This window comes from Dipteris shenzhenensis, chromosome 15 (genome assembly GCF_047967505.1).
Source record: "Dipteris shenzhenensis isolate YYH24624 ecotype China chromosome 15, Dip_SZ_1.0, whole genome shotgun sequence".
Lineage (NCBI taxonomy): Eukaryota > Viridiplantae > Streptophyta > Polypodiopsida > Gleicheniales > Dipteridaceae > Dipteris > Dipteris shenzhenensis.
The window spans coordinates 2,193,805-2,265,893 of NC_141610.1; positions in this window are offsets into that span (position 1 = coordinate 2,193,805).

The following is a 72,089-nucleotide window of genomic DNA, read 5'->3' on the forward strand; positions in this document are numbered from 1 at the left end:
GAAAGAGATTACAGACATGGAGAACATGTTTTGACAAAAAAAAGGCAATCACAAGGGTGGATGAAGCAACATAGAAAAATTTGCAATAAAACGCGATATGAGGAGTTTGAAATTCCTAACAGGTCCAAATCGTGTTTTCCTACAAATTCCTGAAATGACATGCTGGTGCATTCCTACAGTGATTTCTCTGTCTTTACAACTAAACACAGTATGAATGGAGTTTATGCAAGAAGAGTACAGCCATGGATAGCTATGGAAGTCATAAAACCAGAATGACAGGGGTGGATGAAGCAACATTTCAATATTTGCAACAAAACGCGATTTCAGCTGTTTGAAATTCCTAAGGCCTTCTCCTCACCTTTTCTTGCAAATTCATGAGGCAGCATGCTGGAATATGCCTTCAGTCATTTGAAGGTGTTTGCATGTCCATGCAGGATGGATTGAGTCTATGGAAGGCAAGAAGTGTGCACAGACTGAAGGAAGAACCCATAAGTACAGTTTTACCCTCACATGCAAATATCACACTTGAAGATCTACATTCCTACAGTAATTTCTCTGTCTTGACAACTAAATAAAATATGGACTGAGTCTATGCATTTCCATGTAGGATGGATTGTTTCTATGGTAGGCAAGAAGATTGCAGAGACTAAGGGAAGAACCCATTGTTACTGACCTGAAATCTATCTGTGGATGTGCTGTGCTGCTGATGAGTACCCTGTGCTGGGGATGAACCTGTGCTGCTGGTCAGGATGCTGATGTTGCAGAGTATGGAGGTAGGGAGGCAAGAGAGTAGAGACTGGACAGCAAGAGGGCTGAAACAGGATACCACAAATAAGTGCAAAATACAAATAAGGCATCTTCTAAATCCCACACGTGTGGAATGTAGTCATTTTTCACACGTGTGGATGGGACCCAGATCTCTTGGAGTTTGAAATTTGGCACGTGTGAAAGGTACACTTTATGCCTTGGAACTTGTGCCATTCATGATTTCATAATCAATTCCACAACCACTCTTCCCTCCCCTGCCTCCCAATCTTTCATCCCTGCCACGACCCTCGCATCTTCCATTTCCTTCTCTCTCTGATCCTTTCCTACCCAGCACACTCCATCTAGACTGCAACTTGCCTGAAGACTACTACCACTACCAGATCTCTAGGTTACCTAGAGTGCAGAGTTCAAGCTAGTGAAAGAGCAGGAGATTCACCAGTGCAACTCCAACAGCATGGAAAAGGAAAAAAAAAATCAGAATTCTAGATTGTTTTCAATGTTTTTTGACATATATTTCTTCCATCCATTGGATTTTTTATGTCCAAATGTCTTCACTCAAGCTCCATCCTTCTTGTTACATTTCCAATTGATACTATCCAAGAATGTGGTAAATCACCCAGAAATTCGATTGGAGATGGATATGAATAGAACCTAGAAATTTGCAACAAAATGCGAGGAGAAAGGTTTATACATCTCTAAATAGCCCATATCGCATTTTGCTACAATTTCCTGTTGTTGACACATTCCTCATGAAAAGCTTCACTCAGCTCCAGCCTTTCTCTTGCATATGAGATCATACTGTCCAGGAATCAATGAGATGAACCTAGTGTTTGATTTGACATGCATATGAACAGAACTGGAGAATTTGCAACAAAATGCAAGGAGAGCGCTTTATATTTTCCAAATGGTCCCCCATCGCGTTTTGCTACAAATTCCTGTGTCTGATTTGGTTCTCACTTCTACCTCATTGTTTTGCTATCTTTAGCCCTGTGGAATTCTTCCTTGATGATGAGAAATGTTTTTGCTTTGGAACAGTTAACACCCAGGCCCCACCTTTCAAGAGGAAGCTGGACTTTTCTGTTGCTATTATTAGACCACAGCAATCACTAGGTGAGTCATGAGAGCTCATGAAGGAATTATCTGGTGATATCCTATGTATTCACTGATTGCATATGTCAGCATATAAAATTCAAAGTATATAAGTTTTTGAATAGGCAAAAAGAAGAGACTGGAGCAGAATGCTAATTCTTCCATCACAAAACAAAAGGAACCAGAAGAGGACAAGTCTCCAGATTTGCTCCTATTTGAGTTTCTTCACAAATGCAAGGCTCAGAGTAACTTCCACATATACCACAGTATTTTCAACATGGAGTTCACAATGAGCTTTGTACTGGAGCATCACAAAGATTTTTTTTCAAACTATTGGGATACCTTCAAAGAACTGACAGAGGCAGGAAGAATTGTGGAAGGAGAAAAGGTTTTTGTGCATATAAATCATATTGTCTCCATTGACAGGCTAAGGTACCATGTGGACAGAAGATTTGATAGCCTGCCTGATCAATATAAATTCAACTGTAACTTGCACACCAGAAAGTATAGAGTGCTTGAGGAAACCATGGCATTCCTTATGTACATTGTCTTTAGTCAGGAGTCTTTGGATGAACAAGGGCAGGAGACTGAAGAAGAAGACACATCTAAAGCAGAGGAAAAAGAGGATGTTTCTTTGGTAACAGAAATGGCAAAGCAAGAAGAAGATATCAACCTTCAGGATGAGGGGCTGCAAGTGGCTGCTCTTGACCTTGTTCAACTGAGGACAAAAACTCTGAGGGGAGCAGAGCCAGTTGAAAATTTTGATGTTCAGAGCAGCAACTATGCAGTGCCCATGCTTCCAGGTGTCTTGATTGGTGGAAAATATTATGTTTTCCTCCATGATATAGAGTGTATGTTCAATTTGAGGGAGGACTATGCCATTTCCCTTATTGCCCAGGCTTCAAGGCTTGACAACGAGGTTGGCATAGAGGATGACCATTCACTACTGGCTTTGGAAACAATTTTTGATCCTGCAAAGCCCCTTACTTTTTGTTTCAAAGAGGCTGAAAAGTTCCAAGAGCTAGATGAAGCTGCCTTCCAGCTCACACACGAAGCTATGAATCTCTCAGCACTATACACAGAAAAGCCTAAAGAAGAGGCTGGACAAGAGGGGAGAGGAATAAATATTTGGAAAGATGAACTGCTTGTTGCTGATGAAAATGAGAAGGTACTTCAAATCAAATACTTTGTCTTTTGCTTAACTTTGTTTTGTAGGTTGTGTATTTTCTTACTCCAATCTTTTGATATGTGGCAGCTACAAATTGAGGATGACACATTCCTCCAGAGATCAAGTGGAAGCAGGCCGGTTAGGTTTCGCAAAATGTCAGGCCTAGCTCATTATATTCATGATCTAGGCAGTGCTAAGATCTTGATTTACCATAGCCAGTTGAGCAACAATGGAGAAGCCATTGTTTACTTCTTAAAGTGTTTGTGTCCAGGGCTTTAGGTGGACATGATCTTTCATGGCAAAAGGAAAAGATCATTTTGATAGAAAGGTTGTTTGCCATAGATATATTTGGAGATTATGTGAATAAGCAGACCTCTAGGGCCACTTACTTTTTATCTTACACTTCTTATGCATTAGCATGTGGTGTTAAGGAGCCCAAATGTCTGGAGGGCTATAGAAAACACAAGCTCATAAGGTTTCGAGAGCCACCCATGATTAGCATGTGGTGTTAAGGAGCCCAAATGTCTGGAGGGCTATAGAAAACACAAGCTCATAAGGTTTCGAGAGCCACCCATGATTGCATCAAGCCACACAATCCAAGAAGAAGAACAGGTGGAGACAGCTGAAGAAAAGGATACCCCTCCCAGACAAGCAACAAAGGCAAGCATTGATAAACAGATAGTCGACATCAAGCCAATAAAGAAGAAAAAGACTCCAATCAAGATCAAAAAGAGAGTTCCGATCGGCAGGCCCTGGGAGAAATAGGATTTAGTCATCAAATATAGCACAAACATTATATTAAAGTTGAACTGATTTGTACAAAGTCTTTGATATATGGTATGATCTTGTATAAATGAACAATAAGTTGAAGATGAAATGATTTGTACATTTAGATAGAGTGGTGTCATTAAATATTAAACAAACAACATATTGAAATTGTGAACAAATTGTATTACGTTTAGATCATATGTTTCACAAAAGAAATACTTTTGATGCATAACACCAAGAGTCACTTGTTCCACAAAAAAAAATTCTATTGATTGAGTTTGAAAACATGTGGACATAATACCAATAAGTTACAAATGAGTCCTATTCATGTTTACTTGTCCATTTATGGTTTCTAAATATCTTCGATTCCCTCCATTTTCTATGTCTCTCTGCTGCCATTGAATTTGTCTTCATCTTTGCTTTTGGGCTAGAAGAAAAGCAAGCTTGATTTTGGAGCTAGCAACTTTTCTTTTAGCATGCAGCCTCTGTAGTATGCCTTGGTAAAACCATTGGAAGACTTCCTTCACACTATTTGCCTTCTGACTCCCTCCATAGAGTTGTGTGTGTCTGAAAAATGCATTACGTGCCATGTAGTGAGACTTCTCCATGCCTTGGGTAGACCAAATTGCTGGGCATCCATACTTTTTGACAAAATAGGGAAGGTGGTTGTAGGTGATATGTTGTAAGACATAAGAATGTATAGTAAGTAATAAAAAAAAGAGGATCACACTTAAGTAAAAGAAAAAGACAGAACCTTACCATGTAGTGAGTTATATTGCAGGCTGTCCACACGTCTTTCATTAACTTCCCAAAATGTTTAATTGCCTCCTCAAAGTTCTTGTAATCACTCTTTGTCCATGTTACTTTGTCACAGAACATGAAGAGTTGATCAAGAGACCTCCACACCTCTGCCTTCCTATTTCGTGCTTCCCCATCTGCCTCATGATCTTTCACAGCATTATGGACTTGCTTCCACAATCCATGATTAATCTTTGAAACTGTTCTACCTTGCCTTACTTGCTTACTGTGTTTGGGTCAAGACAAGAATCTTCTTGCCTTAACACCACCAATAGAGGGCTTGATTGGTACCTCCTTGCCATTGGTAGACTTTTTAAAATCCTTTGTGATTTGAACATCTCCTCCATGCAGACCTATATCGGATAACACTTTTTCCAATGCTTGAAGACCGTCTTTTCTATTTTTTTCGGGACGGAGTTTCCAAGCAAATCCAATATATAAAAATACCAATTTCTCAATAATTCGACATAGACCATGCCATGGTCCAGAATGGCCTTGAAGTCAGGGTCAACTTTATCTCTATTAGGTGCTCTCTTCTACCATTTTGAATCCATTACTTGAGCTGATTCTTTGCAGTAAAGACAAGGAGACTTTGAGTTGCCTCCTTTACTAATGTTATACATGCACTTAAGTGTTTTACGATCCCCGGCCATGTGCCACTCTACTTGAAAATCACCTTTTCCTTCAACATGGAGATTCTCGCCTTGCACTTGTCTTTTGATTATTCTTGGTATTTCCGTGTGGTGAAACACCCAATCTAGTGTTTCATGGTCTTCTGTCTTCACCTACCAGATTATAGAAAACAAAAGTCTTACTATAACAGATTTGAAAACAATGACCAAAATCAAGTATAAAACAAAAAATGATCATACCTGGAACGAGCCTAACCACCATATGTGTTTCTCTGATTGCACACTAAAATACTTTGAACTCGCTTCAGTCAATGATGTATCAATTGCTCCATTCATCAATGTAATAGTAACTCTTTCCATTTTCTTTTCCTTTACAACCTCACACTCATCCAGTTTGATAACAAATTTCAAAATGCCTTTGCACTCCTCAAATGTTATTCCATAAAACTCGACCATTCTTCTTTGAAGTTGTTGTAGATCTACAAATATATTGTTCCAAGGATCATACACAGTGGTTCCTTTACCACCATGAAATATTTCTTCAATATAATATATTGCCCAATAAATTCATCTATACTTTCATTCAAATGACCTCTTATCCTCCACACGGTTGCTGGATTTGGCAGTAAAACTCGTTTAATTCTTTGATCTTTCAAAGTTGAGGATATCGCATGGAAAATCGAACTATATCCCTTCCTGCTAACTCCATTAACATCAAGAGCCTCTTGGATTATAGTGCCACCAACTTGATTATTGGATACAAAGTCCTCTACAACATTGCGTTTGACTGTTTTGTATTTTTTTTCCTCAATCAAACCTTTTGCTACACCGCAAGAAAGCAATCCTTTCATTTGTTTAACAGGAAGGTACATCATTTTATACGTTTCCGCAAATGTAGACTGCGCTGAAATATAACCAAGAAGTCCATTTTGTCCATCGCCAGCAAACCTCAGTTATGTGGTGGGATTGACAAATGGAGGTGTAGAGTTTTTTACTTGACATTTTGGATATATGCTTCCATCGCACCATAAGTCAATATGTTGAAGCCCTTCTCTTCTCATATTTTCCCGCTGTTGAGCATTCAGCACCGTATCCTTTCATCTTTTTTGTGCTGGAGCATATTGTTCTTCTAAGTCGATGTGAAGATGGTGTAATCGCTTCTTCTGAGATAGTGACTCACTAGTATCGGCCATTTTTTGTGCTTCTGAGGTTGCGAAGTTTGTTTTTCAATCTCATAGTCGTTTTGTAACATGAATCGTGGAAATGTGGCGGTATCCATGTGAATATTTTCAAAACTTGCAATCACCAAGTTCAGTGATGGATTCTTTATGAAAGGCTTGCACACGTCGACAAAAGAGATGTAGAATCTTTGGTAAACAAAAAGAAATCTAAGGAGATGAGCAGCCTGATGGCCAAACTATATGGAACCAGCAAAAGCGGGCAGAGGCAGAAGTTTAATGCAAAATCGTGTTAGTCAGACAAAAGATTATCTTATTCCTTTTTGAATTGACAGTTCTGTAGTCCTTACTGATAGTTTTAGCCACGTTTCCGTATTTTACTATTTTTGAGGTCTTTTAGGAGAGAAATAAATAAAAAAATAGTGAATTTCTTATAGGGTCCCAAAATGAGTTTCCTTTTTCCCTAATGCCTAACACACCAGTGTTTGAGCACCACTTCTCGACTGCCTAGCAATAGACTCAACTCCAAAGGTGACTCTTTTACGAGCCCTCTCAGCTTTCAAGTGCCATAAGAAACCCAAATTATCGCTCCAAACGGCTCAGACCCAACCTCCACGGACAGCGCCTCAAGTAGACGCATAGCCAACAGCGCAGGTCATGCTCCAAGCCTGACTCCTAGCTCATAGAGCAGTAGCTCAGTTGCACCATCCACAGACCAGCAAGCCTTGCAGTGAACCTTTGCTTCTACCATAGCCAACGAGCCTTCTCCAAACGATGCGAGCCCATGCTCAGTTGGCTCCTAATCTTTATTGACTCCACGAGCTCTGCAGATCTATAGGTGTGCCATCTGCATCTCCAAAATGTGCTCCAAGCTCCCGCGAGCTCCTATACGACCTTACAACAAGCCCTCCAACATCGCATGTGACTACTTGCTCCAACCCTCTACAACAACGACTGCACGGTAGCCTCCAATGAGCCGAGGCCTCCAATGAAGAGCAGTGACTACTCCAGCCACGAAATCCCGCAAGTCCTCGATCCTCCTCCACGAGCCCAAATTCGCAAACCTTCACGTTCGTCGTTCCTGTGTAGAGAAGCAAAAGCTTTCTTTCTCCTCTGCTAAGGTTCCAGCCTTAGAGACACGTGGCAGATAAGCCACTCACCTTGGGTTAGTCTACAAAGTGACACGTGGCAGATAAGGTGGTAACCTTTAACTATGGTTAAGTTAACTATTTGGGTCAGTTGAACCTTGGTACAGTTTGAGTAACTATGGGTTAACTAAACTGGGGTAATAGGCCACCACAGTGCCACCTAAGCACCTAGCCCCTACTAAGCACAGTATGGAATTCAGCATGTGAATCCCTATGCCACATCATCAAGGCCCTCTGTTCTTCACATTTACTTCAACAAGCCATAATTTGCACATGCTCCAAAAAGGAAAAGTAATCGTCTTTTCGAGCTCTACGTGCCTGTCAGATCAAATTCATTGTTAGCAATTAGACACTGCCAATATTGAAAGAAATTGATTGGTAAGACCTTTGCAACAAATGACAAATCAAGGCAGCAGATTGAAGAACCTACAGGTCATCTACACAACATTGTCATCAAGCCATGAGCTGAAAGGTGACATCAATGGAATGTATTGAGAAACAAAAACCTTGCCAACCTTGCCAACCTTGCCTATATTTTGTAAATCAAACCTGACCACCTGAGAGTAGCTATGTAAGCACCTAGGGGAGGATTTGATCTTGTAACTCACATCTAACCACCTTGCAGTGGCCAAAGAATCATGGCACCAAGGGGAGGTGTTGAGAGTTGTGGTGCCATGAGCACATGTAGAGCAAAGGTATGAGTAAAGGGAAAGCTACCACATGGCATGGAGGAGATATCCCACATGTGAGCAAGCAAATGGATGTAAGTACCCTCACCTATAAAAGGGAGGTTCATTTGAAGTAATATCAATCAAGCACTTTGCACTATCTCAAGATTCTCTTTATGAGTCCAAGCTAATCTATCTTGGAACCTAATTGACTTGAGGTACATGTCATGAGCACTCTCTTCATCATGTCTCCACATAGGTTCCATCCACCTTAGAGTGCTACATAGATCTTGAGGCACACATGTTTTGTCAAATTGAGCAGAGGATCTTACATTTATAAAAACTTGGCAATTGCTGAGAGCCTTAAACAAAAGATTACAGGTAGCAGCCATAACCATTCAAATACAAATATAAAACTTAACAATAGTGCATACTGAGAGCCTCAAATTGAACGAAAAGAGATTACATAAATTCCTTAGAGACCAAAACATTACATCCAGTGAGCCAAAATATTGTTGAGCTCGCCTAAAAGATTACATCTAGCCATTGTTGCAAGCCTCATTTGAGCAAGAGGGAATTTGTACAACTCAATTTTCCTCCAGTATAGCTTGTTGCATTAAAAATTTTAGGGAGCCAAAGGAGGATACAATGGAGAGGCCGAAGACCATGCACATTGCCAGGACTTAGATTATGGCCCCCCTAGTAGGTCGAGAGTACTCTGCTATGAAAATATTGAGGGCTTCGTCGACATCTAGGGGGAACCCATATAGCACAGCCATAAAGAGGCCCTCTGTGAGCATGTTATCCAAGGTGATGACATTTCGATGTGTGGGGAGTCGCCTGTGGGAATGAAGGGTCTCCACTAGTGCGAGCATTTCTACTCCACGTCAGTGCAATGCAATCACCTTATATGAGAAGGCAGATATTATTGGGATCATAGAGAACCAGTCTAAAGGGCACTAGCATTGTACAACAAATTTTAGGATAGCATGATAGTAGTGTAGGGATAGCACGGTAGTAGTGCAGGATAAGTTATTGCTAGTGCAGTGGTTGGTTGCACTAGAATATGAATAGCCACCAGTGCAGTGGTTTGCTTCTATTATTACAAGATGAATGGATTTGTATTGGGAAACCAGCACGATGGTTGTTGGGATATACTAAAAGCAAGCATGGGATGAAATATGATGGTTAACGAAATGATAAACAGTTTAAAAGGACACTGTTTTAGTATAGCACTGTGCATGGTAGTAGTGTAGGGATAGCACGGTAGTAGTGCAGATAAGTTATCACCAGTGCAGTGGTTGGTTTGCACTAGGATATGAACAACCACCACCAGCACGGTGGTTTTCTTCTATTATTACAAGATGAATGGATTTGTAGGATGTGTGGATTGATTATGACAACTAGCACGGTGGTTGTTGGATATACTAAAAACAAGCATGGGTTTTACTATTTGTGATTTACAAAAACAATTTAATAAAACTAGCACGGTGGTTATTTGGGATATACTAAAAAGAAGCAGTCTCAATAAAACTTCATTTTGTAGGACAAGTGGACATATTGTTTCCCTGTAATGAGACTACATACATTTTCTTAGTACTATCTCAATCGTTTGCATCCACTGCTCCAAGACATCCCAAGATGTGCTCATGCATGTCTAAATCCAATTTGAAGACACTCTTGCCCTTCTTTTGTTGTGGCACAAATTGCATTTGAAACTTAATAGCTCTTACTAGATGAGAGTGCACACATGCTTGTGGACTCTTATGTAGCAGTTCGTAATTGCAGCCTCTCATGGATGGTTTTTTGGTACCAAAAAGCTCCAACTACTACATCCCACTTCTCATAGTTTGTTCCCAAATTATCCTTACATGTTTCCTGAACCTTGTACTTAGGTTTTATGCACTACAACAAAAAGTATGGGTCATCTTCCTCGTCCTCCCTAGAATATGGCAACAACTGCAAAGTTATCCCCCTCTTCCACACAGTTAGTGAGGTCATCGAAACTCTTCCCAAACTGTTGCGAGTTGTTTTTCTCTCCATTTTTTGTGACTCCATCTGAATATAGAGGAAAAACTTGAACTCGATCCCATGTCTTCCCAGTTGTTTACAATGTTTGCAATGTTCTCAGAATCATCATGATCCCCTATAATGCATGCACTGCAGAAACAATAAAGTTTTCTCGTTTTAATCAGTTGGTTGTTTGAAAAGCCCCATGTGCTATGCAGACCATGAACTCCTTTAATTTTCTTGCAATCATGTTGGCTTCTCCTTTGTGCTTCATCCACCTTCACTTCATGGAACACTCTGTGTACTACAGTATTCTTAAGGCTTTGTTTACTATATGTTGAATGCGCTCCTATGGAGAGGTTGGCTGTAAGCTATGTTATAGCATCGGCATTATTGAGTTTTTCCTGAGGGAAAGCTAATTGGTGTTTAAACAGAGCTTGCTTAATAACAACACCGCATCCATCATGTTCACCCTTCCCATGGCTAGACCCAAAGAAATTCCACATAATGTCTAGACCAGTCAGGGATTTGAACCTTGCGACAAAGTACAATCCACGTGCTAATTTAAATAGAGAGGCAGCACCATCTGACCACACCCAATGTTGTTTTATATTTTTTGCATGGATATTTTCCTTTTTCAGCCATTCCCAATGCAGTAGAAAAGCATGCTGCACAAATAGGGTGTCATGTTCCCTATCATCTAAAATGTAGAAATGGTAAGTGCGTTGCACTAACCTGGACTCCTATGAGTCAATAAGTAGATTGGCATCAGGCATGGAAGAATCAAGCAAATGACTGTAACGTGATATGCACAAGAATTGTTATCTGCTTGTTGCACCAGTGAGCACCTTTGTATCTCATCTTGTTCTTGAAAAGAATATTTTTTTGCAAAATCTATGACAGATACAATGGTGTCACGAGGAAAATTGGCAAGGCCCACCATCCTAAACTGCTTATCCTGCTAGCTGGCAATGAAATTGTGAAGCACATATTTTGGGATGGATTGAACAACGTGACCTACAAGCTCCCTTGGCTGGGTGCTCTTATATGATAGTAGCCGTCTCTTTTTATCGAATCCTTCAACATTGACATTTTCAAATCTCCGCATACTAACTAAGCCACTAACTAGAGTACATAAAGATAGTTGTCATCCAGCTATTATTCATGGGCGGTGTACCAACCGCATCTGCAGCTAACAAGTTGGTGACATAAATGCACAATGGTCACCCTGGCATATCACAAGTGGAGCTCGATATCTCAACACTCCCCCTCGAGCTCAATCCCAATTCCTACACACCAAGCAGGTCTCTAAACTTGCACAGCTTCTTTGCACCCAATGCCTTTGTGAATATGTCAGCTACCTAATCCTCTGTGCTGACATAAACCATATCAATAAAACCTACTAGAACCTTCTCCCGCACATAGCGATAATGCACCTCAATGTGCTTTGTTCTAGCATGATAGACTAGGTTATTTGCCAAGTGTATACTGCTCATGTTGTCACAATAAATGACAACTGGCCCATCTATAGACTGATGCATATCATAAAGTAGCTTACGCAACCAAGCTACCTCACATGCAGCCATTGCTACACCCTTGTACTCAGCCTCTGTGCTCGACAAGGCAACTATAGGCTGTTTCTTGCTGCTCCAAGTGACTGCAGCACTCCCAAAAGAGAACACATATCCACTAGTAGATCATCTATCAGAAATACTACCAGCCCAATTAGCATCAGTGTATCCATGCAACTTTATCTGAACCCCAGTCTCATAAAATAGTCCATACTACAATGTGGACTTCACATACCTTAGTATGCGTCTAGCTACATCCAAATGTGGTTTCCTTGGAGTCTGCATAAACTGACTTACCAACCAACATCATAGCTCAAATCTGGCCTGGTAATAGTCATATAAATCAAACTTCCTACTATGCATTTGTACATAGTAGGGTCTTCCAAAAGCTCACCTGCATCTGCGCTCAGCTTCACATTCTGCTCCAAAGGAACTAAAATAGGTTTATAGCCTGTCATCCCATATTTGGATAGCATGTCCAATCCATACTGCCTCTGCAAGAGCCATATCCCACTTGTGGATCTAATCACCTCAATACCCAAGAAGTAACGTAGCTCTCCCAAATCCTTCATCTCAAACTTCTGCTTCAATAGCATTTTCACATGAAGGATATCTTCATCACTATCACCTGTGATGATCAAATCATCAACATAAATGACAAGCAGCATAATACCTTTCTCTGTTTTTCTCACATAAAGTGAGAAATCTACCATGGAAATCTGAAAGCCGATAGTGAGAAGATGTTGTCCTATCTTGTCAGACCATGCTCTGGGTGCTTGCTTCAAGCGATACAAGGCTTTCTTCAACCCGCAAACAAGCTCAGGATGAACAACATGCACATAACCTAGTGGCTGCTCCATATAGACCTCTTCTTGCAAATCACCATGCAAGAAGGCATTCTTTACATCCATCTGATGTAAAGACCATTCCTTTGATGTAGCCATAGCAATGACTGCTCTTACGGTTGCCATCCTTGCAACTGGACTAAATGTTTCTTCATAATCAATGCCATATGTCTACGCATACCCCTTGACAACTAATCTTGCCTTGTATCTGCTCACAGAACCATCTGCATTGTGCTTCACCTTATAGACCCACTTGCAGCCAATTACATTCTTGTCTTTAGGCAAAGGCACCAATTCCCATGTAGCATTTGCTTCCAAGGCATCCATTTCTTCATCCATGGATTTCTCCCATTTTTCTTTTCCCATGGCTTGCTCAAAAGAAGTGGGTTCTGGTTCATGTATCACTTTGACCATATAGGCATAGTGAATGGCTGTAAATCCATCATATTTCAGCCTATCCATAGGATACTTAGCTCTGGTAGACCTATGCAAAATAGGCTCACTACCAAGTGCTCTCAAAACATCCCTTGTCTTTCTTACTCCAGGTGTAACAACAGAAGGAATACCCAACTCATCATCAAGGCTCTGTTCTGAGCCACTGGATTCACCATCCACATAAGAGTGATGTGCATTCACATCAACCATGGGCTGATCTACTTTCTCTTTTCCCTTTCGTGATACTTGCATACCACTATCTACATTGCTTTGAGGAGATTCTCCTGATCTCAATCTGCCTGTCCATGGTGAAGTATGTGAACCATTGCTAGAGGACACTACAGGTCCACTAATATTTTGTGATTGCTATTGTGAATTTTGTGTAGCATTACCATTTTGTGCATCTACATCATCAATCACATTCACTAGTTTATACTAGCTACTCATCTCATAAAAAACAACATCTCTGCTCACTGTAAACTTACGAGTAGAAGGGTTATAGCATCTATACCCTTTCTGCTATAGATAATAACCAATAAAGATGCACTTCCCAGCTTTTGGATCCAACTTGGATCTCAACTCATCTGGCACATGAACATACGCAATGCAACCAAAAACTTTTAAATGAGAAATATCTAGTTTCCTACCAGTATACCTCTCCTCTGGCGCCATGCCATGTATTGCTACAGTGGGAGTCCTAATCATTATGTACACTGCTGTAGCAACTACTTCAGCCCAATAATAATCTAGCAGGTCTTTTTCGTTGAGCATGGCACGAGATACCTCTCCAATACGCCTATTTTTCCTTTTTGCAAGTCCATTTTGCTGTGGGGTATGATTGCATGAATATTGCTGCTTTATGCCATGCTCCTACAAGAACCTTGCAAACTCATTTGAGAGGTACTCTCCCCCTCCATATGACCTTAGGCATTTTATTTACAGGCCTATTTCTTTCTCAACCATAGCTTTAAAAGCTTTGAAATGCCCAAACACTTCACTTTTCTTTTTCATAAAATTAACCCAGACTTTTTTGCTGTAGTCATCAATAAAAGTGAAAAAATAATGACAGCCTCCAATAGATGCAGCTTTAGTAGTCCACACATCAGAGTGGATTAATTCCAATGGCCTCTAACTCTCTTGAACATGTCTAGGAAATGGTTTCCTTTCCTGTTTTCCAAATTGATAGGCTTCACATACCTTATGCATTTCTGCAACCCTGAACTTAGGCAATCCTGCAACAATATTTTGGGGCTGCATTAATTTAAGTCACTGTACATTAACATGACCAATGCGTTTATGCCAGATATCAATATCTACAACTACACCGGTCCCATGGGCAAACATTGCTGCACTCAATTCAGACATGTCCGCATCTAGCATAAACATCTTGCTCTTCTTCTTCCCTTTTGCTCTCAAGCGACCTTTATTTTTCATATCCTCAACAAAGCATCCATGAGGATTAAATCTGACCTGCAAGCCCTACTCAACCATTTGACCAACAAAACAAGGTTCTTGGTGATATTCGGAACATGAAATACATCAAACACGTATTTCTTTTTCCCATCCTGCATAGACAAAGGAATTTTACCAATCTACACAATAGGATATGTAGTATCATCACCAATCTCCACAAATCCTAGTCTTTCCATTTTCCTTGCATCCTGCATCCATTCTGCATGACCTGTCATGTGGTTTGACGCACTTGAGTCAACATACCACACATCATTGCTTTCTTCTGCACTTGTCACAGAATTGGTCATGTGTTGCACCATAAACAAATGCTCATTTCTGTCATCACCCTGTCTACTAGAGGATGCATAATTGCCTTGCTGCAATTTTCCATTCATGATGTCATTCTACTTTTTGTAGTAGTCTTTAGCCATATGACCCATTTTACCATAGTAGTAGCATTCAACATTGCTGTTTGCATTTTGGTCTCTCTACCATCTACCACGACCTCTTTGGCTCCCCCTGCCTTCAAATTCACCACGTCCTCCTCCATAGGGCTGGTTTTCTTGAATTTGCTGCATATTTTGATTTCTACCACGGCCTCTAGATCGGCCTGCTCTACTCTACCTCCACCTCTTCCAACATTTGAGTAGAAGACAACTTCTTTTGAAGTTCCTCCTGAAGAAGATGCACCACCATTTCTCTACTCTTCAGAAATTAGAGGAGAAATCAACTCGCCAAAATCAGGAAAATTCTCACGGACGGCAATGGATGTTCGGAACTGTGCACAATCCTTTCCTAGACCATTCAAGGTCACAGAAACTAAATCATCATCTTCCACTGGCGACCCAATGGAAGCAAGTGCATCTACAATCTTCTTCACCTTCATGTGGTAGTCATTAATGCTCATATTTTCTCTCTGCACATTATGCAACTCCTGCTTGAGCTACATTTTCCTGGCTTGCATATTTGTGCTATACATTTTTGTCAAAGTATCCCATGACTCCTTCGGCGTGCTTGCATCCTGAATATGCACAATCATAGAATCTGAAATCCTGATAGACATCCAATACATAACTTTCATGGCTCTCTCATGCCAGCCTTTAAATGCTTGCAACTCCTGTTGATTGGGAACAATAGGAATAACTGGTTCTTGTTTAGCTCTAGTAATGAACTCCCAATAGCCTTTTCCCATAAGGAAATTCATCATTCTAAACTTCCATGCTGGGAAGTTGTTCTTGTCAAGCTTTTTAGTGACAATTTGTGAAAGAGCATCAGATGCCATTACAGAACACTACAAAAATATTTTGTCACTGCAAAAAACACAACTTCTAGCTCACAAGGGCAAATCTGCAAAACTGATGAAAGTGGTATTTGACCACACAATCACTTCCTAGTGACGATTTTGCATCAACAAGCAATAAGAATGATTCTGTCACTCCCAATATCTCTGCACATAGGCATACGATGCAATTTCTATAGCAACTTTTCACCGACCTGCAGAATAGTGGTCGCACAGCAAAAACAGGGCACCTTTCTGAGTGCCTGCGAAAAACTTTTGCCACTAAAACAGGCCCCGAAATGGCCTCGAATCAAAAAAATAATGTCACCAAGGGCTTCACCTCTGCTCGCAACATATACTACCCTCTTACCACACCACGAAGGGTGTCCCAATCTGAGACAGTGCACTCTTGCACTTTCCGGCTGTGCTACCTGCAAAGATTTGCTCCCAAACTCCAAAAAGGAAAGCAACACTAATCCTCTTACCAAGGCACTGTGAACATGGTTTTCTTTCTTGAGCTCCTTACCACAAACCAAGCTCTGATACCATGTGAAGAGAGTGGGAGAGAAGTAAGGAGTCTCACTTGCAACTTTCTCACATACACAATGGGGGAATACGCACAAAGGTGGAGGCTGAAAACAGTTTTCCTCTTCTTAGTTGTGAAAGCAAAAAGAACTCTCTCTCTGAGTACAAAAGGAATAGATGAAGCCTATATGCGGGTCTCAAACCAAACTCAGCTAACCTAGGTGGCATACTAATTGAGCCACTAACTAGAGTACATAAAGATAGCTGTCATCCAGCTATTATTCATGGGCGGTGTACCAACCGCATCTACAACTAACAAGTCGATGACATAAATGCACAATGGTCACCCTGGCATATCACAAGTGGAGCTTGATATCTCAACATAATCTGCTTCTGCCCATATTCAGTTCTGAATTTCGAGGATCTGCTGCCAATGTTTTGTTGTTCATACTCAGCAAGGAGACACGATTGAATTACATTTGCCCTCGTCATGATATTGCCCTAATTTTCTCCATTCTATGCCATTCTCTTTCTTCAACCTGCCATCCTTGTGGAGGAAGTTCTCATCACTATCCACTCTTCCGTCACCTCTTAGCAAAGCGAGAGCGTCGCTTCATCAGTTGGGAGGTGTCTGACATGCAACCCATCATGATTGAGAGGAGTTTGAACCAAATTATGGATGCCCCGCTGTTGCAAATTGCTTGTTATAAGCACTGCAAACTTGTGGGAGCTCCTGTAGAATGAAATAGAGACACGAACACACTGATTCATAGCTAATGCAGAGCTCACAAGACACACACTAGGAAAGCCAAAAGCGACTTAGAAAAGTTCCCATAAAGTGGCAGATAAGTGGAAAGCTGGCCGATTGAAGGGAGTGAAAGTTTGGAATCGGAAATTCTAAACACTACGTAGTCACACCTTGCAGATAGTTACAATAAGAACTCCATTTGAGCAAGATTTTTGAATGTGGATCTGGTGACAGGGAGCATATTGAAAGTGAGGGAGAAGAGCATCGTATGTTGCAATGAGAAGGAGTACAAGAAGGAAGTGGACGTAATAATCTACGTAACTAGCTTCAAGGTGACAGAACTAAGTCAAACAAGCATGAGTTGTAGCTAGAGAGGAAATCTGCCTGCAACATCTTTTCTCCATAATCTTGGATTGAGAAGACTTAGATTTAATTCAACATTCTTGAAAAACTTTTGGGTCTTCTGCAAAATTCGTGTAATTTCATCACTATTTGGTGCACATGATTGTTGTGCATCATAAGAATTAGTATGTGATGATGTCAATGAAGGTGCCTCATGATAAGGTCTTACCAAGACGTGCATGATCGGAAAGTGTGGGCTGATCCATGGTAACATATGGTACATCTATATTTGGTCTCTCAAGACCAATGAGGCTCAAGTCGGCATCATAAATCGGCACATACCTTGTAGCAATAAATGGTTGAAGTAGGTTCTCTTTCCACTCACGGATCTCATCCAAAGTCATGACTGGTATATCATCAATCATGTAAAGTGAATAGCTCCATGCTAGTCTATTGCTCTATGCAATAGGTTTACATGTGTACCAGCAAGAGTGTCTACCCATGAGAGAACTATGTGAAAGATGAGAATGGAGGCTTATGCTAAACTGTCAAAACCAAGTAATGTGGTGGAAGAAGAACTCTCTATGCCAAGGATAAAGCCTATAGTGAAATGATGACAACTGAGTGTTGGAGTAATAGGCTATGCAAGGCTGATGTGTATGAGTGTAGGAACCAATGCCAAAAAATAGTCAACAATGTGTGACTTTACATGGGTGGTATGTGCATGCAAGATGTGTGCAACAATCTTGAATCTGAGGGGATAACTTTGGCAAGTATCAAATTGACATGCTGAACTACCAAATGCCAAGAGATTGCAGATGTGTGAATGTGTACATCGATGATAGATCCGATGGGATTGATGCCGGTGGGAGCTAATTGGGTAATGTGGCAATGGCTGACTTGGCTTGATGGAGTTGAGTCTCCTCCATAGATGTGCTAGTCTACAGCTAGACTACACATCAAAGTTCAAAATGTAGCAAATGGATTCATTTTATGTCTTGGAGATGCGGCAATGGATCAAGAGGAGGTTTTGATGATGAGGATTGCATCATTATGACATATTGGAAATAAATATAGAAGTTTTAAGTGCTCAACTCATAGAGCATGATCTGGCAATCATTTTTACTTTTTACAGCTCCTCCAAATTCCACCTGGACCAAAAGTTATGCTCATTTAGAGTTTGAGACATACTTTGCCCAATAGAGTGGCCAATTGATGAGGTGGCCTATTGGTGAGATGGCACTGCGGGTCACATGGAAGATGCATTGTATTCTTGTGAAGAGAAAACAGTGCCTAAGAGGAGGGTGTGCCATGTGGCACTAATGACATGGCATGCTGACTAGACTACCGTGATGACCTAGCTGCTACTGACTGGGATGAGATGACATGGCACTATCTATGATGATGGGGATTGCTTGCATGCTAGTGCTAATGTGGTTGCTTAGCTTGGATTTATTAATGTGGAAAGATATGATGACATGGCCAATATGGGTGATGTGTCACTACTTATGTGGTAGAGGCTATGTGGCAATCAAGTAATGTCTATGTGGATGGATGAGGTGATGTGGCAAATAGGGACATCTCAAGCTTCCATAGGCTGGCTAAGTTAACTAACCATATCCAAAAGATTGACCAAAGGTTAACCTTACCCGAGTCAATTTGACCCAACCCCTTATCTACTAAGGATGGCTTAAATTATGCCACGTGTCTAGTAATAAGGTGACAAGTGGGGGAGAGATAAGATGTGACATAATATTTGGAGCTTCCATTGCTAGGAAGAGTTCGTTGTGGAGGTGAGGTTGCTTATCGTTTACTAGTGAGGATTTGCTGGGTTAGCTATTGTTCAGCTGTGGAAGAGCCATGTTTCATAGGTCATCTAGGCTACTAGTTGTGGTGAAGCATTGCACAATGATGAAGGTCTCTAGAGGAATTAGAGTGAGCAAGGTCGTTTGCTCTACGAGTAGAGTGTGGCATTGCTCTACTGGATGGAATTGTTGCTAGCCATTTGGCACTGCAATTTGGAGGAGCTCGTGTCTTTAGTTGTAGTAAGCCATTGATATGCATGAACATTGGAATTGAGCACGTGGCTTTGGATGTAGGAAGCCATTGATATGCATGGACAGTGGAATTGAGCACTATGAGGTTGTTGAACATCGTCAATGAGCAACCTTTGATGTTGATGGTGGTGTAGCTTGGCGTTGTGTAGAGAGATGGCTTAGAGGGGTACATATGGGCTTTGTTTGCTCGTGATCCATTTGGAGAAGCTGTGCAGTGCACTGTGAAGGTGCATGGAGGCTTTGCTCATTTGAGAGCATTGTTGTAGGGACCTGAGGGGATATTGGTGTGCTAATTGTCTGCAAGGACTATTGAAGCTACCTTGCTTTGTGGTGCTTGTTTGCAAGGTCATAGATGAAGGAGTGTTGAGTCGCTTGTTGCTATGGCTTGGGATGTGGAAGTGGTGTTGTTGTTTGTAAGCATACATGGTCGATGAAGTCATGTTTGATGTGGCTATCTGGATGACTGTTTTGTAGATCCACTTTCTCTCATATCCTTTGCAAAGGATCCTCTGTGTGTCCCTTTCTTGGAGGCGAGTTGGCTATCTGGGCTAACTGTTTTTTCGATCCACTTTCTCTCGTATCCTTTGCAAAGGATCCTTTGTGTGACCCTTTGTTGGAGGCCAGTAGCTATGCTACAAGCTCTAGAGTTGCTTTTGCTCGGGCTGAGTTGGGTGCTGTGTGTAGGAGGTGAGAGTTTTTGGAAGGCTTTGTATGGTCATGGGAAGGAGCCGTTGTAGTTCTAGTGGCATAGTTGTAGTAGATGAGGCTGCATTGTTGAGTTGGATAGGCTGCACTTTAGAGGTCATGGATGTAGAAGCTCATTGAGCTTGTAGATGGTTGCTGGTGGAGGCTATAGTTTGATTCGTTGAAGGATCTTGTATCCACTTCTCTCTCTCCCTTTGTTAAAAACCAAAGAGATTTCTCTCTCAATAGTCTCCACTAAGAAACACTCTAAGGGCCACTAACTCTCTCTCCCTCTCTTAGGAATTTGACAAAACCCTAGAGTCTCTACCATGAACCTTAACAAGGAGCATAAACACTCAAGAGAGTGAAGTTATCAAGCTCTAGGAAGCAGATTCCTAATATTTCTAAACCAAAACAGAGAGGAGAATGAGCTCTACGATGAGAGCTAGAGAAGGGGAATGGAGATGCCTCAAAGGGAGGGCTTCTGCCTTGACTACAGCAACGACTTATACTCTCTCTCAAATAGACACTCTCTCACACAAATAATGAACCTCACAAATCTTACTCTTGGAGAATAGAATGCCTTGAAAAATGAGGCCTTAGTGCCTTGACAAGATGCAAGGGTGGGAGTACCTGGTGCTCTGATACCATGATGAATTGGGGAGTTAGAGATAGATAGATAGATGGATAGAGAGAGAGAGAGAGAGAGGAGTGCACACGATATAGCTACATGTACACTATGTTGTAATGAACATAAACATGAATGTATACATGAGAACCATTTAGGGTTAGGGTTAGGCTTAGGGTTTTCCTCTAATGCCCTATCTAGATGGTGCAATTTACACCATCCTCAACAAGAGGTGGGGGGAGGATGAGAGAGCCATTAGGGGGGGGACGCCAGAGAGACATGAGGGGGAGGGGGGATTGGTGGAGAGGGTGGGTTGGGGGGGTAGATGGGGTGGGGGTGGAAGGGTGTTGGGGGGGGAGGTGTTGAAGGGGAAGTGTGTTGTGTGTGAAGGAGGGGGCATGGGGGTGCAGGGGGGGAAGTGGTGGAGGGGATGGGGGCCAGCTGGAAGGGGGATGGTGGGAGACGCGAGTGGGGGAAGGGGGATGGGGGAGGGGGTGGGGTGGGGTGGGGGTGCAAGGGGGGGTTGAGGGGGGGGGGGGGTGGGGGTGGGGTAAAGGGTGTGGAGGGAGGGGGGGGAGTGGGGTAAAGGGTGAGGGGGTGGTGGTGGTGAAAGGGGGGGGGTCCATAAAGCTTGAAAGGGGTGGAGGTGTGAGGGGCATGGAGGGGGAGGCGGAGGGGTGGTGGTGTTGGAGGGGGAACAAAAAACTTGAAAGGGACTAGGGGCAGTGGAAGGGGGGGTGAAGCGGTGGAGGGGGGAGATGATGGGGGTGGTGGTGGTGTTGGATGGGGGGGGGGGGTTGGTGACAAAAAATTTGATGGATGGAAAACTTGATGGAATTTGAAAGGGAGGGGACATGCTCACCTACAACACTGTCCCAAATCTTTGTTGATATACTAGGATTGTTGAGGGTGGCAATGGACGATGGGTGGATCACTAGGTTATCATTGTGAGAGAAGGGCTAAAAGCAAACTCAACGATGAGGATGGGAGTAGGATGGCATTTGATGGAGAGGGAGGAGGGTTCTGAATGGGGCTCAAAATTTGGAAGAGGATGGAGGCTAGATGTGGAGGAAGAAGAATGAGGGGGTGGAGAGGGTTTTTATAAATTAGCGTTAGGATTAAATTGTAGAACCTTCCTATGCCCATAACTTTTCTTGGTTATCTTGGATCGCTATAAAAAGGAAAATTGTTCATAATTCTGGGCTCTACACATCAGTGTCGATTAGATTGCATGATTTGTTATTTAAATGTCCATTTTTTGAGAAATATAAGATTTCTTAAGCTACTAACTAAGTGGTGGTTTGTTTTTCACATATGCTTGCATAATATGTCTACTTTTTACTTAATATACTAGTCTCCCAAGCAACAGTGCCAAATGTAGGCTCTATCCCATGACTTTCACAAGATGAGTAAGGTGTATAGGGTGTGCAGGGTTCCAAGGCCTTTTTTCACCTATAGATATATTGGTGTTTTTGTTTGTAGTATAATTGTAGCTTAGGACCTAGGATCATATTTTGGTGAGAGAAGTAGGCTCAAGTGTGGGAAGAAAACATCACTCATGCTTGTGTGAAAGTAATATTCATCATCAACATTGTTGGGGTAATTAAATCTTTCACCTCCATTGGGGGTTTTGAGGTTTAGAAGTTTCAGGATTCAAACGGAGGTTCCAAGGTTTAGAAGGTGATTCATGGTTTCAAAAGGAGGTTCATGGTTAGAAGGAGGTTCAAGGATAGGAGGGGGATATAAGGTTCAGAGTAGAGTACATAGTTGAGAACTTGTCTCCCTTATAGGTCTTGGAGGTCAAGGGTTGAGAAACTACTCTAAGAGGGTAAGGGCTTAGGGGAAGTATAGAAGTGGGAGAAAAGGAAGATGTAAGAAAATGGGGGTGGGGGAGAGAGAGGAGAAGAGAGGAGGAGAGGAAGAGGAGGAGTTGCAAAGTTGGAGGAGAGGGAAGAAGGAGACAAGGATAGGAAATGCTTTTGGTTGTGGAGTGCAAGGGAGCACTTGGAGACAATTGTATAGAACACCAAAATAGAACTCAACCCAATGCCCCAAAGAGTGTGGGATTAATTCCATCATGATATATTTATACAAGTTGGAGAGCTTCTCTCGCTGCATGTAGGAATCATAGGAGTTTATCTCTCTACATGTAGAGCTTGCATCTAGGATGTGCATGTAGTAGTTGCATGTAAGAGCTGCATGTAGGAATTGCATGCAGCATCTGCATGTAGAACTTGCATGTAGGACTTGCATGTAGAACATGCATATTGGATTGCTAACAAAGATTATTCCTAGGCTTATGCATGTTGGATTGCTAATAAATATTATTCCTAGGCTTATGCAAGTACAAGCGGAGCTTTGTTGTTGTTGCTGTTGGGGTAAAGGGCAGTGTGCCCACCCACTTGTACAGTGCCCATGTATACTCATATATATATGATAGAGGAATAAGCTGGAGTAGCTTTTGCTCCACCACTTTTGGTGTCTCCTATCCCTTTGTGTGTGCTCTCCTCTCCCACAACTGGTATCAGAGCTCATGGCGTTCGATCTACGGGGAGCTCGAGGAGAAGAGCCTAAGGAGAGAGTTCAATGGAGCCATCGAGGGAGCCCAGGCTATTGAGGCACCCATGAGCGTGTGTTGCAGGATACTTTTGTAGAGCCGTGAGTAGGAGTGGTTGGAGAAGACATCATTTGGGAGCTTCATTGCCTCGTTGATGGAGGCATTGCTTCGTAGATACTTGCTGGAGGTCGTTGACGGCCGTAGGCTTGGGCTTGCTTGTGAAGTGTTTGGAGACTTGGAGATCCGATCATAGGAGCGTCATTTAGGCTTGCTACTACTGCTAAGGCTAGAGCTTTGAGCGATGCGTTGTTGTTAGGACGTTGACTGGAGAGGTGTGATGCCACGCGACTAGCGTTGTAGGAGTTGCTCAATGCAGAGGTTTCTACGTTGGGGTGTGCTGCAGGCTGGAGTTGAGGTTGAGCCTTCATTGGAGAGCATTGTTTGGAGAGGGCTGTAGGGAAGCTCTTTGTAGCTGCAGCTGCTGCAGATGGCTCGTGAGCCACTGCGAGCTCTTAGATGGAGTAGATAGGAGTCTCTTTCTCTCCATACCCTTCTTCTTCCCATGAGCAAAGGAAGAGCAGCCCAGTGATAGCAACAACATCCACTTTGGAGAAAAAGAGTGAGTTCTTTGTTTTTAGTCTGGAAATCTGACAGTATTTCAGACAGTAAAAGTGAGCAGAATGCCATTTTCGACAGCAAGTATTTGCAAATCCATAAGGATTTAGGCTCGATGCCCAACAGAGGAGTCGGAGAACTTTGGAAGGGCTATATTTTCTCTGTTGACAGCTCGGTCATCCGAGTTTACAGTACAGAGTTATTTACTATCCAAAATAGGGACAGTTCGTGATCAGTGTGCAGACAGCCATTTTGCAGACTGTATATTGGCAAATGCATACATGTTGATACACTTTGGCAAGTTGATGCATTTTGGCAAAATGATGCAGTAAATGTCACTTGGTATATGCCATTGGTGATGCATTTTGGATGCATAAGTGAGTGGCAAATGCATACAATTTGATGTTCACTTGAATGCCAATATAATGAGGCCATATACATGCAGTAAATGCATTTTGGGGACTCTTGAAAGGCATTTTTTATTCTCTGGTATGCAATTTCCAGAAAGCGGTTTATGCATTGGATGCCACAGTATATGCAAGTATTTTGCTCAGAAATTGGATGTTCAATATCTGGTTATGCTTTGAAGCCCACGAGAAAATGATTGATATTCTTGACTGATAGGTCATTGAATAGTTGCTGCTGTTTTTTTTTAAAATGACAGAACAGTCATTTTCAGGACTGAATATCTCTTTCCTGGTGCGGAATTGCACTTTGTGCCGAACTGGAAAGTTGTAGTTCACAGAAAATACTACAACTTTGCTTTTGGAAGCAAGTTGATCCGGTATAAGCTGCAGGAGTTACAGCCTCTGCAAAACCACAAAAAGTTGCAGTCTACTATCTATTTGTGACCAATGTGCAGGAAGCTATTTTTCAGGTGAGAATATCTGAGAATTTAGAAGGATTTGGCTCTTGAGCTCAACTGATAAGTTGTAGATCTTTTTACCAGCTACAACTTTTCTGTTTACAGCTTTGGCATCTGGTCTTTCAGTGAAAAGATATCGCTGTTCAAATGCAGGGACAGCGTGTTATTCTGCCCAAAGTGGCTGTGAGGTATTGTTGTAGGAATTTCTCTTGCACAACAGTGAATTGGGAACTCACAGTAAATTACAGAAAGCGATTGGGATCTCACTTCACTCCAAGGGCATTATTGGCATTTTGGCAAGTCACTTTGGCACATTTGGCAAGTGGTGAATTCTTAATTTTGTTGCCAAAGGGTTGCACACTTGAGGTGATGCATTGGTGATGCAGTAAATGCCATTTCGATGCATTATGGATTTGCATTGGTGGATGCCGCACTGATGTTTATGGATAGTTGAGCTGGGCTCCTATTGCCATTGGTTGAGCAGGCATTGCTCATTTGGTTCAGTGCATCTCTTACTTGGATTGCCAGGCATTGGCAGGTTACTGGGCTGCATATATTCTTGTTTATGCCTCTTTATGGCTGAGTGCTTTTGAGCATTGGATCAGCCAATTTATTTGGAGACCTGATTGGTCTGGAAAACACTATATTTTTTGGTCATTTGGGTTGCCTATTGCACTATACTGCTCTTTGGTTGTGACCTATTGTGCCACAGATATGGCATCTACAGCTGGTAGTGCCCTCTTTGATATTGAGAGGTTGGATGGATCAAACTTTCAGTATTGGAAAGAGCAGATTTATGACGTGTTAGTGCAGAAGAGGCAGCATAAGCCCATTCAATGCAAAGGTGTCAAGCCTAATAGCATTAAACAGAGTGATTGGGATGACATGGATGAGCAAGCATGCTCTATCATTCAGGCATCACTCTCGAAGTCAGTCTACTTGCAGGTACAGGATGGTGTACAGGGTGTAGACTACCATGCATATGAGTTTTATACTCGTATATGCCAGATGTATGACCATGATAATGTTATGTTACAGCATGATGGGCTGAAATACAGCCTTGATATGCACTCCAAAGGTCGATCAATTGGTAGAAACAGGTCATGTTCAAGGGGGAATTCCAGGAGCAAGTCTAGCTCTCGGACTTGTGTTAGATGTTTCTATTGTGGAAAGTATGGCCACATGAAAAAGTATTGCTGGAAATGGCTGAGAAAATACAAGAAGAAGAGCAAGGTTAAGAATGACAGGAAGAAGGAGAAGAAGCATGTTGAGCTTCAAGGCGTGGATGCCAAGGTTTCCACTAACAGTAGCAGTGATGAACGCATTCTTTTGTCTATGTCTGACACCTCCTTCTTGGCCACTGATGTACCCATTCTCGGTGATTGGATGTTAGATCCATGTGCTTCATGTCATATGACCCCTCATAGGTCATGGTTCAATGCATATCAGGAATGCATTGTGGAGAGTGGTTTGATGGGCATTGATCATTCTATGGATGTCTATGGTTATGGGGATATCCACCTTGTTATGCCTAGTGGCTCTATTCTTGTTCAACAGAGGGTTAGACATATACCAGGACTTGCTACGAGCAAGATCAGTACTGGACAGTTGGTTGAGGCAGGTTATCATGTCTCTTTGGGTGATCATGCATGGAAGATTGCTAAAGGCAATCTGGTTATGGCTAGGGGATCACGGGTTGGATTCTCTTATGCATTGCATGTATCAGGTGTCCAGGATAAGATGCTTATGATTAGTAAGCAACCATCAGTTAGTTTATGGTATGCAAGACTTGGACATATGTCTACTACAGGTATGGAAGCCATTACAACATTGAGATGCATTCCTGTTATGGATGTCTCTCAAATTTTATGTCATGATTGTGATGATGATCAGCAGTCAGGATCCTCTTTTGTGAGGAAGACAGTCAGTGAGAGGTATGTTGAGCCTTTACAGTTGGTTCATAGTGCAGTTTATGGGCCTATGCCTACTGTTTCACTAGGTGGCGCCTCTTACTTTGTGACATTTATTGATGCTGCTACAAAATACATATGGGTCTATCCGATTCGGCAGAAGCATGATGTATATGATACATTTCAGCGCTTCTTGGGTAATGCTGAAAATCAGTCAGGAAAGAAGCTATTGAGCTTGATGACTGATGGTGATGCAGAGTTTACCTCTTCTAGATTTCAGCATCTATGTGATACACTTGGTATCAGGAGGGTGTTGACCACTCCTCATCTTTCTGCTCACGATGCCTTAGCAGAAGGCATAAATCGGATTCTATTGGACAAGATTGGTAGCATGCTGCGGTATGCAGGTCTTACCGAATGCTATTGGGCTGAGGCATGTAAGACAGCTGCATACTTGCTTAATAGGTCACCCAGGAGATCTCTGAATGGTAGAGTGCCATTTGACTTCTTGACAGGCAGGGCACCATGTTATGAGCATTTACGTGTGTTTGGCTACGAGGCTTATGCTCATGGTTCCCGATTGAGGAGATGTATCTTCCTTGGATACAGTGAGTCCAGTGAGGACTATAGGTTATGGGATTCTTTAACTAGAGAGTTGATACGCAGCCATAATGTCTATTTCAGAGAGGATGCTATGTTTAGACAACCCAGGACTCTGTGGATAGCAGGAGAGTGGTGTTTCAGGAGGGAGTAAGTGCACTGATACCTCCAAATTCTTTGCAGGGGCAGCCCATATCCCTTGGAGTGGGAGGTTTTTCCCACATTGAGCAGGTTATAAAGTTGGGACAGCTACGATTACTTCCTGATTTTGGTCAGAGACGATCAGATGTCTCGAGTATTCCACAGGTTTATACTCCTATGGAGATTGTTGATGCATCTTCTATGGACAGTTATAGTTTACTCCCAGGATGCGGAGTGCCTCTTGCAGATGAGGATGAGGCTATGCATGGTGAGGAGGATACCTTGGCTAATGATGCCCGGTATGATCCATTGGCTAGTTATGCCAGGACAGATGTGGTTTCTGCAGTTATTGACTCGGGTCATATTGCGCATGGGCAGGAATCATTGATATGTTTGCTTCGTAAGTGCCTTCATAGCCAGAAGCAATCCCCTCGAGCTTGGCTTCATAGGATTGATACCGTTATGAGAGCTCAGGATGTGATGCACAATGAGACAGGTTATGGTCTCAGTATTCAGGAGGTTGCTATCCTTCTGAGGTTACTTGCCATATGGTTCCTTATGGACAGGGATGCTTTGCAGTGGAAGCTGCATGGTCTTGATGATGTCAGATACTTGGTTGTTTCAGTATGGAGAGGGGGAAGTTACTGAGTACTCCATTTCCTGTATTGGCTCCATACTTGAAACACTGCAGGTTTGACGATCATAGATCAGTTGAGCAGCAAGTTATGGTTGATATGGCAGCCATAGTACTTCATGCATCCATGACTGTGTTGAGACTTGGTTCTCACATGTTTGCCATTGGTGCTACACTTCCAGTTCTTGCTTCCGTTGCAGTGGGAGTTGGTAGCATGATTATGGTAGATTTTGGCAGTAGGGAAGCGGTTGTGGACATCAGGTCCTTATGCTTCCAGGAGCAGCATGCAGGTGATGCAGGTTGGGTAGACCAGTAGAGGTCTATTGTTGGGCATGTGCTTATGGTCACAGGTGGTACAGAGACATTTTCTTTGCACAGTGACAGTTCGGGTGCTATGGACTTAGCACAAGAGCACGTGGTGGTGAGAGTTCACTCTCCCATTGAGATCTGGCATGAGATCTTGGTTGACAGGCATCTACAGCTTGTCATTTTCTATCCTGCAAACCTGATGTCTGCTAGCAGCTTATCCTCTATGCACTTTGCACATTGTGAAGTGCCGATGGGCATAGGATGACGGTCTGGTCATCTTGTTTGTCAGCCTATGGCTGATTGTATTGTATGTGTACTATACTCCCTTAAAGGCACACTGCCTTTAAGTGGGAGGTTGTTGGGGTAAAGGGCAGTGTGCCCACCCACTTGTACAGTGCCCATGTATACTCATATATATATGATAGAGGAATAAGCTGGAGTAGCTTTTGCTCCACCACTTTTGGTGTCTCCTATCCCTTTGTGTGTGCTCTCCTCTCCCACAGTTGCTACTCCACACAAACATTCTGTACTACTTGAGTCCATGTTGACATAGAGTTAACATCCCTCTTGCTCATGCTTTCTATCCCTTTCTCCTCCCTCTTGCTCATCCCTTGCTCCTCCCTCTTCTCCACTCCTTCTTATACCTCTTTCTCCCACCTTATCATGGTAAACAAATATTCATGAGAATGTATAATGTGAGCTAGGGGTCTTTTCAAACAGGCACATGGTTCTACTATTGTCTAACTCCAACTACTTGTACCATAGTTGCACCATCCTAGCCAACCAACCAAATCATGTTGGAATGCATGAACAATCCAATAGACACAATCAACACAAATTGAGCACATACCGATATCTCTCTTAAAATATGTTCAACTTTTATACCCAAGTGTTACTACACTAGCACTTTGCTTCACATGCACACATAAATTGTAACTCATGATACAAACACACCATTTCTTATTGTCCTGCAATAGAGTGATAATAGATTTTAAAAGATACAAATCACTAACCAACCCACAATCACACTCTGAATGAGGATATTAATCCATTAGTTTATATAAGCCAATTAGTCCAACAGAACCATTAAGGCCAACACTACTAAGACCACTAGCTATGTGCTTGAATATATAGCAATATTGATAGGTCATGAATACATAGATTATAATAAACATACCAAACAAAACCCATTGCAACATGATTCAATTTGCACAAATACAACAATCACTTATGAGTGAATCATGTTATCATAAAAACTCTAATGGTAAGCCAATTCGACGTAATGAATTACACAATGATTCAATGCATCAATGTTGTAGAATTCCCAATAGCACTAACCATTGATTCCACAATTAGAATTGATAGAAAAACCATTACAACTCAAAATACAACCTAATTGTCTAGCACTTTGTACGAGCAATGAGATCAATGACATAATGAAATCAAATTCATCATCCCCTATCATGGCAAACTCTTGAATTGAGCAACGGCTTTCAGCCACACAATGAACACATGTGCTAACTTTTGTCCATAGTCTTTAGACCTTCTAATGGAATTCTCCTAGTATTTTTCTCAAGCTCACACATAGTACTCACTCATAATATCTTCATCCAAGTGATGAATAAAATCAACAATTATGCAATGTGGCCACTCAACTGACAACCACTTAGACTCTCATGTCTAATAAATGGCCCTCAACACTCTTAAGGGGTCACTAAAAAATATGTAAGTGTAACATACTTGTTCAACCAAAGGGGTTTTTAAATATATTTTTTGCACCATATTTATGTATATAAGGGTACCTACTACCATTTAAAGGGGTTATTCATAGATTGAATAGTAAAAGGGTGCATTTTATTTAGGAAAAAATTATAGATAAGGGACTTTTAAATTAGGCCTCGAATGCACGTGACACAAAGGGTTTAGATATAGTGAATCCCTCGAGTCAACACTCTAATCCTCTGACAAACCATGCAAGAGTGTGCAAATAGTCATACTGGTCCTTCTTTCATAAAACAGACTCAAGCCACCTGGGCTATGATCTATTTCGATTGCCTTCCAATTGTGAACGGCCCTTTTCCCCAAGTAGGAAGGAAAACGGTTCCAATTATTCAAGGAATCTCCATCATAGATGGTCCACCACATTAATTGATGATCCACTACCATTTGTAATTGGTCCAAGGAAATCCAACAAGGGGCCTTAGTGAGGCCGTAGCTAAATATCCAATTATGTCAATAATTACATCTTCTCTGACATAGCCTAAATCCCCTAGCCAATCTAACCTAAACCCAAGATGGTTTGATTTACATAGGTATCCGACCATATGAGAAAATCCCAACCTTAGAACCAAAAGGAATTATAGGAACAATTACAACTTTCTTGTGGTAACTCAGATCAAACTAATTCACAAGATAACCCCACAATCATACTAGTAACTAGTAACTAGTAGTTGGAAATCCCAAAGACAAATGGAGGACTCCAACCTAACAATTAGCAGCATAGATAATCTAATGAATGCAACAAAAGAAGTGAGCTAGGACCCGTCTACAAATGAACATGATAACTACAAATGAACATGATACCACCCAACATGTCTTGAATAATATGGCATCCCTTAAGAGGAAAAATCTTCATCAATCCAATAAAGGAAAATAAAAGCATAAAAAAAGTGCCTGGAATCTCTCACATGAGTGAATGTGTAGTAGGTGGTCTATAGGGCTCCATCTTGTGATTGTAGGTGCAAGAATGTGCGTGGCTTCTTATAAGTGAATGCAACAACAAAGTACTCCCCTTTAGGTGGATTTGAACCTTCATAGGGATAAATCCCATGGAAACCATAGAAGCCCACAATGAACGTTTCCTAAAGCACTTGAATTTCCATTCCCTTACTCACTCATAATCAATGAAACAACCTAAACTTCACTCTAGAAAACTACACCCCTAACTGTACTCAGTGACAAGCATTTGCATATGCACCTAGCAAATAAACCCCCAAAACATGTACCATAGTTTCACAATCAAGACAAAGAGGCGCATCTCACCCCCATGATAGCAGCATTGCAAATAGAAAAATAATTGAGCATAGTACATGTCTTAGTGACAACTCAAAGAGAGTGTATGTGAACCCTAGTTGTGCTCAAAGTTGTGCTCAATCCCATCCCTATGGCTACATAAAACTTCATAGTCCCATTTAAGTAGAACTGGACCCTTATGGATTGTGTAACCCATGGAAATACCAAGAAAGAAAACAAACTGGCCCTTTTTTTAGGTCTTTAGACCTTGATAGTAAATGAAAACTCAACTCAACTTCAAACCTTACCACCACTTCGGACGTTCACTGCCCTCTCACACTCTCAATTTATATGATAAATAGAAAACCTCAACACATAACCCACCAAACATAGAGACAATCCTCCATTCTTGATTAAAAGGACAAAACAACACGACAATTATTCATATAAATTAGTCCTACTAGAATCCAATCTAGAGACATGATGATCAATTGGCACCATAGCCCCATTCACATAGTCCATCTTCACCAAAGACAAAGAGGATTCACTACAATGATGGAAATATATCTTAATCTTCCACTAATAATTACCCTTATACATAACATATTTCTTATCCTTAGCAAACATATTCCCATGCTCATCAGGCTCTCTATGCTCCCATTTAGAATCCAACTAAGGAATAGGTATAGTCATAGTTACATGAAAACCTACCACTATACCTAGCAAAACTCCAAGGATAGCCATACCCACTAATCAATGCCCTTATAGCTATCCTAACATTGAAATACGTTTTAGCTTAGGATGAGCTTGGCCAATAGCTAGAGTTGGCAATTTTTTAAAATGTTTTGATTGAACAAAACAGTGATTCAAATAGATTTAAATGAAATGTGTATATGTTTTGACTAAGTTCAATTGAGTGAAGCACAAATGCCTACATTAATTTTCAATTAGAATCAAAGGAAGAATTTATGTGTTTTTTATTGAATTTAATTAAGTGAAGCACAAAGAACTATGGGAATTTATATTGAAATAATAGACAAACTATCATAGGGTGGTGTTTGAAGGGACATTAATCATAACTGGGCAATTACCAACTCAATCACAAATTGGGTAGCTACCAATTATCCCTATTCAATCTATATCTCACTGTAATTAATGATCCAATATAATGATCCAATATTAGAGGGTGGAAGCATGGTAATGTGGAATTCTTTCTCCAGTATATAGCATAGTAGACAAAATGGTTGTTATATTTTGTAGCTTAATTTAAAGAGCTAGTTGCAAGTAGAAATAATATATAGCACATAGTATGAGCTATATAGCTTATGAAGTATGCTTGAAAGAATAAATTAAGTGCATTATACCAGAGATATTATACATAGCAAATAGTATGAGCTATATGGCTCATTAAGTATGCCTTAAAGAATAGATTAAGTGCTATATATCAAAGATATTGTACATAGCAAATAGTACATAATCACATGTTGCACCGCTACCAAGTAACTGAAAGATTGACATGATTTTTTGGTAGGGCCTTGATTCTCTTTTCAAACTTTCGTTCCCCCTCATTGCAAGTGACTGTCTACTCAAGAATTTGTTTCTTCTTTCCTTTGAGTTGGAGAAGCTTCATTCACCCTCCAGACCATCATCCAGCTCAAGAGCTCACTATTCCTTCATTCACCCTTCACTATTCCTTTTCGCGTAGCTCTAGACTGTTGAAGATTCAAACATGCAATAATAGTGTGATAGACAACAATGCAACAATAGCGTGTTCTGGAGTTTTCTCAGAAGTGTTTTTTTTTAAGCTGAGATTTTTTTCTTCAAGTTAACTCATGACTTTAGAGTTTACATTGCACAACATATACTAACTTTCAGCCTTTCTATCTTTGTGGAGCCAATTCATATCAAGTCATTAGGGTAGCTAATCCAGCTTCCAAGTCAACTAAGGAGAATCCCAAGTGCAGGTCCCTGTACAAAAGAAATTTTGCTAGTACACAGGATTTTAATGAGGAGTATGGGATCAATGTGGTTGGAATCGATCCAAGGAAAAAGAATGACTCTTCATGACTTCATGCTCAAGTTTTAGAATGAACTTAGATTCCTTATGTTTGTAGAAATAAGAATTATATGGTTGATTTGTTGTTTTCATAGTGTCCTTTGGTTCTATTTCCCAAGGGATTATACAGACCACTATTTACAATTTTGAGCCTCTCATGTTCCATCAAATTGAGCATAGTGCTCTGTCATCCGGGGTTGGTTTCCATGAGGAAAATGTGAATGACTGTTTGTGCTCCCTCTTGCTTGTACAGATCTTCTCTTGCAATCAAGTGATCTCAAGCATTCATTTGGCACTCCATCTAGTGCCATCTTAAAAGTAATACATCTCATGCTGTCTTATGGGTTGTGATCTCATGTGCACATTTGTGACCACACACTTGCAAGCAAAACATGGGAAGGGGCTTGAGTGAACATGAAAGCTTGACCCTGAGCAAATGCCAACTAACCAATAAGGAAACATGGGATGGTGTTGCATGGTGGATGTTCCCAAGGGTCATTGTGACCCATGTAATTCTGTAGATCGAAGAACGTGAAGCCTGAGGGGTTGCCCAGTTGGGCATGGTGCAACGGACAACTAAGTAGATGGCCTATGTTAAGGGGCTATGTTCACAATCCTTGGCCTTGTATGGTTAGCCCCTGGGGGGTTCACCAAGAAATATGTAAGTATAAAACATGGGTTCAAATGGAGCAATATTTAAATTCAAAATTTTAGGTAAAGTAATAAAATATATTTACATATGGGGTTTAATTGAAATTTGAAAAAATTATGTAAGTTTGTATAGAAAAAGGGGTATTTTTATCCAAGCAAAGTTCACAAGTAAGGGGGTTTTAAAATACCCTTAAATGCACATCATATCTAGGGTTTCTTAGTTAGTGCACCCCCCAAGTTAGCCAAGCAAAAGATAATGTATTAATGTCTAGTATAGGTGAGGTAGAGGGCAGATCCTTAGCAAACCAAAGAAACAAGGAAAAAGTATGAATAATAATGAGTTGGATGGGAGCTATTGAAAGAGTTCCATTTTAAAAGGTATAATAAGATGGTGTATATGTCTATGCAAGCATGTACGAAGCTATTTTTAAAATGCGAACCACAATTACATAGACAACTAGTATGATACCACAAATAACTTTTGGTTAGAAGGACGAATGGATGCATGACTATATCAATGAGCAAAATAGTAATGGCTCCTTTAATGAAAAGGCTTCCTATGTCCATGTCAACCATGTGTGAAGTTTCAACTACTACAAGTGTGTGAGGGCGTATACCTAAAAATATATAATCGTACCGGCCTTGATATGATGTTCTTTCTAGTCGAACGCAATTGTAAGGACTAGTTATGCATACGTCAATAAGATAAGGTTTGTTTATAGGAAGGGGTCAGGACAATGACATGCATGACATGAAGATGTAATAGCAATAGAACACAACCAACTAAGAGAATCATCAATGAAAATGACCCTCTGGGGTTAAAGACCCCAAGATTTTACAAAGTATACACGATTAATTCATATAGGGTGTCCAAGGTTTCTTGTTTAACATTTGTATACCCATTTTTTATCGTCGTGGACTAACTGTTATTACAAACACTAATGCCACTCGGCAAAGCATTATTCCCACATACAAAACTTGATATTAAGAGCTAAAAGAATATGCATAATATGCATAATATGTATAAGGTAAGCTAAAGGAAATTTTTAGTGGAGGTCTTCTTCCTTCATTCGCAATCACAAAGTAAAAGATACTTTATATCCTATATAGGGGGAAGACCGAATTTCAATATATAAAAGAAATCAAATCCTTGCACTACAGATAGCCTCAAAAGCAAAGATATTTTGAAAATTTGTTTTCAACACGAAGGGGCAATCCATTGAGTGCAATTCAATATATCACTAATATGAAAATATGATATAAAATTTGAATATCAAACTTTAACTTTTGAGAAATTATTTGAATATAATGAGATAAGAATATAAGGGGGGACCATTTCCCGTCCATAATAATATGAATCTTCAAGGCTTAGCTATCCAAATGGAAGTGCACGAAAGATCCCATGAACTTTCTAATGGGCACCTTTTGCACTAGTCAATTACGAGCGGTCTATAATACAAGGTTTTCCTTAAATGATCAAGACATCCATTAGAAGTCAGAAGCGAATTCAGCACAGCATGCTTGTGACCTCGCAATTCTCAATAATAAAATTGCAGTGGATGCGAAAGAAAAGGATTTGTGTGCTTGTCCTTAAGGCTGGCGACTATAGAAAGTTTGACATGGCTCAACAGTAACGAAGTTTGCGTTGGATGTCGGATCAGAAGATGCGCGGGTTCTTGGATGGATATTATCGTGACGAGGGCAAGCAACCAGAGATGTCCATTTCTCGATTCGAAGGAGATTTCCCACCGAGCTCAGAAATTAGAAGCTCGAGATGAAATTGTTCCTGCCTCCCAATTATGATACAGGCTACAGCAAAGGTTGTTGAGGTACCGCCAGAGATATCCTGTCAATCATCAGTAGACGCAAGAGACAACATAAATGGGCTGCGCTGCTGGCTGATCAGTAGGCTTTATCGACAACTTGCAACTGCGCCGAGTTGAGAAAAAGCGACTTGTCAGGCTAGCTCGGATCTCAGCCTTTGCAGTGCCAGAGGCCTTGCCAAAGTACGCATCTTTCCAACGAGCATTTCAATATCGACAGCAACTTGAGCTCTCACTAGGCAATCGAATCACGACTCTCGTGTATATATAGTTGGAGTTGGCCCCAGAATCGTATCTATCGCGTCTGGCGAAGCCCCATGTCCTCGACTCTGAACAGTGAACCATATCCATGGTGTCGACTCCGTACATCGGTGCCATTTCAGCAGACACCGAGCGGCCAGCAGAATCCTGATCCTACAAACGAAAAAGAAGAAGTTGTTCAAGCTCGCAGATACATCATTGCTTGAGGGAGTTCGCCATACAAAAGACGGATTGAACATGGCAGCGAACAGCTCTTAAAAAAACACTAAAAAACGAGTGCTTAAGGTCGCAGATATTTCACGAAACATCATTGCTACATAAAGCTCGCCAGCAGACTTGTACGCAAGACCAACGTTCATCTGGCATATAACCTCCGAGTCCGTGACTAAATCCGACATTGTCCTTGGAATGTTTCTTTTTCAATTACCAGCGCTGGAAATTCTCGATGTCCAATGAAACAAGTTGAATACATTCAAAAGGGCCTGCCCTTGAAGCTGAGAGAGAGTAGAAGAAGAACCATGGAAGCTGAGAGAGAGAAGAAGAAGAAGAACAACAACAACAAGAGAGAGAGGGGGGAGAAAAAAATGGGGACAAAAATAGCAAGCAAGAAGAAGAAGAAGAAGAGAGAGACCGGGGGAGAGAAAAATGGGGACAAAAATAGCAAGCAAGAAGAAGAAGAAGAGAGAGAGAGAAAGGGAGAGAAACAATCAAATGCCATATTGACACTCAAACAAGGCGAAAATAGAATTTTTGTCATCTTTATGAAAATGGACTCATCACTATAGCCTTTCCTCCTGGTCACGCCAAAAAGGAGAAATGGAGACATTATTCCATTTTCGGTATGGTAAATGAAAATTTATGATAGGATAAATATAAAAAAACTTAGTCTCATTTAGAAGTTTAGGCACACGATCACCTTATCCATACTAATACATTCCTTTGCTTAAAATTTGGGGGATTGTGCTAATTTCAATTCCTTGGGGTTGCCCATCGCATCAAATTCTAATATTGCCATTCTTGAACTTTTTATTATGATTTTTTAATAATGGATATCGATTGGTGCAACTGGAAGGAGTGGCTTTGAGTTTGATAGTTTAGTGGTATGGCAGGCCTCATTTTGAGGGTCTAGGAAACAATTCAAAGATCCTTCATAAATAAGAAAAGTGTCAAACCCTTCTTCAAGGCAAATGTATACAATTAAAGGTATATGGGCAAATTCTCATAATGGTGAGACCATCCATAATGGACATATATGCAACATTTTGCATGTAGTAAGATGATGTATGTAAAATGAAAAACAAAAGTGTGGGAGTTGTGTTAGAAATGTTTGATGAACCTTTGATAGCAAAGAAATTTAGAAAAGCATGCTACACATGCAAAAAAAAGAAGCATAGTAATTTGAATCATTAAATAAGATTTGGTTACATACCATTTGGACTGATGATGATACAATGGTCCAAATTAGTAGACTCAAGCTAGTATATGCATATCATAGTGTTCTATGGGAAGCAATGTTGAATGAGTCTCCCATTCAAGGAGCTTATAAAGCTCTAGCTTGAATGCACTCAATTCGCAAACCTGTATGCATAAGTAAACACGTACAAAATTGAAGTACATAGCTTTGGAGTATAGGTTTGAAAACTTGTCTGTGTATGAAAACAATTACAAACTTGAATTGCATAATTTTGGAACAACCAATGTACTAATACTTTGGATGATCATATGTTATATTAGGATTACTCATTATAGAGATGGAGAGTTGATATTAAAGTTTAATGGACGGAACTTTGCTAGTTGGCAGATGGCAACCCGACTCTTATGCATAAAAATCTTTGGGGAGTGGTCTTAGGGACCGAGAAGAAACCAAAGGGTTCTGGGGTGGATGCAGAGAAGGCTTTAGCTTGGGATCTGAAAAACGAATGGGCTCTTGGCATGATGGGATGAGCATTGGGAGCTGAGTATTTTCATCATCTGGATATCTCGAAGAGTGTAGCTGACAACCGGGCACAACTGGAGACACTCTTTGGGGTAAAAATGCGACATTCGAAGGCACTGCTCAAACAGGAGCTCTATGATTTAAAGATGAATGAGGTAGAAGACCTTGGAGTATTCTTGAACAAACTACAGAGACTCTTAAGGCAACTCAATGATTTGGGATCTAAGGTAGAGGATGACAACCAGAAGGCAATACTTCTTAAAAGTCTTCCACCCAAGTATGCTGATATAGTTCAGATTTTGAGACTTGATGATGAGGCAAGCTTTCTAGAATGTGTGTCACTACTCTTGAGTGAGGAGAAATGTGAGGATGCTGAACAACCACTCGGTGATCATGCTTATGTGATGAAAGACAAATGCAAGGGAAGGAGGGAAGAATGAGCCTACTATTATTGTGGTGGTAAGCCCAGCCACATTGAACGCTTTTGTTTGAAAAAGCAAAAGGATGAATCTTCCAAGATGAAGTAGAATATTTATTTGGCAGAAGCAAGTCGAAAGGAGGAGGCAGATCTAGTGTCAGTAGAGGACTTTGAAAAGGATGAAGTTTGGGGTTTTTGAGAATGCTCAAGAACTATGCAAAAGACAGTCTATGAAGCCGTGATGTGACTTAGTTGGTGTTTGTACTGTGACTACAATGCACTACATTTTGTAGGCTATAAAGCCTATGAAATTAGTGGACTACAATGTCCATCTTTTGGTTGATCACCCCTTGTTTGGATATAGGGGGGTATGTTGTAGATTCCTTCACAAGGGGCCGAATCTGTTTGAGGGGTTTAATTTCTATGAATTAGTGTGATAGCTCTTTAGGTGGTTGACTGGGTAGTCATATTATCTACTTAGGTGGTTGCTTAGAGCTAATTGGACCATGCAAGCATTTGGAGGCCAGCTAATGCATTGTATACTCATGTCTGTTCACTCGTTGGCAGCGAGCAAGTTTTGGAGGTTCACGTGTGTTCGAGGGCGGCAACCGACTTCCTTCTCGGGCGCTACAGTATATGGGCTATTGAGCCGATTAGTTCCCTCTCTTTATCGAGGCCATCAAGCTTGTAGGAGTCATAGCAGTTAGTAGCTAGTCATAGTTCTAGGTATAGGAGCCATTTACAGGTCTTGTAATAGCCAACATACCCCGTAAGTTGAGGCTCATTTTGCCAACAGTAATAGAAGGAGTCGAGTCATTTTCATTGCAGTATTTTGTGTTTTCTATATCACATGTGTTGAAACTCTTTTGATGCTATATGTGAAGAGTTGATCTCCAAATACTTTGATGCTTTGAGAGCTAACAACTGTGAAGTACCAGCCATGATCGATGTATCTGCTAATGACCTTGACCTTGGGAGCCACATATTGTGCCATGATTTTCTTGTTAATGACCTTGAGAGCCATATATGGACTTTGCCATGATTTCCTGCAAATTTATATCTCTTTACATTAGAACTTATTTCATGGAGATTTAAAAAAGTGCATCTAGATGTAAAAAAGTGAGTGTCTAACTATCTAAAGAACATGTGTCTAACTACCTAAGTCTTTTGGAGTCAGAAATCCCTCCTTGGTAATACTAACCAAACTGTAACAACTACCCTAACAATAACTCTATGTCGATAGCATCCGTAGCATCAAGGTTTAAAAAATTCCACAAAAGCTTCAAGTAATCATATACATTCCCAATTCCTAGCGCTTTTTCTTCACTTTAGTATTTTTCCCCACGTTGAATTTTCTCCACTTTAATATTTTTCCCACCTTGAATTTTCTCCACTTTAATATTTCATTTTCTTTAAATTTCAAGGAAGGTTAATAACATAGAGAGAGGGAGGGAAATGTATATTTTTCTTCTTCTTGACTTTAGATATTTTGTTTAATATTTGCTTTAACTAGAAAAATAAACTTGCCTTAATTTAATAAGATATTAAAAGAAAATAAACATTTCACCTTTTTCTTCAATTTTATATTTTCACGTTAAATGTATTTACTATTTTTATTCATGTCTTTTCTTTATTTTATATATGAGTTGAAAAACTTTATTCTAAATTGACTTTTCAAAATTTATCTTAATAAAACATTTTAAATAATAAAAAAATTAACTTAACTAAACTTGAGCTAACCTAAGTTGTTATTTTTTTTAATAAAGAGAGGAAATTTTTTACAAACCTATTTATTTATTTTTTAATAAAATAGAGGGGGGGAAAGTTTTAACGTAACTTAGCTGATTGGAAGGGAGGGGGGGGGTTAATTATGTTAACCTTCCCCCCCCCAACCTGTTGCGCATGCCGAAAGTTGGGAGGGAGGGGGGTTTTAACTAACTTAACACCACACCCCCTCCCAACCTGCTACAAACACCGCAAGTTGAGAGGGGGGGATTTAATTAACTTAGCACCTCCCCCCTTTTTGAACCTGTGGCGCGCGTTGCATGTTGGGAGGGGGGGGGAATTTAAATTAACTTAATCTTCCCCCCTCCCTCCTAACCTGCTGCATGCACATCAGGTTGGGAGGGGGTGCTCCCTGTGTCATGCCACCCTTGCTGTCCATTTCATGTAACCCTTACTACCCACGCTGTGTTTCCCTTATCGCCCATGCTATGTTGCGCGGCTGCTCGTGCCTCACTGCTCAGAGTAGTTGCCCTACCACCATCGCAAGGAGGGAGGAGAAGGAGAAGGAGGGGAGGAGGAGGTAGAGAAGGAGGCGATGGAGGAGGCGGGAAGGAAGGAGAGAGGAGGAAGGGAGAAGTCAGCGGCGACAGCCTATAGGAGAAAGAGGGGAGTGGAGTTGTTGGCGGTAGCTTGAAGGAGTGGCAACAGACAAAAGGGAGGAGGAGGGGAGGCGGGAGGAGAGGAGGAGAGGGGAGTGGAGTCAGCACTGGCCTAAAGGAGGAGGGGGAGGAGGTAAGGAAAGAGGAGAAGGGAGGAGGAGGGGAGGTAGGAGAGGAGGAGCAAGGGAGGGAGAGAGGGAATAGGAGGGAGGGAGGGATTACCAAGAAGGAGGAGGAGGTTGTTTGTGGAGATTTGAAAAGTGAAGAGAATGAGGAAGGAGGAGTACTGTATAGAACAAGATATGAGATAATTAGGGCTAGGGCACATTTAGGATTTTTTGAGGATAAGTTTAAGTTTCATAATCTTCAATAGTTTTCCTCATTCCTCAACTCCTCATTATTCTCTCTTCATTTCAACCTACTGCTCAAATGCACAAAATTTTCCAAATGCTGCAACAAGTGAATGTCTTCCCAACCTGTTGTGTACTTAGCACCTTCCAACCTATTGCACTTTTTCCTTTTATTTTAAAATTTGAACTCTCTTCTAGCCTATTGCGTACACAATAAAATAAAATCAAATTAAATTAAATAAAAAAAATATAATCATATTAAATTATTAAGATTATATTATTACAATTGAAATACTATTATATAATATAATAAATATTAATACCGAAAAAATATCTAATATTATATAATTTTTAAAATCTAAAATAATATTATATTTTTGAAAGATGCATAACATCTTTTATAATATTAAAAATATTAATATTATAATATGGTATAATAATATTTTAAGATAATAAATAATATTATATATATTGTAAATAATAATAATTTATTCATATACATAGACCATTTTTTTATTTTAAAAAATATATATTATTTTCATTAAAAAAAAATCAAACCTCCTTTTGGAGTGCATCCAACCTATTGCTCAAATCATATTTTTTAGTGATTTGGGTTGGGTGCACTCCCAAACCTATTACTTGAGCAACAGGTTGGGGTGCATCCAACCTGTTGCTCAAATCACTATAAAATGCTGAGAGCAACAGGTTAGGTGCATCCCAACCTATTGCTCAAGCAACAGGTTGTGTGCACCTCAACCTCTTGATTGAGCAAAGCGAAAATTTTCTTGACATCCTATTGCTTAAGCAATAGGTTGTGTGCAACACAATCTATTGCTTAAATCAAGATATTTTATAGATTATTGCTTCCATTTTAGGTTTTGCTCACAACCTGTTGCTTAAATCAAGATATCTTATAGATTATTGCTTGCATTTTAGGTTATGGCTAGGGTTTAAGATTTAGGGTCTAAGATTTAGAATTTAAGGTCTAGGGTTTAAGGTCTAGGTTTTAGGGTCCAGGGGCAAGGGTTAACGAGTTAGGGTTTAGGGTATAAGGTCTAGAGTTTAGGGTTTAGGGTCTAGGGTTTAAGCTTTAGATTCTAGGGTTTAGGATTTGCGATCTAGGGTTTAGGGTCTAAGGTTTAGGGTTCAGGGTTTATGATCTAGGGCTTAGGGCCTAGGATCTATGATCTAGGGTCTAGGGTCTAGGATTTAGGGTTTAGCATCTACGATCTAGGGTCTACAATCTAGGGTTTAGGGTCTAGGGTTTAACGTTTTAAAGGGTTTAAGATCTAGGTTTTAGGATTTATGATTTAGGGTCCAATGTTTAAGATCTAGGGTTTAGAGTTTAGTATTTAGAAGGGTTAAGGAATGGTTTTGTTCTTGATTGCACCATGATACTTCCATTAGAACATACATTTCCAATGATCATACAAGACCTTGCAAACTATTCTGGTAAGATAGTAAAGGTAACTATTTTGGTAAGATAGTAGAGGTAGAGCTAACTTGGTTAAGCTGTTTTAAGATTTCAATGGCTCCTACTCCTACTTGGATATTGTCAAAAACGAAAGGGAAGAGCTCCTTCCTAGATTTGCATAATTCATTAACCAAAAAGACCTTAAGGACAATATAGCATTTAGCATAATTTTTTCCAAGGCTTACGTCAATGTAATGACATTTTCATTTACTTGTGAGATTTGAAATTCATTAAAAAGCATATCAATGTTGATATATATATATATATGTGTATGTATGTATAGATAGATAGATAGATACATACATACATACATAGAAAGAGAGAGAGCAGTGTTACAAAACACATTTTTTCCATCTGGAAGAAATGCTAAGTCTTAATTGAGATCCGATTTAAAAGAAATTAAAGGCCACCTTGAGACTTGACGTAGGTCTCAAACCTATCATATGTCATAGAAAAATTATGCTACTCATTATAATAAAGTATAATAATATTTTAATATAATAAAAAATTATATATATATTTATACAAAAAGTAAAATTCTTTTTATTCATATTCATAGACTATTTATTTTATTAAAAAATATAGATGTTCTTTTGATTAACAATTGATAATAATCAAATCCCCCATTGGGGTGCACCCAATCTATTGCTCAAATCAAGTATTTCTAGTAACTTGAGCAGTAGGTTGGGTTCATCCCCAACTTGTTGCTTGAGTAAGGCAAGAGGTTGGGGGTGCACCCTACTTGTTGCTCAAATTAGTATGTTAACTGATTTAAGAAACAAGTTGGCCAACTTGTTGCTCATGCAATAGGTTGGTGGGGGTGCACCCAGCCTCTTGCTCCCTCCAACAAGTTGGCGGTGGCACCTAACCTGTTGCTTAAATCAGTGTTTTAATTTATTTGAGCAACAGGTTTGGTGCATCCCCAACAACACCAGGTTGTGTGCACTCCAACCAGTTGTTTTTTACTGATTTGAGCAACAAGTGGGTTGCACTCCACCAACCTATTGCTCAAATTAGTAATTTTTACTGAGTTGAGCAATAGGTTGGGTGCATTCCAACCTGATGCTTCAATCAAAATATTTTACACACCATTGCTTGCATTTTAGGAATTGGCTAGGGTTTAAGATTTAGGGTCTAGGGTTTAAGGTCTGGGTTTTAGGGTCTAGGAGCAAGGGTTAAGGGTCTAGGGTTAAGAATTTGAGGTTTAAGGTCTAGGGTTTAGGGTCTAGGGTCTAGGGTTTTAAAGGTTTTAAGATATAGGATTTAGAATTTATAATCTAGGGTCTAATATTTGTTATTTAGGGTTTACAATCAGAGTTTAGGAGGGTTAAGGAATGGTTTTGTTCTTTATTTGATATAAAAATTGAGCATTTCTAGGGTTAATATTATAAATTAGAGATTTGTTGGGTTTTTTGGTAGTTGCTAATCTTTATACTTTCTTGCATTTACAGATATTCACAGGTATTCCAAATCAAGAAATAGTAGTAGCTTTGAAGACTACCAGAGTGGGTTGCTCCAAATCAAGAAACAATAGTAGCTTTGAAGACTACCATAGTGGGTTACTACTACTATTTCTTCTTCTAATAATACTTTTTTGTGTCTTCCATCACATTGAAGGAAACTGTCTTAAGAAAACTTGATTTCAAGAAAGCTAATTTGATAGTATTATGAACCTGTATATGTGATGCATTATCCATTGCATTTTGAATGATGCCTTTACTAGTCAACATAAGTACCTCCACCATATAGAGAAAATTCTGAGAATAACCCTTGAATCTACCAACTGCTAACACTTCTCCAAAGAAGGACAACATATCAACTTTTTCTCCTAGGAATTAAGTTTTCTTGATATCTTGAAAGTATGTCTTTGGCACAATTTCATCTCCATCCCAAAGAGTTCTTTGTGCTTGCATATAAAAAATGTCACATTGTAAGATATCACCAAATGTTTCAAAGTCTCCATGTGGATATTAATTGTACTTCAGGATTGATGACATTGGTGATTATCACTACACATCTTATCTCACCACAAAGTTGAAAATGATGAGAAAATGACACACGTTCATACGATCAAGACTATGTATTTGTCCAAAGGCTATTGCTTCATTCTTCTCGCATAACACCACATCTAAACCCTTTGTTAGGGTGAATATTTGTAAATGCAAGAAAATATTAAGATTAGCAACTACCAAAAAACCCAAAAAATCTCTAATTTATAATATTAACCCTAGAAATGCTCAATTTTTATATCAAATAAAGAACAAAACCATTCCTTAACCCTCCTGAACTCTGACTGTAAACCCTAAATAACAAATATTAGACCCTAGATTGTAAATTCTAAATCCTAGATCTTAAAACCTTTAAAACTATAGACCCTACACCCTAAACCCTAGACCTTAAACCTTAAATCCTTAACCCTAGACCCTCAACCCTTGCTCTTAAACCCTAAAACCTAGACCTGAAACCCTAGATCCTAAATCTCAAACCCTAGCCAAATCCTAAAATGCAAGCAATGGTGTGTAAAATATTTTGATTGAAGCATCAGGTTGGAATGCACCCAACCTATTGCTCAACTCAGTAAAAATTACTAATTTGAGCAATAGATTGAAGTGCAACCCACTTGTTGCTCAAATCAGTAAAAAAACAACGGGTTGGAGTGCACACAACCTGGTGTTGTTGTAGGTGCACCAAACCTATTGCTCAAATAAATTAAAGCACTGATTTAAGCAATAGGTTGGGTGCCACCGCCAACCTGTTGAGTGAGCAAGAGGTGGCACCCAACTTGTTTGCGGTGGCACCTAACCTGTTGCTTAAATCAGTGTTTTAATTTGTTTGAGCAACAGGTTTGGTGCACCCCCAGCAACACCAAGTTGTGTACATGAGCAACAGGTTGGCCAACTTGTTTCTTAAATCAATAAAAATACTGATTTGAGCAACAAGTAGGATGCACCCCCAAACTCTTGCCTTACTCAAGCAACAAGTTGGAAGTGAACCCAACCTGCTGCTCAAGTTATTAGAAATACTGATTTGAGTAGTAGATTGGGTGCACCCCAATTAGGGATTTGATTATTATCGATTGTTAAGAAAAAGGACATTTATATTTTTTAATAAAATAAATAATCTATGAATATGAATAAAAAGAAATTTACTTTTTGAATATATATATATATTTATATATTATTTATTATATTAAAATATTATTATATTTTATTATAATGAGTAGCATATTTTTCTATGACATATGATGGGTTTGAGACCTACGTCAAGTCTCAAGGTGGCCTTCAATTGCTTTTAAATCGAATCTCGATTAAGACTTAGCATTTCTTCCAGAAGGAAAAAATGTGTTTTGTAACACTGCTCTCTCTCTCTCTCTCTCTATGTGTCTATCGATTTATCTATCTATCTTTACATACATACATACATATATATATATATATCAACATTGATATGCTTTTTAATGAATTTTGAATCTCACAAGTAAATGAAAATGTCATTACATTGATATAAGCCTTGGAGGAAATTATGCTAAATGTTATATTGTCCTTAAGGTCTTTTTGGTTAATGCCTAGGAAGGAGCTCTTCTCTTTCGTTTTTAACAATGTCCAAGTAGGAGTAGGAACCACTGACATCTTAAAACAACTTAACCAAGTTAGCTCTACCTCTACTACCTTACCACCAAAACAGTTACCTTTACTATGTTACCAAAATAGTTTGCAAGGTCTTGTATGATCATTGGAAATGTATGTTCTAATGGAACTATCATGGTGCAATCAAGAAAAAAACCATTCCTTAACCCTTCTAAACACTAGACTCTAAACCTTAGATCGTAAATCCTAAAACCTAGATCTTAAACCCTTTAAAACCTTAAACCACAGTGGGTTACTACTCCTATTTCTTGATTTGGAGCTTTGAAGACTACCACAGTGGGTTGCTCACAGATATTGAGGACATCATCATAAGTGATGTTGACAAAGAAGAGGTTGCTTATCTTGCAAGTGACTCGAACATGCTCACTAGTATAGAAGACGTGTCTTGTGTTGGAATTGACTCGAACATGCTCACTGGTATAGAAGACTTGTCTTGTGTTGCAAGTGACTCGAACATGATCACTAGTATAGAAGACTTGTCTAGTGTTGCACGCAACTCAAACATGCTCATTGGTATAGAAGACTTGTCTTGTATTGTAAGCGACTCAAACATGCTCATTGGAATTTTTGATATTAGTAATCATGGTCCTGATGTTGTCATTGAAGTGCAGGGTAGAGATGGCAAAACATCTAAGGCTTGTGATGCTCCTAATGTACTTACTAGCATGGCACATATAGATGGTAGAACATCTAACTGTGAAGGAGAAACAGTTCAACCACAAAATTTAGCAGGTTGACTTTAATGAACAAGTTGTCTACTAGATTTCTAATTTTAAGTTATTATAAAGTGGCATCAAATAATTCCCAAGGCCACTCTACATTTATTTTCGAGATGAAGATTCATGAAAAATAGATTCAATGCTAGATAATGGACTTACAACTCGAAAATGCAAGACACTATTCACAAAAAGAAAGTATGTGAGTGTCAAGAGGCAACGAATCATGGAACTAATTCTAGAACCCAAGAGACATGTAATGTTATCTGGATGAGAATATAGAAAGGACTCTTATGCGGATTTGTTGCAGGAAAATTTGCATAAGAAAAGTTGCAAAAGATGATTTTGAAGCCATGGGCATCAGCATTGGTACTAATGGACATAACTATCTTCTTCAAGAGTTTTCTTGTTTTCTTCATCAAGGTGATAAGGACTCAAGGACAAGACTGCGTACCCAAATTGAAACCCATGGTTAATGGGACATCGATATGTAATTGAGGATATTAATGGCTAATTGGACTATCACATGGTACATATTGGACCATTTGGAAAGAGGTGAAAGACAAAGTGGTTCGTAAAATTCACGTAAATTCTTATAAGCTTAAAGGGAAAAGAAGAACTAGAAATGCAACTGAAACATTAAAGAAAATCCTTGATGATCAGGCATTACCACAGCCTCATCTTCCCCAAACACTACTGGAAGGAAGTGTGAAATGCCAGCATCATCTTCCTTTGGGAATGACAAAGAGGGTTGTGCTAGAAACAATCAATAAAACTTTATGAGATAGAGAAGAGAGCATGATTTCAAGGGCAACCTTGTATAAAATTTGGCATGGACAGTTTTCCCATGAAGATTCAAGAAAAATAGATTCAATGCTAGATAATGGACTCACAACTTAAAAACGCAAGACACTATTTGCAAAAAGAAAGTACTATGTGAGTATCAAGAGGTGACGAATCATGGTACCAATTCTAGAACCCAAGAGGCATGTAATGTTATGTGAGGATAATATAGAAAGGACTCTTATGCACATTTTTTGTAGGGAACTTTGCATAAGAAAAGTTGCAAAAGATGATTTTGAAGCCATGGGTATCAGCATTTGGAGTAAAACAGGTACTAATGCACATAACTATCTTCTTCAAGAGTTTTCTTGTTTCTTCATCAAGGTGATAAGGACTACAGGACAAGACACTGTATACCCAAATTGAAACCCATGGTTAATGGGACATCCATATGTAATTGAGGATATCAATGGTTAACTGGACTATCACATGGTACATATTGGACCATTTGGGTAGAGGTAAAAGTCAAAGTGGTTCATAAAATTCATGGAAATGCTTATAAGCTTAAAAGGGATAAGAAGTAATAGAAATGCAACTGAAACATTAAAGAAAATCCTTGATGATGATTAGGCATTACCATAGCCTCATCTTCCCCAAACAATGCTGAATGGAAGTGTGAAATGCCAACATCATCTTCCTTTGGGAATGACAAAGAAGGTTGTGCTACAAATAGTCAATAAAACTTTACGAGAAAGAGAGCATGATTTCAAGGGCAACCTTGTATAAAATTTGGCATGGACAGTTTTCCCATGTCAAGACACTGTCAAAGCAAACGATGTCAAAATGCAAGACATGTGATGAATTGAAAAATGCCATTGAACATAGTAAATGGGAGCACAAGCGAGGAAAATATATAAGATGGCAAAAAATCCATTTAAGTCATGCAAGATGCTAGATTGTTGTATGCCTCTTGGAGAGAGGGTCAAAAAGTTCATGTGCATTACTATTGATGGCATGGATCAGAATACAATAATGTTACCAAGGTATAGACGTACCCCACCACTATTAGAGGGGAAACGTGGACTAAAAACACATTTGTGTGGAGTATTAGTGCATGGATTTCAACTCTTTTGTGATGTATGGATTGATTTCTTGCATGAACACACTAGTACCCAAGTGACAAAATCCATCATGAAAGCAATACAAAAGGTTAAAGATTCATGTGGATGTTTACCTCACACGTTGCATATACAGGGTGATAACTCTACTGGTGGAGAGAAAACAAGCATAGATATACATTTGGTTTATGCTCCATGATGGTTGGTTTGAAAATATTTGAAGAATGTAAGTTGGTTTTCTTCTTGTTGGCCATACACACGAATACATAGATCAAATATTTAGTGTTATCTTTGGCAAGTTAAAGTCAAGGGATGTTATGACATTGGAGGATATGATGTCTCAAATTGGGAAAAAAGTTGGAGGCTCTTGAAAGGAGGAATTCGAAGTGACTATCTTGGAGAGAATGATAGAATGGATATAATTCATAGAGCCAAATTTAAAAGGGGGAGATGATGCATTAATAGGGCACACAAATCCACACTATTTTCAATTTGGCATGTATAACGATATTCCAATGATCCAATGGAAGCACTACTCAGTGATCGAGATCATTTATGGAGTGAGCCATATGCTTTAATATAGAGAATAAATCCATTAGAGGAAACTAGATTTGTTCTTGTAAAGAACAAAGCACTTGACATAGATTAAATGAAAGGCTTGGATGCCTTTGTTAAACATCTTCAAAGAATGGCACAAAAATATCATGAGCAAGCAATAAATAATGGGGAGATAATCAAGTCAATTGAGGCACATGTCAAATCTTTACAAAAATAAGAAAATTTAATGAGCATTGAATACTCTGAATCTTTTTGGCTAGAAGTAGCTATGTCACCGCCGAGGTCCACATTGGATACAAATACGGCAATAGATGAAGAAGAAGCTAAGAAAATTCCTTTTACCTTGAAAATATTGTGGTACGAAGGGGGATAAACCCTTACTAGGTTTTGTATCATCTAATGAGATTGAAGAGGGGATGTTTGTTGCAGTTTGGGAATTTGATACAGATCTAGAGTTGGATGAACAAGGTGGCCCAATTTGGGTGGCAAAGGTTGCTCATATAGCAAGGGATGAGAAGGGAATGCCTACAACATTCACAGCTTTATGGTATGAACCAAAGCCTTTGAAAAATCTCCCCAAAAAATATAGAATGAAACAACTGTATGAGGGTTTCTTACAAAAGAAATGTGAATGAATTCCAAATAAATAGGGCTTGATAGAGGTGGAAGTGAGTAACATTATTCATTGCTACTCAAAAAATTTATTGCTAGTAGCATTAATAGAATAACAATAACGCTATTCAATAAGTAGCATTATTCAAATGTTGCACCTCAAAAAATTTAACAATACCCCTTAAACACACATGATACATACTTTTTCTTAGTAGTGCACCCCCGAGAGAAGATGCTTGCATAAAACTAAGCGAGCTAAGATAGAACAAAGGATATTCCATCCAAGACTTAATACTTAGGATGCGACCTCTTATTAATGACTTTTTTGCTGGATGACAAGTCTATGAGAGCCTGATTGATTATGGGATGCACCCAGGTTGACTTGTATAATCCAAAAAATAATCAACCCAGGTGGACTTTCATAATCCAAAAATAGTGAACCCAACTAAGAGTCTAAGACATATTAAGAGCTTCTTGACCCAGTTGTCACTCTTCAAAAGAGTGAAGTATTGAAAGGCAAGAGAAAGAAGAAAGATGTCAACAGTGATACTAAAGAAACACCGGTGCAACAAAGATAAGCTCAAGGTTGAGCTGAAGAAGGCCTTGAACAAATTGGGTATTCAAGGGAAACCAAGAAGTAATGAGAAATGGTGTACTAAGGGTTCTAGGAATGGACACTTAAGAGAAAGAATGTAAAACATAGTACTACAACACTTGCACCAAGTTTGGGCATGACGACTTGGAATTTGGTTCAATGGTAAATATTGCCAAGTATCAGGGAATCAAGTTACCACTGATACTTATTCTACCAGTGGCAAACCACCGTGCTCCAAGAAGAAAGATAAGCTCAGTAAGAATGGAAAGGGTCAAAGGATATAGTTGCAACCTCTGTAGATATGGGTCCCTCAAAAAAAGATATCAATTGAAAGGCATAAAAGGAATATGTTGTTAAAATTTCAAAGGATTTGAAGGGCAAGGCATCAGTAGTGGAGATGCCAGTTAAGATGCACCCACCACAAAGCCAGGTGCATATTCAAAGTCTAGGGCAAGTGTTCATCAGATTCTAGCATAGGGCTAGCCCAAGTAATATGTGAAATATTCAAGAATATAAAATCAAATTGACATTTCTTGCTGAATTAATGTAGGTAGCCTCCATGTTGCCATGATTTCTTCAATCAACATATTAAAGAATCATTTGAGCAGCCAAAAGAGGTTGACTCTTCAGTCACTATACCTGTTATTAACAACAGTGGTTGATGAAGAAGTACAAGTGATCACCATCAAAGTCAAAAGGCAGACCATACTAAGTGTGATAGTAGATGGTGGTTCAAGAGTAAATATTATTTTTGAAGAAATTGCTAAGGGGCTAAAGTTTAATACCTTGAATCCATCTCCTTTCCAAGTACAGATGGCAAACCAATGACTAGTTGACCAAAAATGTATGCTATAGGATGTCATTTTGGTAGGTGGCATTTACTACACAATTAGTTTCATTGTAATTGCCATGGAGCACCATGCCTACCCTACATGATTGGGGTTCATAAGAAATGATCATCTAAACTGATAATCAAGGCATTTGCATTCCTATGAATCTTGGAAGATTTCAAGTAGTTATCGGCCTAAGGATTTGGAAATTACAAACCGATTTCCTCGAGATGTGGAGTCATGATTGATGGAGCTACAATTACTTCAAATTAGTGAGATTGATATTTTTCAATTGGTTGCTAACATCAAGTAGGAATTGAATCCAATTTGATTGCTAAATAAAAAGATCTATTCCCAAGTAGATTTATTGAAGACATTGAAGGAGAAAGGAAGCTAGCTGAGATACTAGTGACTATTACACGTCCCGAAATTGAGAAGTTAGAGCAAAACCAACCAAAGAACTCAATCTTGGAGTTGTCAATCTCTCTTTTGAGCAACTTAAGGTTGTTAAAGAACTATCTATCAAGTATAAGGATGTTTTTGCCTAGAACTATACTAACCGTTGGGGAGTTCCTCCCAAATTTTGTCAATAGTGAATACCTCTAGTGCTAGATGCTAAACCGATTCGGCATCAAAGGTATAGGATGAATGTACATTATGCTAAATAGGTAGAATCTATGTTAGGTTATTTCCCATTGTGGTGGTGGCAAAGAAAAATGGTAAACTCTGAGTATGCATGGATTACTAGAATTTGAATGCATAAACTATTCATGATCCATTTCCAATACCTTTCACTGATGGAATTTTGGATCAACTTTTAGGCCATGAGATGTACTCATTTATGGATGCTACAACCAAAATATTGTTACTTCAAAAGATCAATCTAAAATTGCCTTTATTATAGAATGGGGTGCTTATGCAACTGAGTGATGCCTTTTGGTTTGAGAAATGCACCATCAACTTTCCATAAGTTTATGGTAGAAACCTTATGGGACTACATAAATTCTTTTCCATTAATTTGGATGATTTTGGCATTTATTCTTTTGATAAAGATCATCTATGCTATTTGGAAAAATTATTTCAGAGATGTAGACAAGCAGGTATTTCACCCAATCTGACTAAGAGTGTGTTCTGTGCCTGATTTGGTATTTGCGGGGGCATGCCATTTGACAAGGTGATATATGCACCGAGCCAAATAAAATTTTTACCATTCAACAAATTCTAGAGCCAAAGAATTTGACTCAATTGCATTCTTTTGTGGGCTTCATCCATTTTTACAGGGATTTTATTGTAGATTTTTCCAAGATTGTACCTCCATTGTATTAGTTGACTAAAAAGGATCATCCAAGTTTGAATGGACTAACCAATTTTTTGTAGTATTTTGCGATTTGAAAAGCTAGCCTACAACTACACCCATTTTGAGGCAACCTAGATGGGACATCATTTTCCATGTACATGTAGATGCATCTATGCATTGGGCATTATTTTGGCTCAACTAGATGGTCAGTTGAATTATCCAGTGTATTATGCTAGTCGGTTATTGACTACCACTACATCTATCTACAGTACCAGCAGCAAGCAAAGAAGCTTTGGGCATGGTATTTAGAGTGCAAGAACAAAGGCATTGTTTCCTCAACAACACTTTTGTTTTTTATCAAGTATTGCTTCATTTGATTGACAAAAATGCCATTCAAGGATGCCTCATGCATTGGATACTTATTTTATAGGAATTCACTTTTAAGATTATGCATAATCCTAGGAAAAATCGTGTAGGAGCTGATTGTTAGTCTAACCTACCTACCTTAAAAGATACTCAAGGAGTTGCTACTAAACTTTTAAATGCCAAACTTTTTTTATTTGATTATTATGTGCATGAGTATGCCGATTTGATGGATTATCTATATAAGGGCACATTTCTTGCCAGTATGCCATGAGACAAACATAGACAATTAGCCTTTAAGGCTTGGCAATTCACTCTAAATAGTGGACACCTACACACCAATGTGCAGATGGTGTCACTATGTCGATGGTCTTATTGTGAAGATAGTGGGAGAGAGGGAAGGAGTATCATTTGCGGCTTTCTCATATACACAATGGGGGAATACACACATAGGTGGAGGCTGAAAACAGTTTTCCTCTTCTTAGTTGTGAAAGCCAAAAGAACTCTAGTACAAAGAAATAGAAGAACCCTATATGTGGGTCTCAAACCAAACTCAACTAACTAAGGTGGAATACTAACTGAGCCACAAACTAGAGTAGATAAGGATAGCTGTCATCCAGCTATTATTCGTAGGCGGTGTACCAACCGCATCTGCAGCTAACAAGTCAGTGACATAAATACACAACGGTCACCTTGGCATATCACGAGTAGAGCTCGATATCTCAACACTCCCCCTCGAGCTCAATCCCAATTCTTGCACACCAAGCAGGTCTCTGAACTTGTGTAGCTTCTCTGCGCCCAATGCCTTCGTGAATATGTCAGCGACTTGATCCTCTGTGCTGACATAAACTAGATCAATAAGACCTAGTAAAACCTTCTCCCACACATAGGGATAATTCACCTCAATGTGCTTTGTTCTAGCATGATAGACTAGGTTATTTGCCAAGTGTATACTGCTCATGTTATCACAATAAATGACAACTGGCCCATCTGTAGACTGATGCATATCATAAAGTAGCTTATGCAACCAAGCTACCTCACATGCAGCCATTGCTGCACCCCTGTACTCAGCCTCTGTGCTCGACAAGGCAACTGTAGGCTGTTTCTTGCTTCTCCAGGTGACTGCAGCGCTCCCAAAAGAGAACACATATCCACTGGTAGATCATCTATCAAAAGTACTACCAGCCCAATCAGCATCAGTGTATCCATGCATACATAGTAGGGTCTTCCAGAAGCTCACCTGCATCTATGCTCAGCTTCACATTCTGCTCCAAAGGAACTCAAATAGGCTTACAGCCTGTCATCCCATATTTGGACAGCATGTCCAATCCATATTGCCTCTGCAAGAGCTGTATCCCACTTGGTGATCTAATCACCTCAATGCCCAAGAAATAACGCAGCTCTCCCAAATCCTTCATCTCAAACTTCTGCTTCAATAGCATTTTCACATGAAGGATATCTTCATCACTATCACCTGTGATCATCAAATCATCAACATAAATGACAAGCAGCATAATACCTTTCTCTGTTTTTCTCACATAGAGTGAGAAATTTGCCATGGAAATCTAAAAGCCAATAGTGACAAGATACTGTCCTATCTTGTCAGAGCATGCTCTAGGTGCTTACTTCAAGCCATACAAGGCTTTCTTCAACCTGCAAACAAACTCAGGATGAATAGCATGAAGATAACCTGGTGGCTGCTCCATAAAGACCTCTTCTTGCAAATCACCATGCAAGAAGGCATTCTTTACATCCATTTGATGTAAAGACCATCCCTTTGATGCAGCCATAGTAATGACTACTCTTACAAGTGCCATCCTTGCAACCGGACTGAATGTTTCTTCGTAATCAATGCCGTATGTCTGTGCATACCCCTTGACAACTAATCTTGCCTTGTATCTGTTCATAGAACCATCTGCATTGTGCTTGATTTTATAAACCCACTTACAGCTAATTGCATTCTTGTCTTTAGGCAAAGGCACCAATTCCCATGTAGCATTAGCTTCCAAGGCATCCATTTCTTCATCCATGGCTTTCTCCCATTTTTCATTTCCCATGGCTTGCTCAAAAGAAGTGGGTTCTAGTTCCTGTATCACTTTGACCATATAGGCATAGTGAATGGCTGTAAATCCATCATATTTTAGCCTATCCACAGGATACCTAGCTCTGGTAGACCTGTGCAAAATAGGGTCACTTCCAGGTGCTCTCAAACATCCCTAATCTTCCTTACTCCAGGTGTAACAACAGAAGGAATACCCAACTCATCATCAATGCTCTGTTCTGAGCCAGTGGATTCACCATCCACATAAGAGTGACCTGCATTCACATCAAACATGGGCTGATCTACCTTCTCTTTTCCTTTTCATGATACCTGCGTACCACTATCTGCATTGATTTGAGGAGATTCTCCTGATCTCAATCTGCCTATCCATGGCAAAGTATGTGAACCACTGCTAGAGGACACTGCAGGTCCACTGATATTTTGTGATTACTGCTGCGAATTATGTGCATCTACATCAATCATCACATTTACTGGTTTATACCATCTGCTCATCTCATCAAAAACAACATCTCTTCTCACTGTAAACTTACGAGTAGAAGGGTTATAGCATCTATACCCTTTCTGCTACACAGAATAACCAATAAAGACGCACTTCTCAGCTTTTGGATCCAACTTGGACCTCAACTCATCTGGCACATGAACATAGGCAATGCAACCAAAAATTTTCAAATGAGAAATGTTTGGTTTCCTACCAGTATACATCTCCTTTGGCGTCATGCCATGTATTGCTGCAGTGGGAGTCCTGTTCATTATGTAAACTGCTGTAGCAACTGCTTCAGCCCAATAATAATCTGGTAGATCTTTTTCATTTAGCATGGCCCGAGATACCTCTCTAATATGCCTGTTTTTCCTTTTTGCAAGTCCATTTTGCTGTGGGGTATGACTGCATTAATATTGCTGCTTTATGCCATGCTCCTGCAGGAACCTTGCAAACTCATTTGAGAGGTACTCTCCCCCTCCATCTGACCTTAGGCATTTTATTTGCAGTCCTGTTTCTTTTTCAACCATAGCTTTAAAAGCTTTGAAGTGCCCAAACACTTCACTTTTCTTTTTCATAAAATACACCCAAACTTTTCTACTGAAGTCATCAATAAAAGTGACAAAATAGTGACAGCCTCCAATAGATGCAGCTTTAGTAGTCCACACATCAGAGTGGATTAATTCCAATGGCTTTTTACTCTCTTGAACATGCCTAGGAAATGCTTTCCTTGCCTGTTTTCCAAATTGATAGGCTTCACAAACCTTATGCATTTCTGCAACCTTGAATTTAGGCAATCCTGCAACAATATTTTGGGCTTGCATTGATTTAAGTCACTGTATATTAACATGACCAATGCGTTTATGCCAGATATCAATATCTACAACTACACCGGTCCCATGTGCAAACATTGCTGCACTCAATTCAGGCATGTCCGCATCCAACGTAAACGTCTTGCCTTTCTTTTTTCCTTTTGCTATCAAGCGACTGTTATTTTTCATATCCTCAACAAAGCATCCATGAGGATTAAATCTGACCTGCAAGCCCTGCTCAACCATTTAACCAATAGAAACCAGGTTCTTGGTGATGTTCGGGACATGAAATACAAATTTAGATAGGTATTTCTTTTTCCCATCCTGCATAGACAAAGGAATTTTACCAATCTGCACAATAGGATGTGCAGTATCATCACCAGTCTCCACAAATCCTGGTTTTTTCATTTTGCTTGCATCCTACATCCACTCTGCATGACCTGTCATGTGGTTTGACGCACTTGAGTCAACATACCACACATCATTTCGTTCTTCTACACTTGTCACAGAATTTGTCATGTGCTGCGCCATAAATAGATGCTCATTTTTGTCATCACCCTGTCTACTGGAAGATGCATAATTGCCTTGCTGCAATTTTCCATTCATAATGTCATTCTGCTTTTTGTAGTAGTCCTTAGCCATATGACCCATTTTACCATAGTAGTCGCAATCAACATTGTTGTTTGCATTTTGGCCTCTCTGCCATCCACCACGGCCTCTTTGGCTACCCTTGCCTCTAGAATTACCACGTCCTCCTCCATAGGACTGGTTTTCTTGAGTTTGCTGCATATTCTGATTTCTACCACGGCCTACAAATTGGCCTCCTCTACCTCTGCCTCTACCTCTTCTAGCATTTGAGTAGAAGACAGTTTCTTTTGAAGTTCCTCCCGAAGAAGATGCACCCCCATTTCTCTGCTCTTCAGAAATTAGAAGAGCAAACAACTCTTCAAAATCAAGAAATTTTTCACGGACGGCAATGGATGTCTGGAACTGTGCATAATCCTTTCCTAGACCATTCAAGGTCACAGAAACTAGATCATCATCTTCCACTGGCAACCCAATGGAAGCAAGTGCATCTGCAATTTTCTTCACCTTCATGTGGTAGTCATTGATGCTCATATTTTCTCTCTGTACATTGTGCAACTCCTGTTTGAGCTGCATTTTCCTGGCTTGCATATTTGTGCTGTACATTTTTGCCAAAGTATCCCATGCCTCCTTTAGCATACTTGCATCCTGAATATGCACAATCATAGAATCCGAAATACTGATAGACAGCCAATACATAACTTTTCTGGCTCTCTCATGCCATCCTTTAAATGCCTGCATTTCTTGTTGATTGGGAACATTAGGAAGAACTGGTTCTTCTTCATTTCCTGTAATGAACTCCCAATAGCCTTTTCCCATAAGGAAATTCGTCATTCTAAACTTCCATGCCTAGAAGTTGTTCTTGTCAAGCTTTTCAGTGACAATCTATGAAAGAGAATCAGACGCCATTACAGAACACCATAAAATATTATGTCACTGCAAAAAAACACAGCTTTTGCCTCACATGGGTAGATCTACAAAACTGAGAAAGTGGTATTTGACCACACAGTCACTTCCAAGTGACGATTTTGCATCAACAGGCAACAAGCATGATTTTGCAACTCCCAATATCTCTACACATAGGCATATGATGCAATTTCTATGGTAACTTTTCACCGACCAGCAGAGCAGTGGTCGCACAGCAAAAACAGGGCCTTTTTTTGAGTGCCTACGAAGAACATCCGCCTTCAAAACCGGCCCCGAAATGGCCTCGAATCAGAAAAATAACGTCACCAAGGGCTTCGCCCATTCCACAGCATATACTGTCCTCTCGCCACACCATGAAGGGCGTCTCAATCTGAGACAGTGCACTCTTGCACTTCTAGCTATGCTGCCTGCAGAGATTTGCTCCCAAACTCGAAAAAGGAAAGCAACACTGGTCCTCTTACCAGGACACCGCGAACTTGGTTTGCTTTCTTGAGCTCCTTACCACGAATAAGGCTTTGATACCATGTAAAGATAGTGGGAGAGAGGGAAGGAGTCTCACTTGCGGCTTTCTCACATACACAATGGGGGAATACACACACAGGTGGAGGCTGAAAACAGTTTTCCTCTTCTTAGTTGTGAAAGCCAAATGAACTCTAGTGTAAAGAAATAGAAGAACCCTATATGTGGGTCTCAAACCAAACTCAACTAACTAAGGTGGAATACTAACTGAGCCACAAACTAGAGTAGATAAGGATAGCTGTCATCCAGCTATTATTCGTGGGCGGTACACCAACCGCATCTACAGCTAACAAGTTGGTGACATAAATACACAATGGTCACCCTGGCATATCACGAGTGGAGCTCGATATCTCAACACTTATTTACAAGAGTGAGCTATAGTTCTATAAGAAGCTCTCGCATCCATCTGTTGGACACTTCTAGAGTGAATTAACTACCATAAAAGTCATGTAGCTAGGTTTATGGTGGGAAACCTTGTTTAAAAATAGTCAAAAAAAGTGTATACAATGTGATGTTTGCCAACTTGCTAGACGTCTATTGCCAAATCATCCAATGCCATTACAATCTATTTGTCCTTGGGAAGCCCTTCAAATATGGGGTTTGGATTTTGTTGTGGTCATTTCAAACCTACTAGGTTCACGTAGAATAAGAATGTCATGGTGGCTATTGATTATGCAACTAAGTGGGCCAAAGTAAGGCACTCCGTGATAGCTCGGATTGGTGGATTATCACCAACTTTGTATCTAAATCTACCTAATTTGTAGATATGGATCCCCCATTCAGCTTCAAGGCTCACATTTTCTCAATGAAGTTATGCAGTTGCTAAAGGATGAATTCAAGATTATGCATATTGTTTCAACCATTTATTATTCTCATGGCAATGGTGAAGTTGAATCAACTAATAACACACTCAACTTAATTTTGACTAAGACAGTGTAGTCTCATAAAATCATTTAGGATTCTAAACTTCATTCCACAATTTGGACTTACCACACTTCTATAAGGTCACTTCTATAAGGTCACTATGAATCTAACACCTTTCCGTATGGCTTTTGGATTGGAAACTATAGTTCCCTTGGAATTTATTTCTCTCAATCTCTGTGTGGCTACCAAAAATCGTTTAGATGAATCCAAGGAAATCAAGGGATCATTGCATCAGCTAAGCCACCTGGATGAACTATATCTCTAAGCAGCCTAGTCACAACAAGTGAGTCAGTGCAGAAGGAAAGCATGGCATGATAGGCACATTGTGCATAAGCACTTGGAAAAAGGCATGCTCATCTTATCGTATGATGCTAAGCTAGGACTCCTTAAAACATATTTCAAACTTGGTGGTGGAGGGGAGGTCTTATCGGAGAGCAATAAAGAAAAGGGAGAACACCGAAAATTGTGGGTGCTAACTCACCTAGATCAAGGTAAGCTCTTATTATGTATGTATGGTATAAAGGGGTATAGACTGGTGGGCCATTGGCCTTTACCCCAACAACCTCCCACTTAAAGGCCAATGCGCCTTTAAGGGAGAAGATGGGCATCCTAATGTCATCCGACACCCATCAATACTCTACAATGTATAAACCGCTCTGAGGAAAGACTCTTTGTAAGAAGATCTATAGGGTTCTCATCTGTGTGAACCTTGACAAGCTAGATGCGCTTGTCCTCAATCACCTCTTTGATGAAGTGATACTTCACATCAATATGCTTTGTCTTCGCATGGAAGATAGGATTCCGTGCCAACTGGATGGCACTATGACTATCACAGTGCAAAACTTGAATCTCTCGTGCAATGCTCAAGTCTCCCACTAGACAAGTAAGCCATATAGCTTCCTTGCATGCCTCAGTGGCTGCAACATACTATGCCTCAGTGGTAGACAAATCCGTACATGGCTGCAAACGAGAGACCCATGAAACTGCACCTCCAATGAATGAGAAAACATATCCTGTAGTGGACCTCCTAGTGTCTACATTCCCTACAAAATCAACATCTGCATATCCAACAACAGATGTGTCCTTCCTCCCAAAGAAAATGCACATGTTCTTTGTACCATTCAAGTATCTCATGATACCTTTCACTGCCTCCCAATGCTTCTTGCCAGGATTTGCCATATACCTACTAACAGCTCCCACTGCAAAAGCAATATTTGGACATGTAGCAACCATGGCATACATCAAGCTTCCTACTGTAGATGCATAAGGTATCTTTGCCATTTTAGGCCACTCCTCATCTGACTTAGGGCTATCTGCTTGGCTGAGTTCACATATGGAGGCAACGGAGTACTTATGGACTTCCCCTCTCCATATTGAAATGCTCAAGTACCTTGCTAATGTACTCTTTCTGTGACAAATGAAGGAGTTTCTTGTTCCTATCCCGAACAATCCTCATGCCAAGTATGTGATTGGCATCACCCAAATCCTTCATGTCAAAGGTCTCATGCAACCTTTTCTTCAAGGCATCCACATCCAAAGTAGATTTCCTAGTAATAAGCATGTCATCAACATATAAAATCAAAATAAGAAGACTACCATCTAATGTCTTCTTTGTGTAGAGGCAATGATGTGTCTCACTCCGTGTGTACCCTTGGGATCACATAAATGCATCAAACTTATGGTACCACTCCCTAGGAGCCTGCTTCAACCCATAAAGACTTTTCTGAAGCTTGCATACCATCCGTTCTTTGCCCTGCACAACAAACCCCTCTGGCTGCTGCATATAGATGTTCTCATGAAGATCTCCATGTAGAAAAGCTATTTTTACATCCATTTGGACAAGCTCCATGTCCTCTCTGATAACCAATGCAAGGACTATATGAAGGGTAGTCATCTTCACCACTAGGGAAAAGATCTCATCAAAGTCAATACCCTGCTCCTGCTTAAAACCCTTGGCTACCAACCTTGCCTTATACTTAGGCAATGCATCTGTTGGAGACATCTTCATCTTGTAAACCCATGGCAATGCATGCTTTCCTTTGGGCAAATAAACCAAATCCCAAGTAGCATTCTTCATCAAAGAATCCATCTCTGACTGCATAGCCTTCTCCCACTTAAGCTTGTCATTCCTGGACATAGCATCCTCAAAGCATGAAGGCTCACCACAATCTATCAACATGAGGTAATCTAGAGATAAAGCATATCTCTGTGGAGGTTGTGAGACTCTAGTGGAACGTCTCAACACTTGCTCACCATGAGCATCTTGTTGTCCCAACTGATTTTCTTGCATAACTTGAGGTTGTCCACATAGATGTGGCTCTCCCACCTCATGATCTATGGGCTGTCCATGCCCTCCATCATGTGGAATAGGTTGTGCATGCCTCTCATATGGTGGTTGTCCATCCTCTTGAAACATCACTCTGCGTATCTCAACAGTCTTTTCTGGCTTCTTGTGCATCTTGTCCTCATTAAAGATAATATCATGGCTGCGTACTATCTTCCTGGCCTCTAGATCCCACAATCGGTATCCCATCTTGCCTGAATCACCATATCCAAGAAAAATACACTTCCTTGACTTTGGATCAAGCTTGCTGCGTTTTTCCTTAGGGATATTAACATAAGCTTCACAGCCAAATACACGAAGATGCCCATAAGATGGTGGCTTGCCTGACCAAACCTCTTTTGGCACTTTCCCATCTAGTGCCTTGCTAGGCAATCTATTGATAAGATATACTACTGTCTTGATAGACTCAGCCCAAAAGCCATGAGGTAGACCGACATTAGAAAGCATGCTTATATTCATTTCTTGAATAGTTCTATTCATCTTCTCAGCAATCCCATTCTGAGAAGGATTCTCAGGAGTAGTCAACTCTCGCTTGATGCCACGTAACTCACAAAAATTATTAAATGCATAAGAGGTATACTCTCCTCCATTATCAATGCGCAAGCATTTGAGCTTCTTGCTCGACTGATTTTCAGCAAATGCTAAGAACTTTTGAAATGCATCAAAGACACCACTCTTCTTCCAAAGAGGATAGACCCACACATTTCGTGTAGCATCATCAATGAAAGTAGCAAAGTAAGAAGCACCACCTAATGAGACAGTAGGCATAGGTCCACACACATCACTGTGATCCAACTCCAATGGTTCAAGCCTCTTCTTGCCCAAAGATTTTTTATGTGAAGACCGTGTTTTCTTCCCATACATGCAATGCTCACACATGCTAAAATCTAAAAAGTTAAACACGGGAACATACTACAAACCAGAAAGTATCCTCATTCCTGTCATGCTCATGTGTCCCAACCAATGATGCCACAAAGAGACGGATGGCTGCTCGGTCACATTGATTACATTATCTCTTATGCCTGACACATGCATTGAGTACAACGTTCCATGCTTGGAACCTCTAGCAATCACAAGTAACCCTTTGCTAATTTTCCATGTATTGTTGCCAAAAAACACGTGATAGCCATCATCACCAAGCTGTCCCGTACTTATCAAGCTCTTTTTTAGATTTGGAACATGCCTAACATTCTTGAGTACAAATGTAGAACCATTAGGAAGAGATAAGTGGATATCTCCCACTCCAACAATGTCACATGGATAATCATTTCCAACTCTCACGGTTCCTTTCCTTCCTGCATCATAAATGGTAAACCACTCCCTATGTGGAGTGGCATGGAAAGATGCTCCTGAGTCTAGTATCCAATTCTGTGACAATGTATCATCACTAGTCACAAGAAAAGCATGCTCAAACATAGAGGTATAAAGGATGTCACCCTCATCACTATTGTTACTTATGGCATTCACTTCCTCTATATTGACCGTGGATTTCTCTTCCTTCTTGGGTTGCACATTAGCTTTGCCTTTGCCTTTATCGTTCTTCCATTTGTAGTAATCCTGTTTGAAATGGCCTTTCTTCCCATAATAGACGTATTCCAAATCCTTTTTGGCATGGAATTTTCCTCTAGATTTGCTTTTAGACTTGCTTGTATTTCTGTCATGGTATTTCCCCCTGGAATATGACCTCCCTCTCACATTGAGAGCACTTAAACTTTTAGTTCCAACATTAATCTTTCTATTTACCTCCTCAGTGAGAAGGCTACTCTCAACATCACTGCTTGTCAGGCTTCCTACACAGGCTAAATTGTTTATAGTAGTCCTAAAAGTGTCCCAACTTTTAGCAAGGGTGACCAATAAGAACATTGCCTTAACTGAGTCATCAAAGGTAATTTCTGAGCTGAAAGTTGACTGAAAATCATGTTAAACTCATTTAAATGGCTAGACATTAAAGTCCCTTCTTCCATGCAAAGATCTATGAGTTTCTTCAGCTAATACACTTGACAAGTGGCACTTTGCTTCTCATAAAGATCATGCAACTTTGTCAACACACCATAGGCACCACCTGCAGTATCTTTCACATCGAAATACAGAGATTTTGAAAGTGTGAGCATGATGGTGGAGCATGCAAGCTCATCCAACTCCTTCCACTTTTCATCATCTTCCCAATCCTTTGGCTTTATGCCTTTGCGTTTTATAGGCTTTACTTGCTTCTTCTGCACCAGAACATTGTAAATTTGCTCCTTCCAATAGGAGAAGTTTGTGCCATCCAACTTCTCAATGTTAAACAATGCATTCTCTGATGCCGAAGCCATCACAATGGATGATAGAACAACTAGGATACACTGCACCAATGTACCAAACTCAAGCCCAAAAAATATCAACTGCAATGACAACAGCCACACTCACTGTCACAAATACATGTTCTGCTGTAAGTGACCTCAGGGCATCCCAAAACTAGCCAATAGCTTTTGCACAGTAGCTCCGATGCAAAAGATGTAAACATAACAAATGTAGCTTGTAGAAAACTCTACAACTTCTTAGTTTACAACAAGTCCAAAATCCTTACAGATTTCCTTATATCTGCTGTTGGAAGCCACCACCTGCAAACTTTTACTGCTGTAATAACAGTCTACAACAATTTTGGCCTATTTTGAACTATCAATATCTTCCCAACCATAACTCGGTTGCCTTTGCTATAAACACCAAAGTTGTAGACAACCAATAGATCTACAAACTTCTATTTTACTGTAGGTCCAAATTCATTATGTATTCTTTGATATTTACTATTGAAAGCAGCCCCCTGCTCACTTTTTCTAGCTACTGTCATAAACTGTCAAAACTATAAATCATGGCCATACCGGGCATCATAACTCACTTTCTCAGCTAAACAAAGGCTCAAAATGCATCAATTGTAAGCAATCACTTTCAGCCAACCTTTGGCTTGATATGCATCAACTTAAAGGCATAAACCCAACTGAAATCTGAATGTACCAGCCACCTTTGATCAACTAGAGTCCGCCACAAGCAAAAGACATTGCTTTTGGGCCCCAAAGAAGCAACTTCCACTGGCTGGAATTGTTGAGCAGTAGGTCGTTTTTGACTGTAGATGGATAATATTCCTTCTTCCCCGCTCAAACAAGGTAATAGATTGCTGGAACAGTCGAGGCAACCTGATATATAAGGCTCAAATAGTAAAAACGAGCTAGTATTTGTCAAAATACAACCCTCGGGCAGTAGGGGACTCTGTTGAGAGTTCACGCTCAACATCATATGATCATGTGTGCATAGCACCATTATATGATCATATGTGCATAGCACTAACCTTATAAAGTGTTATAAAGGAAAGGGTTAGATCCCCTAACCCTAACCCTAAATGGGTTTGCATATATTCTATTTTTTCAACTAAATCTAGTGTACAGTTAGTCATTTGTGGTGTGCTCTCTAGCTGTGCCCTCTCTCCTCATCTCCACTCTTCTTCTCTCCCCTCTTCATATTTTGTCATGGTATCAGAGCTCCCTTGCCTTCCGCTGAGGCATTGCGATCCTTCTGAGAGTGAGAGTGATTAAGAGATTGAGAGGCTCTCTTGAGTGTTCTTCGAGCAAGTTCACTTCTGTCGAGAGAAGATTTTTTTCATTGTGTTGAGAGAAAATTTCCATCATTCCTTAAGAGATTTCCGTTCATTTCAGTTGTGAGGGTTGAGAGTTCATTTCTTTTGAGTTTGTGAGAGTCCTTTGTGAGAGAGATCTATTGAGTTTGGGAGAGAAAGAGAGAGATTTATCTCTATCTATTGTTCTACTTGTGGATTGAGAGAGGATTTAGAGATCCTACTCTCTCTCAGCAAAGAAGACCTTCTAAGCCCGACTGCCCTCAATGTCTACCTAGCTTCTACAATAAGCCTAAGGCTCTACATGACCGACTCTGACTTTTGCAAGCCTCTTCAGCATCGACTTTTGAAAGACGGCTCTTGCAAGCCTCTTCTATGACTATTCGATGCCTATTTTATGCAAAGGCCACCAATGACCAGCTGTTGCAAGACGTGCAGCCTGACTCTCTCCATTTGACTAGGCTCCTGCATACAAGGCACTAAGGCTTAAGCTCTAATGCCAACGGGCCAACAGCTTCATCTCATTAGCCTGCTCCAAAGTCCAAAAGCTCCACGTAGGCTCCCATCCACTGACCTGGCTCCATCGAAGCCTCTATAGGGCTTCCATCTTCAAGCTCCTACAGTGCCACCAGCACTCCATAACGGCCTGCTTCTCCAAAACGGCTCCAATTGCCACCTCCTAGCCAGCTTCCCCAAAAGCTCTGCACTATTTCAACGGACGGCTGGGGCTGCAACACTAATCAATGCAGCACCAACTCGGGTCCTCAAATCCAACTACGTATCAATGCAATCAAGTAGTGCCACTTGTGTTTGCTACAAGCAAAACTGTGGGCACATGATAATCAAATTCGTCAAGGATTAGAGATGCTTGTGACTCGGACTGTGAACTCCAAAGCTTCAACGACCCCTCGGATCTCCTAATCTAGCAGTAATGACGCTCCATTGCCATCAGCTTCCAAATGTGCAACAACGATCCTCCATCCTTCTGCCTCTAACAGAGCTCATGCTGCTCCCGTGATCCGTTCACAAGACCTCAGCTTTGCACGTCGACTGAATACCTCCCCATCGACGGAATAGCTCTAGACGACAGAATCTTTATAGATTCACCACTACATGTGCATGTGAGGCTATATGGCTTAGAAGACTATTGTCAAAAATAGATTACTTTGACGAGTCTAAGCCAACAACAATATACTGTGATAACCAATCGGCTCAAGCATTGGCCAAAAATCCAGTATATCACTCCAAGACAAAGCACATTGATGTCACAGAGCACTTCATCAGAGAAAGAGTGTTACTTGGTGACATCACACTGCAGTATTGTGATAGCAAAGAGAATGTTGCAAACATATTTACCAAACCACTCGGTAAAGAGCTTTTCCAGAAACACCGATTAGCTCTTAGTTTAACGCAAAGGAAGGACATTCCCATTAAAGGGGTGTAAGGGAATGTAATGCTCAGTCCTTCTTTGATTCCCCAGAGTCATCATCTTGAGGGAAGGCCTACTTCATGGTGTTGATCTTGAGGGAAGCTGTTGAGAGTTCACGCTCAACATCATGTGATCATGTGTGCATAGCACCATCACATGATCATATGTGCATAGCACTAACCTTATAGAGTGCTATAAAGGAAAGGGTTAGATCCCCTGACCCTAACCCTAAATGGGTTTGTATATATTCTATTTTTTCAACTAAATCTAGTGTACAGTTAGTCATTTGTGGTGTGCTCTCTAGCTGTGCCCTCTCTCCTCATCTCCACTCTTCTCCTCTCCCCTCTTCATATTTTGTCAGACTACACACAACAAGTTTGGGCTCTTGGCATAGCAACACTGCAATGCTACAGTCTCCTTGTGTGCTTCGCTCAACCAAGCTCTGATACCAGTTGATGGAGAGGAGGTCTTATCAGAGAGCAACAAAGAAAAGGGAGAACACCAAAATTTGTGGGTGCTAACTCACCCAGATCAAGGTAAGCCCTTATTATGTATGTATGGTACAAAGGGGTATAGACTAGGCCATTGGCCTTTACCCCAACACTTGGGTGGAAAGGGCCCTATAGGATGACTGAAGTCTTTCCCAATGGGACAATAAAGCTTGATGGTTTGAAAGCCAATGTGTTCCTTGAGTTGTATAATGGGAGTAAAGTGAAACCTTACCAAGTGGTAGGTTCCTTGGTCACACAAAACTCGAGTACATGTCACTTGGTTTCCTTGGTTGAATTTTTTGCCAACACAAATGCCAATTAGTTGTTTGATGATAGTAGAAGGGATGTGCTACATGCAGCCACATGGTAGTTTGAATGTTATGGGGGCATTAATTTTGGTTGATCATATCCAAGAAGAGTGTGTTCTATTGAATCATGAAAGCTGATGATCATCTACACTTAACTCTGGCTTTTCGTCATCTTTGTCACTTACACTTACCTTGTCTTGACCTTTTCATCTGTTTTTGATTGCCTGCTTACCACTTCCATCACCACTTTTTTCTGTTGCAACCTATACCATGTTAGTGACTATGGAGGAATGCAAAGCACGTAATGATTGTCAAAAATGGCACAAAGCACCTTCTCATGTTTTTCCTCCACACCCGATTATAGATTTTAGTAAAATGACATTGTTAGAGGGATTTTGAGGAGCAACAAGCTCTTGAAGTTTGCGAAGCTATTGTGGAGCAGGTTTAGAACAAAACCTTGGTAGAAGAGATTCTTGATTCCTACAATGATGTAGATCACAACGTGATCATTTAGGATGTTCATGTACCTCTAAGATCTAGTCTATTGGAAGAAGTATTTCGATTGAGCAACTAGTAGCCCTAGGTTTATTAGCAACTAGCTTGAATGCTACAACACTTATTTCAACAATGGCAACTACTCATTGTCACAACGTTATTTGATAAACAACGTGTTGATGAAGTACTCTAGGTAGTCTGGCATTTTTTTAGAGTTCATTGGATTGAAGAAGAGGCCATGACAATATCTGGCTTGGATCATCATAGAAGTAGAAGATGGCCATGAAGTGGTTTGGTTCTCCATCTTTGAGAAGACTTTTGAATTGCAATTGAAAGCTATCAGAAAAGGCCAAACCCACTGCAAGCTTGGGCCTCACCTATGCACGTTGCATTGTAGACCAAACTCATGTCTAGTGAGGCACAGTGGCCAAACTCCATGCCTATGCCCATCAAAAGAGTTGAAACATCTAGAGCTAAGGATAGGGAGTAATGTACTAAAGAATCATGCTTCAAGGAGCACAATGACCATAGTAGCTAGAAGAATTTGGAGAGAAACAGTGGTGAGGGCACCTCCCAAAAAGAATCAAAGTCAGGGACAGAGGCTAACAAGGCCACAAGTGAAGTAAGAACCAAGAAACACAAGCATGAGGTGCCTACAGATGACAAGGCCAACACCACAAGCAACCTTAGAAGATGTCAACAAAGCAACAAGAGAAGCCCAATGAGATACAATGGCCAAACTTGATTCCTGCACCCATTGGAGGAGCAAAAACATCTAGAGCTAAGGACAATGAGCAACATACTAAAGAATCGGGCTCCCAAAGAATTTGGAGGGGAACATTACTGAGGGAACCTCCCAAGAAGAATCAAAGTCAAGAATAGAGTAAGCAAGGCCACATGTGAAGTATACACCAAGCAACACAGGCACGAGGTGCCTATAGCTAACAAGCCCAACATCAAGCAACTTTAAGAGATGTCCTTCAAGAGACGTCGATCAAGCAATAGGAGAATCCCAAGTAGGAGCAAAAAATTGGCAAAGTAGTAGCGAAACAGCTCCGACCAGCAGCACAATCACATTCTTGGCACCTCCTATAGCTTTGTGAACCTTGTCTACTCTCGATCCATTCCCACTTAATCCTCTGTTGATGTAAGATGATCATCAGAATAGGAGTGCCATTGAGTCATAGTGGTAGGTTCTCACGGAGAACATGGTTCATTCCGATGAGGCTCTAGGTTATCTAGCCAATCATAAGCTACCTCCCCAGGTGTTGGATCATAACTTGTTTCTATAAACGCAGTACTGGGAGGAGATAAATTAGTTTTTTGTGGTGCCCACATCTACTCTATGGCAAGCACAAGTTGATCTCACTATCAAATGAGACAGTTTGCAAGAGTAGCTCAATAGCAAGAACACTATCAAACGAGACAGTTTGTAGGAGTAGCTCAGTAGCAAGAACACTATGTATGATGAGCTTGTGGAAAGTCACTCCATACTACGCTAAAGTCATATTAAGTTGTAGACATATGACGGCAATCTAAAATGTGAATGGATAGATTACACTCCCTAAATGCCAAGTCCAAAGATGAGAAGATTAATCTGGCATGCAACAAACTTCCAACTGCATATTGCACCAAAGAATGCGCAAAAGACGAGTGGATCCAAAGGTTCTCTAGGCAACACAAGAAGAGGAAGAGGCTATGCAAGCAGAGAATGTCAGGCTCCACCAAGCAATCAAAGAGGCTAAAATCCTAAGGGGGGGAGATGCTCACCTCAAGAGAAAGCTTGAGAATTATGCCCAACTCTAGTCTTTGATTTGGTTACTCTAGGAATGCGATGAGCACTCACGCAAGCTGCCCCAAAGATAGGATCCCAACAATGATGATCTAGCTTGGGCAACACTGGTGTGTGCCACCTATTGCAATCTATTTACCACATGTAGGTCCCTTGGAGAAGAAGACAATGGGTAACTCCACAACAAGGACTTCTAATGTAGCTGAGGTCATGACTTCATAGGCCCTTTTATAGCTGGATCCAATAAAGCGAGCAACATTCGAGTCTCACAGAGATGTGGGAACTTAAACCCACAAATTTTTTGCAGATGTGGGAGGATTCAAGTATCCTTTTTGCTAGAGAAAAATTTTAAAATGGGGACCCAAACATCATCCGATCAAGCTCTCATGTCGAGCCCATTTTGTTGGGACAAGATCTTCTTGATGTTGTGTCGATACCCCAAGTCTTGCGCTAAGTAGCTAGACACAAGCTCTTACCTATCTGGTCTCAAGGTCTTGACAACAAATTGAAGAGATTGAGATAAATCCCCTTGCTCCACTACATCTTCTCCTCCAAGGCATATTGGGGCTAGTCCACCCAAAATCTTAGTGTACAACAATGCCATACATACCTTTAAGCTTTTTGTTCAAAGCGAGCAATGCACCAACACAATGTCTTACAGGTTGCCTTATTGCTACCCAAATATGTGAAATCCCTAAGACCTATATGCCTAGCTACCCTACTATTATTCAAAAATACTTAATAGGGAGTTAGAAAAACTCATTAGTAGCCACATCATCAAGACAGGAGCTATGCATAACAACATATGCGATCGATGTAAAGGTCTGCTTACGAAGTGCTAGGAGCAAGTCACACCCATTTGATGGTATGTGAATCATTTCGATAATGCATTGGTCCATTTACAACCCTAGTGAGGACACCATCATCAAGTTATGGTCAATGGATTGGCTGATAGGCTACCACTAGATATTAGCTCGCTCTACCCATGGCCTCCTTTGAACAATGGCAAAGGTTCAATCCCTTTGACCCTCCATCCCTAGGCACATCTATTTCTCAATCTCCTATCTCTAATGAGGTTGGACCCTCCTCTGCACCATGTTAATGTTTTGTACTTAGTGCTTATTTAATATTGACATCAACTTTCTATAGTGATTTTTCCTCTTACATTGACGAATGTTATTTTCAATAAGCACTAAGTAAAAAACATCGATGAAAAGCACCAATATAGGTCCTAATGGTAGTAGTGATGTTATTTGTTGTTATGGAAATGTTAAGGACTACCAACCAAAACAAATTAATATGGGGGCACATGTACATGGAAATGCTGACTACCAACCAAAACGATTTAATATGGGGGCACATATACATGGAAATGCTAAGGACTACCAACCAAAACAATTTAATATGGGGGCACATATACATGGTCTAGCAATTATATCAACAAGGTGTCCATGTTTTCTTCAATTGGAGGTCTTAATATATAATCCAACTACTAAAAAATACTTACATAATACTTGAATAGATGATTGTTAGCTTCAGACAAACTTGTAATTACATTCAAATTATATCTCAATTCTTGGGTAGTATAACCCCAAACATAGAACTGGCTTCTAGGAAGAGGATCTAGCTCTACGAGGATCTGTTACTGTTTGAGTTCATGAGCATCAAATGAGTCATTTGCACTAATATATTGCAAATTCTATATTACAGACCAGATAAAAGTCTCACCATGCATAAAGTTGCTGCTTACACAAGAAGAGAATGAGGTGTACACATCATAACAATAAATAATGTCAACATGAAGCTAGTTTTGAAGAAAAGATGGAGGGGCATGGTTGGTTGGAATTATTGTATGAAGAGATACCCAAACATAGATATAAATAAATTTATAATGGAAATGTAGATGCCATGCACATTGATGTAGTTCAAAAATAATGCCTAAGGACAATGTGTTAAGATATTAATCATTAAACCACTATTGCCAAATTAGAGCCTCTTAATCTTTTTCTAG